The 72,089-nt window shown below is 34.1% G+C and overlaps 1 long non-coding RNA gene across 1 annotated transcript; it reads right to left on the bottom strand.

Annotated features, from left to right (window-relative positions):
- Positions 1–40,632: 40,632 nt before the first annotated feature.
- LOC141501841 (uncharacterized) lies at positions 40,633–51,821 on the bottom strand. The gene is made up of 3 exons (XR_012472317.1): positions 51,748–51,821; positions 48,749–48,854; positions 40,633–41,792 (listed from the first exon to the last, which is right to left on the bottom strand). It is a non-coding gene; the product is annotated as an uncharacterized LOC141501841 (long non-coding RNA).
- Between the last annotated feature and the right edge of the window lie 20,268 nt (positions 51,822–72,089).

The following is a 72,089-nucleotide window of genomic DNA, read 5'->3' as shown; positions in this document are numbered from 1 at the left end:
TTAAAAAAACCAAGAAGAATAAACATAAAAATATTTCTTTCCAATCTAAAAGGCTTTTTCCCCCTTCTTTCCTATGCAATGACTGTTTTTTATTATTGTCCTTTGTAATTGAAGATCAAGATATCAAGTGAATGAAAAGATATGTATATTATATTGATTAAAGGGAGGGGAGTGTAGTGTAAAACATTCTGCCTCTTCCAGAAGCATTGCAATCCAATAGCCTGATAGTATAGGAAACAGGACTTCCTGATGGGAGACCTTAGCCCCTTAGATGTAAGTTTTTCCCATTTTTATTGAGGTATCACAGCATCACACTAATGCCATATTTTTGTGGCGACAAACTTATAATAGTATGTTATAGTTAACTTGTATCTTGATGATCTAATCATTGATATGGTTCTTTGGTGGTGATAATCATATTACATTTGGGTAAAACTAATCTGTCTCACAATGGACTAATTTCCAGTCGTATAATATTTGGAGAAAATATTTTTTCATTTCTACAATAGGGAAGTGCTAACTTTTCATTAAATGCTATATGCTACTCACTTCGGCAACTCTATTTCCTTCTGAACCAAAAATCTTTGGTTTCCTAGAAGTTGCTTTGTGGATCATGGGTATAATCTCACTGGGTCTCTAGTTAGCATCATTTATTATTGGAATTATGATGGTATCCGATCACCTTCAAACTTTTGACTTTCATTCTTGGCAAATGCTTTTGGATCCATCTTGCTTGGAACAAGAATTTAACCTCTATTAACAAAATACAAATGGTCCCAACTGTCCCTCTTAATCATGGACCCAAGTTCTTAGGGAGTATGTAAATTAAAAATAAAGCATACTAGGTGCATAGGATCAAGGTCCAAAAAGACCTGGAGAGAACAGTCTAATAAAAAGAAATTTAATATAAATTAAATACAAATATGATTTTGTCTGGGTTAAATATAGTTTCCTGGCTATGATTAAAGATGACTTTTCAAACACAAAGTTGAAAGGACATATTTAGCCTACAATTTGTCTGTAAAAATTCAGGGTATTTTAATAGCCTGTAAGCTTAATATGAGTCAATAGCATGTTATGATAGCACAAAAGATTACCAAGCATTTAGCCTTACCCATAATTTCAGGGAGTCAGAAACTATTATACCATCTAGAATATTGTTATACTTATAAAGTTGATATTTTCCAGAGGAAGGTTATCAGAATAATATACTGTCTTGATGTCATATCATATGAAGAACTGGATGTACTTATTTCAGAGAAGAGAAATGTAATGTAGGATATAATACTTTCCTCAAGTGCTTGAAATGTTGTTATGTGAAATATGGGTTTAAATATGATCTGTTTGCATCCAGAAAGCAGACATGTAATAGTGGATGAATATAACAAAGTGGGAAAAAACTTCTTCCACCTTCCCCCACCATTGGAGGCTTCAGGCAATACCTGAGTGATCACTTTGTTTGCTGAATAGAGAATTCTTTCCTAGCTCTATTGAGCTCTATTCTCATTCTGAAATTCCATGGTTCTGGGTTACATAATCTGTGAAAGACTATATGTTGTAATTTTAGTCGTCACACAGTTCTTGTGACAATATATTTATTTCCTCCCTATATTTGTCAAATTTTGTATACTTGATCTAATTTGGTAACCTCCATAGAGTATATAAAAGCCTGAAGAATTGATTAGTATTCACTATTTAAACCACAGTACATAGGAAAGTAGCTATTAGAGAAACCATGGAAAGAGCAGCTGTGGTTCTCAATGAAAATTATTCCTCACTTGTTGGTTTCATCCCAAGAATGGTAGCCACATGCTCTCCAGGTGCACCTGTGCCTGTTCTGTCAGTTAACCATATCCTGAACTAGGGTGTTAGCTAGAATCAAATAAAGAACACTTACCACAGAAACTCCATAGTGCTCCACATATACTAATTATGCTTAGGATGAGTGCAAAATCTGCAGACATTATTCAGACAATGATACACTGATTACCGAGCAGCTGCATGTGAATTCTTTTCATTTGTCCTTCCATTTAAAAAAATAAAATGACCCTTATCAATAAAACCAAATTAAAATAAACACTCAATGGTGCTGCAGTAATATCCATAAATTCTGAAAGCTGCTGCTCATTATTCTGAAGTTATATTGTGATGCCCCTAAGTGATGAATTCACTTTTATCCTTATTAAAATGTTCACTTTTCTTTTATTTCCCACTTGTCAAAATAATACCAATTAAGTAGGACACATATATTGATTCTACTTGCACCATTTTTGTAGAATTAGATAAAGTTCTTTTGTCCCCCTTTTATTATATTTTAGCCATTCATCATTATAGGACTGAAATGCAATTGCAAGTCTATCAAGAACACTCTAGATAAGAACAGCAATGTCACATACATTACTTGATTTGCTTTCCAAACAGTAAAGAAAATCTGAGGAAGTACAAACACACATGATCATGAATAATCTTTAGATACTGCATTTTATTGATTTTTTTGCTGCACTTGAAGATTCTTGGTAGGACAGGAGAATCTCAGAAATTATATCTTTTCTTTTCATATCTTTTCTTAAGTAGACTTAAATTAGAGAGTGAGATTGTGAAAATACCTACAATAATTAATTCCACATTGTATAATGAGTTTTTTGCTTCTTTTTTTTTAACTGGAGAAAATACCAACAAAGTAGGAGAACGCTGGCTACTTGGAGCCACTGGAGAGAGTCAAGGTATGCATCTCTGGAGAGTAGCTAACAGTTTGCCATATGGAGTATCATTCTTTCACTGAAGAGTTAATGCAAATTTTTGTGTGTTGGTTGCTGGTAAAGGCCACTCCAGGAAGCAGTCCATATTAAATGGGCAGTGTCAGATCATTTGACTAATGCCATAATTTGTTAGACCTGCTCATAGCCTTCTGACTCTAACTCTATTTATAATAGAGTTCTGCCTATTTTGCACTACTCTCCCTATTTCAACAGAGACATTCTTCATCTTAAGTGTTTATGCTAATCAACTCATAATGTAGAATCATTCTAGACTTGCAATTATCAACCTACAAAATGTTGCTTTACAGCAAACTGTACATTGATAATGTAGCCATGATTAATCTCTCTAGCATTGTTCATTTGTTGCTATGGAAATACTATTTCACCATAGAGCTATTAGTAAACATTATATTCAGGTTGCAGCCAATGACAGAACGAATTTTAGCAGTAATTGCAATAAAATTAAGAGGTATCTAATTGCAGACATGCCATATCTCACACAACCACAAAATTATGTGGGATATATATTTTCCCTCTGTGAGGATTTTTATTGGTGAAGAAAATAAAACTGATGGCAAATACAAATAATAATATGGGAAATTGGGCAGTAATTCTGAAAATAAAATATTCATGACATGTAATATTTCAAACAATTTTACCTTCAACATTTTGAAAAAATATTATCCAATATCAATTTTCCCTAATCAATACTTACATTTGTTGTGTAAACAAATATTAAGCAGATACTAGTAATTGATATATTTGTATATTTTATCAATTGTACAAATTGATGTGAAAATTGACAATTATCATTTAAATGTTACTATTTCTTGTTTCAGAGATATATCAGTTAAAACATATCATGAACATCTTTTTACCTTCTTCGTTTTCTTTATAATGGTATCTATATCCATATTTAACTTAAAACTCTATGTGCATGTTTATATATATATATATGTATACACATATATTTACATGTACATATTTCCCCTGTATATAGCAACTAATTTGCATATAACTATAAACATATACAAATGCATATGCATAAATAATGTTCACCCACCCATTCATAAGTGTCTGAGTTGAGTTATATACATATAAAAGTAGATACATAGGTATACTACATATGTATATATATATGTATATCTATGCTCATATTTCTCTAATATGCAACAGTTTCTAAAATTTTAGATCTTACGTGTAAAGCAAAATTAAGACTATTACAGCTGTGATGTTTTGGTTTTAATTTCAGTCACCCTAATAGTCAAATTAGATTAGCTATATTCAATAGTCAAATAATAAATTTTTTGAAGTAGCTTAAGTTGAGGGATTTTAGTTGCATAAGTTTAGCTTATGTCCATGCAGCATGCACCTACTTTTAAAATTGTCTTGACAATATAACTCACTTATAATTCCAAAAACATGCAGAGAACCTTTAACTGTCACCTAAAAATAAATAAATCAGCCAAAAATAAATCCCAAAACATACAGGTTTATCCTTCTTTGTTTGATATAGTTTGGTTCAATTTAATATTTTTAAGACATCAGAACATTTAGACTTTTAACTACCTAACTTCTTCATGTTCAATCTTCAGATATTTAGGTAAAATATTAGAAATAACAAAAATACATGATTTTGTGTGATCATCTTTGAAAATGAATATTTAATGAAGTATAAAATGCTAGAACTCCAATGCATAGCATTTTTATATATTTGTTTGCTTGTGTGTTTATCAATTTTTTGCTATCTTAGGGCACAGTTTAAAACAAGGGAAACAGGATAACATTAATTTTTAAAAATTTTTTTAAAAATCTGTCATTGATTTTCTTTTTTATTTGTCATTGATTTTCAGAAAATTTCAAGGCTCAATCAAAACAATAAAATTGGCACATATGGGGATAAATAATGCATTTCAAAGGGTTGCAAAATAGTTTCAAACATCATGTTGCTTCAGAGTCATCATTTAAAACATACACATGCATACATGAACACACATACACACATGTACACACACACACACACACACACTGAAGACTACTAAATGTTTACTGCTACATTGACCTGAAGAAGTTCCATGAAATCACTTAATGACCACATCAGAGCTTCAAGTGATTCATTTCATTAAAATTAATGAAAGGGGTAGATCTGGAAAAGAGTTCTTATTGATATGGTCACAGTCGTCTGTCCTATTCACTAAATCATTAGAACCTTGCCAGTAATGATTCCTTCCCTATTAATATATTAATTAAAAACTAAGTTTCTAAAGACTTTTTTGTTAACCTTTAAGGAAAACAATTTCCCCAATAACTCCCTTTATGGACTATCTATAATTTAAAATTCCTATTTTTCCATTGCCAAATTTTGCAATTTCAAAATGTTACATAATGCATGAACAGCTCCAATGAATCTGTTTAGATACGCTTTTTATATAGCAGTACTTAAATTTCAGTAATTTCAAGTCAATAAAATCTCTAATTTACAGACTAGATAGAAATAGTGCTTGTAGAGAGAAAATGTTTAGGGTAGTGGGCACCAATCATGTGGGCTAGTAGTTTCAAAGGAAAACCTTCAAATCTCAAGATTCTGTTCAGACTGTTCACCTTGTTTCCCTATAATACACATTAATGTGAGACAAAGTGCCAGATTCCCAGAGGCATGCTGGAACACATTTCATCTGGCTACATCTTTATGGAAATTTTGACCATTGACTCTTAATTAGACATTCACATTTGCATGATAGAATCCCTAGTTTTATCTAGAAACCAAACATAGCATTCATTTGCATAAATCTCTGTATGTATGAAGTAATATTGCATTAAAGTAAACAAGAGAAAAATGAAAACTTGTTGTATACTGAGGATAAGTTGACACATAAGACTGCAAATTTAGAATGGAAAACTCTAGTTTTGCTTGAGGACAAAGCTATTGTAGCTTTACACAATAGCAGAACTGCCACTATGTTCTATGAAATGTAAACATTTCTAAAGGTTTAGAAAATCGTTGTTTTACCTGCTAAAGGGGAGCATTGCTTATAGTTGATGAGATAACGGCAGTTGTGAGTAGCCTCTAGATGAATGGCAACACAATTTTAAATGCCAGGACGCCACACTTTTTAACTTTGCTAGAAAAGGCAATTCATGATATGAACTGAATAATACTAAATGTTTGAGGGGACAGTCATTGAATAAATGGGAAACATTAATTTTCTTAAGTAAAAGTAGAAGATTTGAGTGGTTTTGAACAGTCTTACAAGAATGGGTTTAATGGATTAAAGAACAATTGCCTTCAGTCTCAGCTTTATATATAGGTGAAACTTTTTAAACTCATACTCCCCAACTTACAATATGGGACCTCTTTAGAAAGCTATCTATTGTTTAATTATTCTCTAATGATGTAATAGCTAAACCATAGCTCATGAACTCCTACTAGTGTAGGTACCTTTAAAAATTACAATGAATACTTATTCAATGCAAAAGTATTTAATGGAATGACATAGTAAGAAAAAAACCCTGCAAAATATTTGACTCATAAACAACTAGAATTCATATTCACTATTAATAGTGGCTATATGTAGAGGAGACAGATGGAGAAGCACACTAGGAAGGAAAAAAGTCAATACCTATGGAGGGGTGCAACAATGTAGAACTCATATAGCAAAAGGAAATGAGTGGTGGGATACTCCTGTAGGGATCACATGTGACCAAGGAAGACAAGGAAAAGAGCAACTCACTCTTCTTATGCTTCAAGACCCCTGATGACTATTAGTGACTTTACCAGGCTGCTCTTGTTGGTCTGTTTCCTGTTACTCTCACAGTTTTGATTGGTCCCTGAGCAGACTACTTTGATGCTTATTTGAAAAATCCCTACTGGATAAGCCTCTTATGGAAAAATATCAGATTCTACTCTGCTAGGGCTTCATTGAATCTTGTTATTGAATCAGTGAAAAACACCTTCCCAAGAATAACATAGGTTTAGTTATTAACTTTTAACTTAAAATTTATAGATTTCTCAGCATCCACTTTGTGCACTTTGTGCAGTTATAAAAGTAGACTATCCTTGCCTTAGGAAAAGTAAAAAATTTGTCTGTGTCCACTGAAAATCTTGAATACTGAGGGCTACAGGGGCACTGTTTACTGTGCTATTGCCATACTCTTGTTAATCTGAAGTCTCTAATTTTTCCAGTGTTAGATTCTAAATACCAGATGCCAAGGTTTGTAAAATAAAGAACATCTCATCAACCAATATCCTTAGCTGATTCTGCTGCTTTATGAACTTGAGTCTCCTTGACAGAGAATTAGTTCTAGCTTATGACTCTCTTAATATGACTCTCTCTGTCTCTCTGTCTCTCTGTCTCTGTCTCTGTCTCTCTCTCTCTCTCTCTCTCTCTCTCTCTGCCATTCCGTATCTTTCTCTATCTCTGCCTCTCTCTCTGTCTCTGTCTCTCTGTCTCAATGTGTCTGTGTGACTCTATACACATGGTAAATCCTAACTTCTCATCTGTAAATATTAGACTGTAAATCAAGAAATGGTTTACTTAATAATTATTTACTTAATAACAATTTACTTAACAACTACTAATATCTATGCGATCTGTAAAATAGAAATCTCTTTCATTCTGCCAAGTAAATGTTTGGGTGAAGAAACTAGGACAGACAAGATAAACTCATGAATCAAAGTAAGTGTTTTAACTATCTGCCCACCTTTGGCATTCATTTGGTTTGCTTTCTGTTTATCTTTCATCATACAGTTACCGGCTAACAGTTGGAATGAACCTTAAAGGTCATTTAGAACAATGCTTTTATCTTGAAGACTAGGAAACAAAAATTCCAAAATGACTTTCAGTCACTCAGAAACATAAGCTACTAAGTTACATAGCTAAATTTGAATTCAAGTCCTGTGACTCTGTGTTCAACACATCAAATTTTCTTTCTTTCCATTAAGCCACATGAATTCTATCAATTTCAGACTCCATATCTAATCCTAATACTTAGATTGCATGAAGAATGAATAGAAGAGCTGACACTAAGTGGCATCCATTGGCAGGGAAGTTGGTCAGGCCTTGTGGTGCTCCATCTTACTTGAAATCCTTTAGATTTGGTGACTTACAATTAACCTAAACATATTTTTTCTTCATGCTGGGTCAACCTATGGTATTAGGAAGCTCAGAAATTTCAGAAAAGGATAAAGATAATGTATTGAGGGAGGAAGCCCCTAATGACACTGGTCTGTTGCCCCAGTGTTCTATAAACCAGTTTTTCAATTCTGATTCTGTACTAACTAGTTTGGACAAGTAATGCAAACTTCTTAGTTATCAATTTCTGCATCTGCTGTTAATGCAAGTTGAACTAATGATCCTAAGATATCTTTTACATGGATCTGCCTAGTCCTTGCTTTTTTGCTCTTATGAAGTGATATGGAACAATTAATTGATAATGCCTCTGGAAATAAGTTTTAGAATTTGGTTTAATGATGGTGAATTCAGGATTAACAGGAAAAAACAAATAAGATTAATAAAGTAAAAAATTTAGGTAATCAGCCATTGAGAGCCACAACTTCTCTGTCTGCCTTTAGAGTACATGATGGTAGAAAGTGGATATATGATAGCTAGATTAGAAAATGAAAGATAACTTTCATTATTTCCTTTATTTTGTTTTTTGTTCACCACTGTTTTGGGGTGGGAGGGTAGTTGATAGCTTAAATAGTTAGAAAGGAAATTAGGTCCAACTTTAGATTTTAGTTTTGTAATATTTTGTAGTATAGTAGTGTAGTACAGTGTGTGTGTGTGTATATATATATATATATGCACATATATAAATTTAAAATTATTTTGTTTGAATTATTATTATTATTATTATTATTGCTGGGAGATAGTATAAGGCTTCAATTTAAATTTTAGATTTTATCATGGTACATGATAACTTCCTGCAGTCTCTTTTTTCTGTTTATGGGGAAAGTTCAACATCTGATTTTATTTCTTATGTAGCCTCAATCTTAATTCTCCATTATTGTATGCAATAATAAATAAATACAATGCTTACAATACAATAAATACAAATTGATTTTTAAATTATTTATTATATACTTATTTATTTTGCTTAGTGGAAGGGGGTACAAAGACAAGTACCTAGTGAATTTGAATAGACTTTAAAGAGAAATTGCTGCTTGTTTGGAGTTTTGCTGGGAACTAGGAATTTTTGGTTTGGAGATATGCATTTTAAGTTATGAAGGACAATGATGTACTTAAAGAAAATGAAGAGATGAGTATCTGGCTTGAAGAATGACAAAAAAAAAGTTCTATCTGATCGGACCCAGACCATGGAGAATAGTAATACGGTATCAACTTCCCCTTGTACTTCTTACTCCCATTTAATTTTCACTCTGATTCTCAGAATACCTTCTCCATTTCCCTTGGAATTTTCCTTTTTTCACTTTCACTAACCTCTAATTATCTCATTATTTGCTCCAAATGCATTTTGTTTCCTGATTCCATGATTTGAACATGATTTGAACATGTCATTTAAAATATATAACTGTCCTTTACATCTACTTTTGTATTTCTTAACTCCCTTTATGTGCCACCTTTTTCTATCTTTTGTATTGACTTTCTATTGCATGTTATAGAAGTAAGATAAAATGGAAGTCCCTTGAAGATAAGAACTAAGTCAATTGTGACTTTGATTCACCAGCATCTAACAGAATTGATCCTTCCTAATGAGAACTTAATGAATATTTGTAAAAATGATTTACTACTCTTATATGACATATATTTAAATAAGTAAGCACAATACATTGCAACTTGCACCAAATTATTCTAGAAGTAGAACTCATGAAAAGAAATTCTGCTTTCAAGAAAGAAAAAATATGAAATGCCCACATTATGGTTTAACTGAACAAAAAATGTCTTTTGAATATTAATCTTATTATTTTTACTGTTTCCATTCAGTCTTAAGAATTGTAGCACACACATATTCCTCCTCTGTCATATGTGACAAATACATATTTTCTCAGGAATTCTCTGTGATTCACAGACTTCAGACTAGCACCTATTATAGTAATTTCAGAGGTTTTCTATCTGTCACAGTAGCTCAGAATTGATGATGGAAAATGAAATGCTCTACACAGAAACCAGAGTGGAAATCAGTAGCACCTTGTGCACTTCTCCTCCTCTGACAGCTCCTTTCTACCTATAGTGATTTTTTTCTATATGTGCCATCCCTCAGGTATCTCTCAGACACAAAATTTTGATTGCCAATTAAATCACACCTTAACAATTGTATACATTAACAGCAGTTTTATAATGATGATCTATTGTGAAAGACAGCTACTCTGATCAGAATCTTGTTCCAAAACAATTCTGAGTCATGATATAAAATTCTATCTCCAAAAAGAGAACTAATGAACTCTGAGAACTAATGATATACAATTTTCTAATTTTATTCATTTTCATGACATAGATAATATGACTATTGATTTTACATTTTTCATTTGTAATTGATATATTATTTGTCTTCCAAGTTAATAGGGGAGGAGCTTTAGGGAGAATAAGAAATTAGAACTTAGAATACCCAATAAATGAATAATGATATTGCAAATAAAATAACTGCTTTCCATCAAATGAAATATTCCTATAAAATTGGGGCAATAGAGTAACTTGTTTTTGTCACCTAATCTAAATAACTTTATAGATACAATAATAGTTGAACTTTATTAACACTATTTGCCCAACTTTGTGCTAAGCAGAATTATTATCTCATTTGACTATCAAAATTTCTCTGGGATGTAGGTGAGATAATAATTTTCACTGAGGAACTGAGAGAAACAGAATAATTATTTTGCTATCTATGGCTTGATTAGAATTCTGGTCTTCCTGAATCCAGAAGCAGCACTCAACTAACTAAATTTATAGGTTAATAATAATCATACTAATAATGCACTGCTTAAAATGAGCAAGATATTTTCATAAGGACTTTACAATTTTATTTGCACATGATCTTTATAAGCACCTAGGAGTTTGACAATATTATTATCTTCAGTTTACAAATGACCAAACAATGGTAAGTAGAGGCTAGGTGACTTATTTAGTCATACGACAAATAAGTATGTGAGGTTAGATTTGAATTTAATTCTTCCTGATTCCAGATCTTATTGCCTGGCCCATCTAGCTATCCAGATAAATAAGTAGATAGATAGACAGACAGGTATGCATAAAATACCTAAATACACGTCAGTGAAATATGTCAACAGAAAATTATATAAATTATTCTATATGATATAACATTTTGAGAAATGACAACCAGATCAAGATTCTGGTCTATGCCACCTAGCTATCTTTATAAATGTATGTTCAATCAGTGACTACAAAGATCCTAATTTATGGCAATGAAAGGAGTCTACAATAGAACTGCTGTTCATAAATTCAGCATATTTTCTTTACCATAATTTGAAAATTAATTATATTACAAATGGGTGATAGGAGTTTATGCCTACTTTTTTGTCAATGAACATTTAGACTGAAACAGTTTTTCCTCTGCTACCTTTTACAATGAACAGCCCTTATATATTTCCTAGAAGTGAGAACTGGTCTTTTAAGCACCAGTGAAAAAGGCAATGTCTTATTCAAAAAAGTTAATTTTGCAGTGATCACCTAAAACAAAAAATCAAACACACAAAAAAGTCTTCTCCTCTGGTGATGTCACTAACCAATGTCTTAGAGTTGTCACAACTCTTGATAGATAGGATTAGACAGATAATGGTGATAATTATGGAAGGTAAGATATTGGAGCCCCAGGCTTTATCAAAAATGGAAATAGCCTTCAATTCATACTCTCCTTGTCCTCATCTGAAAATTTTTCATTTGAAACTAGTAAGTCTGAAAAACCAAGTCATATCCATAAATTGATCTCTCAAGAATATGCACTTTCCTTATATGTACTTATGTGAGCAGGAATCTTTAGGGGACAATGCCTTAATGGAAAGATTATTGAAATTCCAGGATCCTAGCTGGCTGTAGTAGAATCTGTTTCGAATGAGTTATATTTTGTTGTGTACTTTAATTTTACTGTGTTGATCTCAATTTAATTTTTAAAATGTATAGCTCTTGCTCCATTTGAAAACACATCATTATCATCATCTGCTGAATAGAATTCACTTATCCTTTGAATAAAAGCTGAAAAAAAGCCAAGATTTTCAAATATTTGCCAAGACTCAAGTCCAGCAGGTGGATAGTAGCTATAGTATTTCTCCCCTTCCCGTTTGACCATCATATATGTGTATATGCTTAGATCTGTGTATATGCATATATAACCACATAATGCAAATATACAAATATCTGTATATTATAAGTATACAAATGTGAATATGTATGCATGTATGTATGTGTATGCACACAGGTGTGCATATATATGTATATATTCACATCTCTCTCTATATGTGTGTGTGTATGTGTGTTTGTGTATATGTGTGTGTGTGTGTGTGTGTGTGTGTTTAGTCCTATTTTGAACAAGATTCTGACAGCTTCACTTTCTTTTAAAAATATGTGCAAAATAATCTTAGGAAGAATCAAGAACCCAGTTTTTTTTCTTTTAAACTGTCAGCAATATCTAGTACAACCTGATAGAGTTTTCAGTGCTCTCACCCTGTTACACTGGTGATCACTCACTTAGCACTACCAACAGAGCCTCCTCATTTCTTCAAAACTGTGACACAGGTGTTACAATAACACGTAATTTCTGAAAATCATGTAACAATGTAACTCCTGGATTATAGTTGACAAGTGTATCCCTCTGGCAGGCTTGGAATTCATGCTTGGATAAAGGAAAAAGAATGTTAAACTACATTGGAAAAATAAAATAATGAACATTTTAAAAAATTTTAAACATAGCAAGGAAGACATATATACTATAACCTCCTTTGAATGAGCACAATTCATCAAGACAAATCATTTAGCACTAACTGTTATTAAAGAAGACATTACAGTAAAGGTCATAATTGTTTCTTACTTAAAGCCTTCTTTATTAACAATTGTTTCATGACAAGAATTACTTTGCTCTACTCTTTTTTTCATCATCTTGTGCCTAAACTGTGCTCATAGCCCCTTGGTTGTCAAATAATTTAAGTGATATATCCCTTGAGGAATTTGCATAAGCACATCCACACTACCAGGAATTGCACAGAATCCTCTGGGAAGATCATTGTTTTGATTTGGTATTATCATGATTTATAATCCAAAAACTATACTATCCAAGTGTCATGAGCATTATCAATTTAATTAAGGCTCTATCAGCTCCTCTCTAGTTTTCAGAGTTTAATATATTACTACTTTATAATCAAATGGGGCAGAAAATTGGTGTTCAGTTACTGGCTCCAGTATTTTTTGTGATTTCCAAAGTGTGATTTAAGTTTTTATAAAGAAAAGCAAAAAAGGAATTTTTTTTCCAGTCAAGGGGCATTGAAATGTAAGTATCTGTGTTTTAATTTTTTTAATTATTTATCTATTTTTCATCAGTATGTACATGTACATTTTTCAGTTACAAAATTTCCTTCCACCCTCCTTTCCCATCTGCCTCCTCTCAGTGGTGAACAAACAGATTAGTATCGTACATACATATTTTTGATAAATGATTACATATTAGTATCTTTCAGTATGAGGGATTAGAATTAAGTGAAAGAGATACATAAGAGACAATTTTTATAACGTGTTCATTGGATTCTGAAGGGTTGGTTTTCATTTTTTTATATGGTTTTGTTTTGTTTTGCTTTGCTTCCTCTAGATGTGGATAACATTGTCCATAACTGGTCCAGTGTAGTTGTCCTAGCTGTCTGAACTACTGAAAGGAAGTGCTTCCATTAAGGTTGGGCTTGTCACAATATTGTTAATGTGTACATTGTTCTCTTGGTTCTGTTCCCTTTGCTCAGCATCAGATCCTGTAAGTGATTTCATGCTTCTCTAGAGTCTGGCCATTTATTATTTCTTATAGAACAATATTACATAGTATTCATGTACCATAACTTGTTTAGCCAATCCCCAAATGATGGGCATCCCTCAATTTTCAATTCTTTGTCACCTCAAAAAGAGCTGCTATGAATATTTTGGAACACGAAGGACTTTTCCCATTATTTTATAATTTCTTCTGGTTTATAGACCTATAATTGGAATTGCTGGGGAAAGGGTATGAAAAGTTTTATTCCTCTTTGGGCATACTTCCTTATTGCTCTCCAGAATGGCTGAATCAGATCACAACTGCACCAGCATTTCATCAATGATAATTTTATGCAGTTCTCTACATTTTAGAAATGAGAACTTTATCAGAAAATCCTAGTTGTGAAGATTATTACCCAACTTTCTACTTTCCTTCTAATTTTGGAAACATTGATTTTATTAGTGCAAAGACTTTTTAATTTAATATAGACAAAATCAATCATTTTTCAGTTCATAATGTACTCTAATTCGTGTTTTGTCATAAATTTATCCCCTTTCCATGGGTCTGATAGAGTATTTCTTGGTTTATTAATTTATCTATGGTATAATCCTTTATGTCTAAATCATGTACTCATTTTGACCTTATTTTGGAATAGGGTGTGAGATGTGAGTCTATGCCTAGTTTTTGCCATTCTACTTACCAGTTTTCCCAAAATTTTTTGTCAAGTAGTTTGTTCTTGTCCCAGAAGCTTATATATTTGGGTTTGACTAATAGTCGTTTGCTGTAGTCATTTATTTTTGTTTCTTTTGAATCTCTTCTAATCCACTGATCCATTACTCTTTCTTAACCAGTACTAGACAGTTTGGATGACTGCCACTTTACAGTATAGTCTTAGATCTGGTAGAACTAGACTACCTTCCTCTGCATTTTTTTTCCTTATTTCCCTTGATATTCTTGATCTTTTGTTGGTCCAGATGAATTTTGTTACTTGTTTCTAGCTAAGGAAAGTAGTTTTTTGGTAGTTTGATGGGTATCACACTGAATAAGTAGTTTAATTTGCATAGAATTGTCATTTCGATTATATAACCTTGACCTAATTATGAGTAATTGACATTTTGCTAATTTGAGTTTATTTGAGTGAGAACTTTATGATTGTGTTCATACAGTTTCTAAGTTTGTTTTGGCTGGTAGATTCCCAAATCTATAGTTACTTCAAAAGGACTTTCATTTTCTATCTCTTGCTCTTGGGCTTTGTTGTTCATATACAGAAATTCTGATGATTTATGTGGTTTATTTTATATCCTGCTATTAAATTGTTATCAGTAGTACAATTGAAATGAGACAGATTCACCTTTTGGTTTAAATTAAAGTATTCAAATCCCTTGGATATATATTAAAGCTATTTTTTCTGCTTTTTTATTTTTTCTTTTTAAAGTAAGAATTAAAATCCCACACCTTTTGGTGAAATAAAATATATCTCATAAAATCTAGTAACTGGAAGGAAGGAAGCTTGGCTAATCTCCCTGGAGAAACTTTTTCCTTAATATTTATTACAAATATTATTTCACATTCTTCTGGATCATATTTAGAGAAAGAGAACTACCTTTGAAAGAATGTATAATCTACTGTAGATCTCTTGGAAAATCAGAAAATAATCTGTGGTATTATGAGTCATCATAATATCCATTCATTTGTCCTAGCTCATTCCTCTTGGATAACGAATAAATACTAACTCCCCTTCAAAATCAGGACCTTTAAAATAGTCCTGCTATAGAGTGACAGAAGAACAATGTGAGAACTGTGAGGCAAAACAATAAGTTCTAGGGATTCTGGTAACCTGAGTGAGATATTCCATGTGACTATGTTTGGAATCTCCCTTATTACATTGCATTCTTTTACCATCAGCGTATGAGACACCATGGCATCTAAAAACTTGCTTCTCTCATCTTACAGCTAATGAAATCTAGAATTTAATTTAATTACAGTAATTAAGCATATACTATTATAAAACCTAATTTGAAAAGGGAATGAGCACTATTTCTCCTTTATCTGGAAGAAATGTGATTAGAGGAACACAAAAAATCAAAATTCATCTCTAAGATTTAAATGTAGTTATTATACCTTAAGTTAAAGGAATCAGTGAAAGATTTACAACATATTTTCTGTCTGAAAAGACTTTTGAAGTCAGTGGGTATCCCTCTTATCATCAATAAAATAATATAGAATATTTAAGTTAAATATTTCAGTTTAAACATAAAATATGAAATAAAATGAGCATTTCTGTAACATTTTAGTAAAAACATAATTGGGTACTAAACTTACTATTTTTTCAAATATATAATAAAATTATCTACTAATCTATCTATATATATATATTTATGATTCAGCTAGCTAGCTAAACACAGTTAGCTGTGTTTTGGAGAATGTTTACACACACACACACACACACACACACACACACACACACACACATATATATTATATATATATATATATATATTTATACTTGTAAAATCGAGCAATACATCGTAATATTTATCAGTTCTTTCTCTGGTTGCAGGTAGTGTCATTCTTTATATGCCCTTTATATTCAAGTTGGATATTTGCAATAGTCAAACTAACTTTTTCACTCATAATCATTCCTTTTGTTTTGTTTTCTTTATATTTTTATACTTTGTTTATTCATTATACCTGAGCACATATAAAGCAATTTTAATATTCATTTTTAAAACTTTCAGTTCCAAATTTTCTTTTTCCTTACCTTCATTCCCAATGAGAAGGCAAAGAACTCTCTCTCTCTCTCTCTCTCTCTCTCTCTCTCTCTATATATATATATATATATATATATATACATATGTGTGTTTTTACATACATGTATATGTATATATATACATACATATATTCAATATATGTGTAGTTATTCAAAACATTTAATGATATTGGAGCTGGATGCAGATTTTTCTGTAGTGGTTGCAGTAAAAGGGAATGCTGTAAAGCTATGGCTGATTTTTCAATCAAAATTAATCTAGTCAAAATTCTTGAATGCCTACCAAAAAGAGTAAATGACAAACTCATGACAATGGAATTGTCATTTCCATGAAAATGCCATGCCACCTTTATAAGTGGCTATCCTCTCACCATGATGAAATTAAACAAATTTTATGATGACCTGGAGATCCTTATCATCAATGTACCAAAAGAGGACAAACTATAATTCTGAATGACTTTAATGCTAGAGGAGGCTGAGATTACCAGACATGATACAGAGTTCTTGGGAGAAATGGAGTTGGAAACAGCAACAACAATGGTCACCTTCTACTAAAGACTTGTGCATCTCATGACCTCATCACAAACACTGTCTCCTGTTTACCTAAATGTAATAAAACCTCCTGGATACAGTCTTGTCACAAACATTGGCTTCCATTATACCATGTGATTATAAGGAGCAGAGACAGACAGGATGTGATAATGATAAAGGCTATGTGTGGTGCAGAGTGCTGGACTTATCACAGACTCATCATCTCTAAGCTAAATATTCATATTCAACCATAGTGACAGCCTCAAGTCAAAATGAATAGTAGAAGAATTAATTTCAAGGTATTAGAGTGTCTCACTAGTAGGAACAGCTTGTTGCTAAGTTAGAGGGAAAACTGAACCAACACACAGTTGCCAACAGTGGAGCAGAAAATGAGTGGGCAGCTTTCAGCTTTCAGAGATCTGTTTTGCAGTATTACATTTGCTTATCTGGGTCAGAGCACTTGTAAACACCAAGACTGGTTTGATGAAAATGATGGAGAAATACAGAAACTGCTAAATGAAAAAAAAAGACAACTCCACAGGGTTTACCAGCAGGATAGTCCATCAGTTTCTAAGAAGGCAGCATTTAATTCCATTAAAAGTTAAGTCCAAGTGAAGCTTAGAGAGATGCTGGACTCTTGACTCAGTAACAAGGCAGATGAAATTCAATTTTATGTAGACCAGAAACAAAGCGAAATGCTTTTATGATGCCCTATTTAATGTAAAAGACATAGAAGACATCTCACCTACTCAGTGTTGATGGATCCACATTAATTAATGATACAGACTTGATCCCAGGGAGATAGGCTGAATATTTCCACAGTGTTCTTAAAAGACCATAATCAAGCAATGCAGAAGCCATTGAAAGCTTACTTCAAGTTGAAGTCAATCAGTCCTTAGTTGAAGTTCTAACTGAAGAAGAGTTTTTGAAAGCCATTTAGTCTCCTTTCATGTGGCAAAGCACCTGGTAATGATTCTATTCCAGCTGATATCTACAAGGTGGGAGATCCATTGCTCATTCACAAACTTACTGAATTTTTCAGTTATTTGGCATGAAGAGGTTATACCCCAAGAAATCAAAGATATCCCATTTGTGCATCTCTTTAAAGATGAAGGGAATAGTTCATCCTGGGACAATCACAGACATATTTCTCTTTTAGTCATTGCTGGCAAGATGCTTACCAGATCCTTCTCAATAGGCTGAACCTTCACTTGGAGGTTAGTCATCTCCCTGAGAGCCAGTTTGCCTTCAGAAAGGATAGAAGAACAATTTATATCATGATTGCTGACTGACTATTCCAGGAAAAATACCAGCAACAGAATAGAAGCCTGCATACAGCATTTGTAGATCTGACCAAGGTCTTTGATACTGTCATTCATTGGGGTCTATGCAAAATTATGTCAAAATTTGATTGTCAGGAGAAGTTCATCAGTACTTTATATCAATTTCATGATGGCATGCATGCCTGGGTTTTGAATTGTGGACAAAGCTCTTGAAAATTCTCAGTCATCAATGGAGTAAAACTAGGATGTGTTCTCTACTACAGGTTGGGCACAAAAAAATCCATGTGAATATTTGAGTCAGCTACAAAATGAAGCAAATTCTTTAACTTGAAAAAACTACAAGCCAAGACCAAAGTGGAGGGAATGCTGCTGCATCATCTTCTGTTTGCAGACGATCATGGACTCAATGTAGTTTCTGAAGTTGAGATGCAACAAATTATGGTAAGATTCTCTAATGCTTGTGAAAATTTTGGTCTAACAATTAACATGTGCTCCTTCAGTCAACATCACACCCTATGTGGAACCATAGATTATACCAAATGTTTAAGTGTTGAGTTCTGTAGACAAGGTCATCTACCTCAACAGTGTCCTTTCCAAGGACATATACATTGACAATGAGGTTGCCAGAGTTAGTTTGGTATTTGGGAGGCTCTGAAAGAAAGTATGGGAGAGAAGAAATGTTAGACTGACTACTAAACTGAACGTCTACAGAGCCATTGTGTTAACCTCATTGCTTAATGCCTACGAAACCTGGAAAGTCTACAAGCACCATGTCGGGAGACTGAATCATTTCCATTTAAATTGTCTTTGGAAGATTCTGAAGATATCTGGCTATAGAAGATACAGACACTGAGATCCTTTCTCCAGCTAAACTGCCTAGCATTCCAAAATTGCTACAGAGAGTGCAACTGAGATGGGCTGGACATGTTCTAAGAATGCCAGACATATGCTTGCCAAAAATACCCTATTTTATGGAAAAGTCACACAGGGCAAGCACTCACAATGGGTTCAGAAAAAAAATATTGAGGCACCTGGAAGGTGTCATTGAAGACCTTAAGAATTGATTGTATGGCTTGGGAGACACTGAAACAAGATGCTACACTCTATGAGGAAGGCAGAATTGAAGCAGTTCAAAAGAAAGATGACAGTTTAGAGTACCCACCCCACATGTTGCCATGGATTATTTGTGCTACACTGTGTAGAGCATTATGAGCTTGTATTGGTGTGATCAGTCACAGTTGGACACATTGTCATTTGTCTCAAACATAGTCATGTAATTTTGATCTTCTTCAATAAAGGAGGACAAGAACCAACATAATAATCATGCTGCAAAAGAAAATATAGAACAATCTTTTATACAGAGCTGCCAGTTACTTGACCTATTCCCTAATGGTTTCTAAGAAAGAAGTAAAAACAATATTATTAAAATATTTATTGCTGTTCCTTTTGTAGTAGAAAAGAAATAGAAACTAAGGGAGTGGTTTAGCAATGTTAGGTGCCTGGGCAAGCTATGTTGTATTAATGTAACATAACATCGCTGTGTATTAGGAACTTAAAGAAAGTGAAATGAGAAAAATCAGAAGAATAGTTTGTACTTAACAATGCAATGCTAAAGGAATAGCAGTGAAAGACTTGAGAACCCTAATTAATGAATTGTAATATTCTGTTCATCATTTCCAATAACAATATTATTCCATCATAATCTCATAACATGATTTTTTCAGACATTCTCTAACTGATGGACACTCCTCAATTTCCAATTCTTTGGCATCAGAAAAGAGCTGCTAGAAATATTTTGAACATTTAAGTACTTTCATGTCTTGTTCTGGGATGTTTTGCTTTTTAACCTCTTTTGGGATACGGACCTAGTATTGATATTTTTGGGTCAAAGTACAGATCTGGTCTTATAGCACTTTCGTAATATTTTCAAATTATTGCTCTACAGAATGGTTTAATCACTTCACAACTCCACCAACAATGCATGAATACATCTTTTTACCACCTCACTTCTAAGATTCTGTCACTTTCCTTTTCTGTCCTATTTTTTAGCCAATATAATAAGTATATGGTAATACATGAGAATTGTTTTGTCATTTATTTTTTTTATTTAATTTCTTTTTGTTTTTTTCCATCCATATACACATGTATATTTTTAAGTTACAAGATTTCCTTCATCCCTCCCTTCCCACACTCCTACCCTCAGTGGCAAACTATATATATCCATACATATATACAAATCGTATATACATATTTTTTATAAATGTTTACATATAAGTATGAGGAATTACATTTAAGAGAAAGACAGAAGAGATAATTTTTATAAAGTATTAGTTAGATTCTGAATTGTTTTTATTTTTTTGTTTTATTTTTCTTCATCTGGATGGGAATAACATTGTCCATAGCTGGTCTAATATGGTTGTTCTGGCTCTATGAATTCCTGAGAGGAGCTTCTTCCATCGAGGTTGATCATCTCACAATGTTTTTGTTAATGTGTAAATTGTTCTCTTGGTCCTGCTCCCTTCACTCATCATCAGACCCTGTAACTCATTCCATAGAGTCTGATCATTTGTGGTTTATTATAGAACAATAATATTCTATAATATTTATGTGCCATAACTTGTTTAGCTATTTCCCGTAATTTACAATTTTTAATCAACAGTTGCAGAGAAATTTTTCCCCCTATGACTATGGATAGCTTTGATAACTTCACCTTGAAAGTGTTTATAGCTTTTTGATCAATTATTTATTGGATAATGTCACTTATTTTTACAAATTTGATTTAACTCTCTATATGTGCAAGAAAGAAAACTTTTTTGCTAACAGTAGTTCTCTTCAACCGATTTCTCCTTATTGTTCTCTTCTCTCTCTCACCTTTCACTTTGTCTTTCTGAAAAGTGTTTTATTTCTATTCTTCCTTCTATAATCCCAGTTATTTTATCCTCAATACCTCCTTTTTTCTATAACACATAGATTTTATTTTTTTATTTTTTTAAAATTTACTTATTTTCCTCAGTTTGGACATATATATTTCAAAGTAACAATATTTCCCACCACCCTCCCTTCCCAGACCCCCTCACCACAGCAGGGAATAGTCAGGTTAGCATGTTACATGCATATATTGTTAAATATATTTACAAATTAGTAATTTTTGGCATGAGAAATTAGGACTAAGCGAGATACATAAGAGATAATGTCTATAAAGCATTCTTCAGATTTGCAAGGGTTGCTTTTTTTCCTCTATTCTTTGTTTTGATTTGTTTTTCTTCCTCTGGTAGGGGATAATATATGCATATATATGCATATATAATATGGATATGTATGTATGTATATATGCATGTTTATACTCCAAACTGCTCTAATAATGAGACAGTACTTATCAGTTACCAGTATGATCTTTGCTTGGAGAAATATAAACAATTTAACCTTATTAAGTTGTTTATGATTCCCTATTCCTAGTTACTTTTTAATGTGTCTCTTAAGTCTTATATTTGAAAGTAAAATATTTTGTTAAGTTTCAGTCTTTTTATCAGGAAAATTACAAAGCTTCCTACTTCATTGAATGTCCATTTTCTCCCTTATAGAATATATTCAATTTTCCTGGATAGTTGATTCTTGGTTGTAATTCAAGCTCTTTTGCCTTTTGGAAAATTGTATTCCAAGACAGGTGATACTTCAGTGAAGAAGCTGCTAAATCTTGTGTTAACTTTAATGTAATTCCATAATATTTGAACTATTCCTTTCTCACTGCTTAAAATATTTCCCCTTGACTGGGGTGTTCTGGAATTTGGCTATAGTATATTGTTTTGCTTTAATTTTTGGATCTCTTTCAGAAGGTGATCTGTGAATTCTATCAATTTTTATTTTACCCTCTGAATCTAGAATATCAAGGTATATTTCCTTATTAATTTTTGAAAGATGTTACCTGGGCACATTGTCTTTTTTTAATTTAAATTTATTTTTATTAAAGATATTATTTGAGTTTTACAATTTTCCCCCAATCTTGCTTCCCTCCCCCCTCCCCCCCACAGAAAGCACTCTGTCAGTCTTTACTTTGTTTCCATGTTGTACGTTGATCCAAATTGGGTGTGATGAGAGAGAAATCATATCCTTAAAGAGAAGAGAAGTCTAAGAGGTAACAAGATCAGACAATAAGCTATCTGTTTTTTTTCTAAATTAAAGGGAATAGTCCTGGCACTTTGATCAAACTCCACAGCTCCTTATCTGAATACAGATGGTGCTCTCCTTTGCAGACAGCCCAAGATTGTTCTCAATTGTTGCACTGATGGAATGAGCAAGTCCTTCAAGGTTGAACATCTCTCCCATGGTGCTGTTAGGGTGTACAGTGTTTTTCTGGATCTGCTCATCTCACTCAGCATCAGTTCATGCAAATCCCTCCAGGTTTCTCTGAAATCCCGTCCCTCCTGGTTTCTAATAGAACAATAGTGTTCCATGACATACATATACCACAGTTTGCTAAGCCATTCCCCAATTGAAGGACATTTACTGGATTTCCAATTCTTTGCCAACACAAACAAGGCTGCTATAAATATTTTTGTACAAGTAATGTTTTTACACTTTTTCCTCATCTCTTCAGGGTAGAGAGCCAGTAGTGGTATTGCTGGGTCAAAGGGTAGGCTCATTTTTGTTGCCCTTTGGGCATAGTTCCAAATAGCTCTCCAGAAGGATTGGATCAGTTCACAGTTCCCCCCAACAGTGTAATGGTGTCCCAGATTTCCCACATCCCTTCCAACAATGATCATTATCCTTCCTGGTCATACTGGCCAATCTGAGACGTGTGAGGTGGTACCCCAGAGAAGTTTAATTTGCATTTCTCTAATAATTAATGATTTAGAGCATTTTTTCATATGGCTATGGATTACATTGATCTCCTCATCTGTAAATTGCCTTTGCATATCCTTTGACCATTTGTCAATTGGGGAATGGCTTTATGTTTTAAAAATATGATTCAGTTCTCTGTATATTTTAGAAATGAGTCCTTTGTCAGAATCATTAGCTGTAAAGATTATTTCCCAATTTACTACATTTCTTTTGATCTTGGTTACATTGGTTTTATCTGTGCAGAAGTTTTTTAATTTAATGTAATTGAAATGATCTAATTGGTTTTTGGTGATGTTCTCCAGCTCTTCCTTAGTTATAAACTGTTCCCCTTTCCATAGATCTGACAAGTAGACTAGTCCTTGATCTTCTTATTTGCTTATAGTATTGTTTTTTTATGTCTATGTCCTGTAAGCATTTGGATCTTATCTTGGTAAAGGGTGTGAGGTGTTGGTCTAATCTAAGTTTCTTCCATACTAACTTCCAATTATCCCAGCAATTTTTATCCAAGAGGGAGTTTTTATCCCAATGTCCAGACTCGTTGAGTTTATCAAATAGCAGATTACTATAATCATCTCCTGCTTTTACACCTAGTCTATTCCACTCGTCCACCACTCTGTTTCTTAGCCCATACCAAACAGTTTTGATGACTGATGCTTTATAATACAATTTTAGATTGGGTAGGGCTAAGCCACCTTCTTTTGCACTTTTTTTTCACTAAGCTCCTGGCAAATCTTGACATTTTATTGATCCAAATGAATTTACTTACACTTTTTTCTAACTTGTTAAAGTAATTTTTCTGAATTTTGATTGGTAGGGCACTAAACAGATAGTTTAGTTTTGGTAGAATTCTCATTTTTATTATATTAGCTCTACCTATCCATGAGCAGTTGATATTTGCCCAGTTATTTAAATCTAATTTAATTTGTGTGAGAAGTTTTATAATTATTTTCAAAAAAGATTCTGAGTCTGTCTTGGCAAATAGGCTCCCAAATATTTTATATTGTCTGAGGTTACTTTGAATGGGATTTCTCTTTCTAGCTCTTCCTGCTGTTTCTTGCTAGACATATATAAAAAAGTTGAGGATTTATGAGGGTTTATTTTATAACCTGCAACTTTGCTACAATTGCTCATTGTTTCCAGTAGTTTTTTAGATGATTTCTTGGGATTCTCTAGGTAGATCATCATGTCATCTGCAAAGAGTGAGAGTTTTGTCTCTTTCTTCCCAATTATAATTCCTTTAATTCCTTTTTCTTCTCTAATTGCTGATGCTAACATTTCTAATACAATATTGAATAGTAGTGGTGATAATGGGCACCCTTGTTTCACCCCTGATCTTATTGAGAATGCCTATAGCCTCTGCCCATTGAGTATAATGCTTGTTGACGGTTTCAGATAGATACTACTAATTATTTTAAAGAACAGTCCATTTATTCCTACACTCTCTAGTGTTTTTAATAGGAATGGATGCTGTGTTTTGTCAAAAGCTTTTCCAGCATCTATTGATATGATCATATGATTTCTGATAGGTTTGTTGTTGATATAATTGAATATATTGAATATTGAACCAACCCTACATTCCTGGAATAAATCCTACTTGATCATAATGTATTAACCTAGTGATGACTTGTTGTAATCATTTTGCTAAGATTTTATTTAGGATTTTTGCATCTATATTCATCAGGGAGATAGGTCTATAATTTTCTTTATTGTAACTCTTCCCAGTTTAGGTAACAGTACCATATTGGTTTCATAGAAAGAGTTCGGCAGAGTTCCATCTTTCCCTATTTTTCCAAAGAGTTTGTATAGGATTGGAACCAATTGTTCCTTAAATGTTTGGTAGAATTAACTTGTGAATCCATCAGGCCCTGGAGATTTTTTCTTAGGGAGTTCAGTAATGGCTTGTTGAATTTCTTTTTCTGAGATAGGATGGTTTAGGTATTTAATCTCTTTTTCATTTAACCTGGGCAACTTATATTTTTGTAAATATTCATCCATTTCACTTAGATTATCAAATTTATTGGCATAATTTCTTCCTCATTAGTGGTGAGTTCACCTTTTTCATTTATGATACTAGCAATTTGGTTTTCTTCTTTCTTTTTTTTAATCAAATTGACCAGATGTTTATCAATTTTATTGATTTTTTCATAATACCAACTTTTGGTTTTATTTATTAATTCAATAGTTTTTTTTATTTCAATTTTATTAATTTCTACTTTAATTTTTAGAATTTCTAATTTGGTACTTAATTGGGGATTTTTGATTTGTCCTTTCTCTTATTTTTTTAGTTGCATGTTTAGTTCATTGATTTCCTCTTTCTCCAATTTATTCATATAAGCATTTAGAGCTATCATATATCCCCTGAGAGTTGCTTTGAATGAATCCCATAGATTTTGGTATGTTGTTTCATTATTATCATTATCTAGCATAAAATGCTTAATTCTTTCTATAATTTGATTTGGTCTACTTAATTTTTAAAATGAGGTTATTCAGTTTCCAATTTGTTCTGGGTCTATATCTCCTTGGCCCAGTATTACATATGACTTTTTTTGCATTGTGATCTGAGAAAGATGTATTCACTATTTCTGCCTTTCTGCAGTTGATCATTAGGTTTTTAATCTCCTAGTACATGGTCAATTTTTGTATAAGTTCCATGTACTACAGAGAAAAAGGTATATTCCCTTCTATCCCCATTCAGTTTTCTCCATAAGTCTACCATATCTAATTTTTCTAACAATCCATTTTCCTCCCTAATTTCTTTCTAGTTTGTTTTATGATTTGATTTATCTAGATCTGATAGCAGGAGGTTGAGGTCTCCCACTAGTACAGTTTTGCTGTCTGTGTCTTCCTGTAGTTCTTTTAGCTTCTACTCCAAGAATTTGGGTGCTGTACCACTGGGTACATATATATTCAATATTGAAATGACTTTATTGTCTATGCTACCTTTTAGGAGGATAAAGTTTCCTTCCTATTCTCTCTATTTTTGCTGCTGCTTTGTCTGAGATAAGGATTGCTACCCCTGCTTTTTTTTACTTCAGCTGAAGCAAAATATATTTTGCTCCAATCTTTTACCTTTACTCTATATGTATCTCTCTGCTTCAAATGAGTTTCTTGTAAGCAGTATATTGTAGGATTCTGGTTTTTAATCCACTCTGCTATTTGCTTACATTTTATGGGAGAGTTCCATCACATTCACATTCAAGGTTATGTTTGTATTTCCCCCTTCCCCGCCTTTTATCCATATTCCCCAGTCTTTTGTTTCTGAAAACCAGCCCCTTGAGTGTGTTTGCCCTCCTATATCACACCCTCCCCTTTCTTTCCCCTTTCCCTTTTTCCCTTTTCCCTTCCCTTCCTTTTGTTATTTCCCCTTATTTCCCCCACTCTCCTTCTCTTTCTCCATCCCCCCTCCCCTTTTCCCCTTTTAATACTTGAAAGGTTAGATGTTTTATAAGTTAACCGAGTATGTTTAGGTTGACTTTAAGCCAAGTCTGATGAGAAGAAGATTCAGGTGTTTCTCCTCTGCTTCCTTCTTCCCCACTATTACCATAAGTTTTTTGTACCTCTTAGTGTAATGAGATTTACCCCATTCAATCCCCTCCTTCCTCTTGTCTCTTTCCTATCCTCCTTTTTAGGGAGGTAGTATTTTTTTTAGATCATTCTATCTAAGTCTTAGAAAATTCTGAGTGTCTGCCCCTCCTAGTTCTGTATATTCTATTGAATAGAGTCAAAATTCCTGAGAGTTATTAGAGTCTTTCTCCCAAGTGGGGTTAAAGCCAGTTACATTCCATTAGATAGTAGTCTCATGGATAGGTTATGAATGTCTATCATTTCTGGCTAGGTGTATTCTCTCTGTTAGAGTTACATTTCTCAAGGTTTATGAGAATCATTTTCCCCCCCCATGCTGGGATATAGCCAGTTTCAACTTACTGGATTGAATTTTTTTTCTTTTACTCCCCCCCCCTTTTTTTTTTACCTTTTCATGTGTCTCTTGAACCTCCTGTTTGATGTCTAAATTTTCTGTTTAGCTCTGGTCTTTTCATCAGAAATTTTTGGAATTATTCCATTTCGTTAAATGCCCATATTTTTCCTTGGAAGAGAAGGCTCAGCTTTGCAGGAAAGTAGATTCTTGGCTGCTTTCCAAGCTTCCGTGCTCTTTGAAATATCTCTTTCCAGGCCCTTCGATCCCTTAAAGTTGATACAGCCAGGTCCTGTGTGATCCTTACTGTGGCTCCTTGATATTTAAATTTTTTCTTTCTGGCTGCATGCAGGATTTTCTCTTTTATCTGATAGTTCTGCAGTTTGGCTACAACATTCCTTGGTGTTTTCATTTTAGCATATTTTTCTGGTGGGGATCGATGTACTCTTTCAATAACTACTTTGCCCTCTGATTCCATGAAATCAGGGCAGTTTTCCATCACTAGATCCTGTAATATTAAGTCCAGGCTTTTTTTCTCTTCAATGTTTTCAGGAAGTCCTATAATTTTCAGGTTGCCCCTCCTCGATCTATTCTCGAGGTCAGTGGTATTGTTGATGAGGTATTTTACATTTGCTCCTATTTTTTTCTATTTTCTGATTTTCTTTAACTGACTCTTGATGACTCATGGAGTCATTAGTTTCTGTAGACTCCATTAATCTTTGGGGGGAGGAGTTTTCTTCATTAACCTTTTGCAACTCCTTTTCCAATTGGTCAGTTCTACTTTTGAAAGAGCTTTCCATTTGACCAATTGAGGTTTTGAGAGAATTAATTTCTTTTTGAATTTGCTCAATTGAGGATCTGAGAGAATTATTCTCATCTTGTAATTGTCCAATTGATGATCTGAGAGATTTAGGCTCCTTTTGTGTTTGTCCAATTGTACTTTCTAAGGTGTTTTTTTCTTGTCAGAAGGTATTAATTGTCTCTCCCAAATTTTTAAGCTCCTTCTTTATTTCTTCAAGGAAATCTTTCTGTGCTGGAGACCAGATTGTATTCTCCTCAGAGGTTCTAGGTGTCTCTGAGTTGGGGTCTTTCCCTTACAGGAATTTTTCTATAGATCCACCTTTTCGCTTACCCTTCTTCATTATGCTAAGACTTTGAGTTGGGTGGGGGGCTGGTTCACAGGGGCTTGGGATTGCTAAAGGCTTTACTGAGTGCAGTTTTTCTGGCTGGCCAATAGGAGGTGCTGGTTGCTCTCTCTTGAGTGTCTGTGACCTTGGTTGAGAGGTCTTCTCCCTTTCCCTGAAGGGATGATTGAGAACTATTGAATTCTTTTGCCTTCAATCAATGATGGGCTTTACCCTGGCCTGAGGTCATTCCTCAGCTGGGCTGGTTCTTTTGCTCACACACCTGGGCCTCAGGTAGAAGTAGTTTGCATTTGTTTGGGAAGAGGCCTCTGTGCAATGGAGGCATACCCTCAGAGTTTCTCAGACCCTGGAGTCCAGCTATGGTGTCCGCAGCTCTCCTGCACCAGACCACTCCCCGCAGGCCCTTCCCCAAGCTCCAGGGGGACAGCACCATCACCAGCGCCTCTGCTTCCTACCCTGCAGACCCAAGCCCCTTTTGTCCAGCCCCACCGCTGATCCAGCAGGTCCAGCTCTCAGGCCCTCAGACTCCTGGTTCCAATTCATCTGTTAATTTGGCTGATCCGGGCTGATCTTCCCTCTGAGCCCAGACTCACCTGCCCATATTCGGCCAAAGCTGTTGCGGGAGACAAATCCTGAGGTAGATGATCTTTCTCCTGGCTTTTCTTTCTGGGTTTTGTGGGTTGGATTTCTTTTAAGAGGTTTGTTTCATGTGATAGATGGGGAAGAGATCAGGAGACTTTAGAACTGTGCCTGTCTTCTCTCCACCATCTTGGCCGGAAGTCCACATTGTTTTTTGATTATGGGTTTCAGGTATTCTATTTTAAAATTATCTCCTGGATCTATTTTTTTTAATGTGTGTTTTTTCCAAAAAAAAATATATTCCTTATTGTTTTCTAATTTTTTTAAATTCTATTGGTTGTACTTTGATGTTTTTTGTTTTCTGATGAAGCCATTAATTAAGATTTGCTCAATTCAAATTTTAATTAATTAATTAATTAATTTATTTTGCCAAGTATATGCAAGGTTAGTTTTCAACATTCATTTTCTTTAAGGTTTTGAATTTCACACTCCCCTTCTCCCAGCATTCCTTCCCCCCCTCCCCTTGACAGTAAGTAATCTGATTTAGGTTCATATAGATGTATATTTCTTTTATATATGCATACATACACATATTTACATGTCTGTATATGCATTTATGTATGAACATATATGTATAACTATGTTAAACATATTTTCACATTGGTCATGCTGTAAAAGCGGAGTCATAAGTATAAGAAAAAAACTATGAGAGGGAAGAAAAAATACATAAAGGATAAAAAAGTTTGAAAAAGAGGAAAATAGCTTGCTTTAGTCTAGATACAGAAATAATAGTTTTATATGTTCCACCACAAATTCTTTAGCTTTGTCTTTGATCATTGTACTTCTTAGGAAATCTTAGTCTATCATAATTGATCATCATACAATTTTTCTATTAATGTGTACCATCTTCTCCTGGTTGTACCTGTTTATTTAGCATCAGTTCATGTAAGTCTTTCCAGGCTTTCCAAAATCGTCACACTCATGATTTCTTATGGAATAATAGAAGTTCATCACATTCATATAACATAATTTGTTCCTCACTTAATGAACATCTCCTCAATTTTCAATTCTTTGAGACTAAAAAAGGAACTGTTGTGAATACTTTTGTTTAGAATTATTTTCACCTTTTTTTAATGATCTATTTAGGAAATAGACCTAGTAGTGGTATTGCTGGATCAAAGGATATACAAAGGTTTTCTTGTCCTTTGTGCAGAGGTCCAAATTTTTCTACTGAATGGCTAGATGAATTCTCAGCTGCACAAACATTACATTTGTGTCCCAGTTTTCCACATGCCCTACAACAGAGATCATTTTCCTTATTATTCATATTGACCAATGTGATAGGTGCATTTCTCTAATTTATAATTATTTAGAGTACATTTTCATATGACTAAAGATAGCTTTAATTTGTTCATGAAAAAATGCCTGTATTTATATTTTGACCATTATTAATTGGGGAATGATTTTTATTTTAATAAATTCTCTTTAATAATTCTCTATAATAATAATAATAATAATAATAATAATAATAATAAATCTCTAATAAAATTCTCTAAATATTTCAGAAATGATTCCTTTATCAAAAGTATTAGGGGAAAAATGCTTCCCAACATTCTGCATTTCTTTTAATCTTGGTTGTAAGTGTTTTACTGTTGCAAAATCATTGTAATTGAATGTAGCCAAAATTTATGTAGATTTATTTTATATCCTTCTTGCATAAAGTTGTTGTTTCAGGTACTCTCTTAGTAAATAGGTTTCTCTAATTTTTCCATCATATCATCTGCAAAGACTAAATGTTTTGTTTCTTTATTACCCATTTTAATTTCTACTGTTTCTTTTTTCTTCTCTTATTGCTAAAGCTAACATTTCTAATACAATATTCAATAGTGATGGTGAAAATGGGCATCCTTTGTTCATCCCTGATCTTACTGGGAATGATTCTAGTTCATCCCCATTATGTAGAATGTTGCTGATAGTTTCAGATAGATAGAGTTTATTATTTTAAGGAAAGCTCTATTTATTTCCTATGCTCTCTTGTGTTCTTTTTTTTTTTAGAATTTTGCAAGGCAATGTGGTTAAGTGGCTTGCCCAAGGCCACACAGCTACACAATTATTAAACTCAGGTACTCCTGACTCCAGAGCTGGTGCTCTATCCACTGCACCACCTACCCGCTCCTCTTGTGTTATTAATAGGATTCAGTGCTTTGTCAAAATATTTTTTTACCATCTATTGAGATAATCATATGATTTATCTTAATGTCATCATTCATAAGTTTAATTATATTGATTATTTTCCTAATTTTGAGCCATTACTGAATATCTGGTGTGAATCCTACCTGATCATATTATAATTTACTAGTAATGAATTTTAATCTCTTAAAATTAGCTTTAAACTATTTGCTTCCATACTAATTAGGGAGATAGGTCTATAATTTTTTTGGCTATATTAGCTCTCCTAATTTAGGCACCTGTAACATATGGGTGATATGAAAGGAATTTGGCAGAGCTCCATCTTCAACTATTTTTAAATAGTTTTTATAGAATTGGAAATAATTGTTCGTTAAATGTTTGATATAATTTACATATAAAAGTCATCGATTTTTCTAAATATTTTTTCTTAGATAATTTATTTATAGTCTCTTCAGTTTCTTTTTCTGAAATGGAATTATTTCTGTTAATGTTTTTTTGTTCATCTGGGGTCATTTATATTTTTGTTAATATTCTTCCATTTCACTTATCGAATTTCCAAAATATTATTTTTATGTCCTTCTCATTGCTGGCAAGTTCACCCTTTTCATTTTTTGATACTGGTAATTTGTTCTTCTTTCCTTTTTTAATCTTAATAATAAAAGGTAACATATGTTTTTTGGGTTTGTTCATAAAACCATCACAGATTTATTTATTAACTCAATAATCGTATTATGTTCAATTTAATTAATTTCTGCTTTGATTGTCAGATCTTCCAAATTAGTATTTAATTGGAGGTTTTTAATTTGTTCTTTTTCTAGGATTTTTAGTTACATGTCCAATTCATGGATGTTCTCCTTCTCTTTTTTATTCATGTAAGAATTTGGAGATTTATAATTTTCCCTAAAAACTACTTTGAATGCATCCCGCAAATTTTGGTATGTTATATCATCAATGTCATTGTCTTTGATAAAAATGTTATTTTATAATTTGTTGTTTGATGCAATTATTCCTTAAAAGTACATAGGATTTTTAAATTATCATCATCTGAAAAGTATGGATATGGATGGTATTTTTATGCATATGAATGGTATTTCCATCATACGTTTCTTAAAACTGTCTTTGATTATCATACTGCTGAAATGAGCATCGTCCATCATGCATGATCATAATGCCATGTTGTTGTTTTTGCGTATAAGGTTTTACTGGTTCTGCTAATTTCTTTCAGCATCAGTTCATGCAAGTCTTTCCAGGTTTTTCTGAAATTCCATCCCTCATGATTTCTTTTAGAACAATAATGTTCTATCAAATACATAAAGCACAATTTGTTTAGTCATTGTACAATTGATGGGCCTACCTTATTTACACATTCTTTGCTTTAAATAAAGATCTTCTATACATATTTTTGTACATATGTTATTTTTGCCCTTTTTCATGATCTCTTCAGGATATAGACCAGTAGTAGTATTGTGGAATCAAAGGATACATTTTTATTTCCCTTTCAAGTATAATTCAAAATTGCTCTCCAGAAAATTTGGATCAGTTCACAACTACACCAATAGTGCATTAGTGTCCCAGATTTCCCACACCCCCTCCAACATTGATCACTATCCTTTCTATTCATACTGACCAATTTGAGTGGTATGAAATTGTACCTCAGAGATGCTCTAATTTGAATTTTTTTAAATCGATAATGATTCAGAGAAATTTTAAAGATGACCAGTGATAGCTTTGATTTCTTTGTCTGACAATCACCTTTCCATATCCATTGACCATTTATCAATTGGAGAACATTTCTTTTAGAAATTTGGATCAGTTTTCTATATATTTTAGAAATAAGTGCTTTGTCAGTGACACTACTAAGAATTGTTTTCCAACTTTATATATTCCTTTTAATATTTTTTCTACTGAGATTTTTCTTTATTTTCATCCATATGCACATGTGTATTTTTAAGTTAAGAATTTCCTTCCACCTTCCCTTTCCACAACTATTCCTTCTGCAGTGGACAGTCAGGTTACCATTGTACATAAATATTTTGATAAGCATGTTTAAGGAATTGTTATATTTAGTATAAGAAATTAGCTTTAAAGGATAGATACATTAAGAGCTATTTTTATAAAATGTTTAGATTTTGAAGGTGTTATTTGTATGTGTGTGTTTTGTTTTGTTTTATTTATCTTCATCTGGATGGAGATAACATAGTCCATAGCTAGTCTGTTGTAGTTGTCCTTGCTCTCTGAACTACTGAGAGGAGCTGCTTTCATCAAGGTTGTTCATCTCACAAAGTTGTTGTTGATGTGTATATTGTTCTCTTGGTTCTACTCCTTTTGCTCAGCATCAGATTATGTAACTCATTGCATGCTTCTCGAGAGTCCAACTATTTATGGTTTCTTATAGAAAATAGTATTCCATAGTATTCATGTACCATAACTTATTTAGCCATTCTCTAATTGATGGGCATCCCCTCAATTTCCAATTCTTTGCCACTACAAAAAAGCTGCTATGAATATTTTGGAACACTTAGGACTTTTCCCTTTTTTTATAATTTCTTCTGGATATAGACCTAGAATTCTAATAATTTCTGGGTCAAAAGGAATGAACAGTTTTATTGTTCTTTGAGCAAAGTTCCATATTGCTCTCCAGAAAGTTTGGATTCATTCACAATTCCACCCGCAATGCATCAATGTCCCAATCCTCCCACAACCTCTTCAACATGGATCCTTTTCCCTTTTCTTCATCTTGACCAGTCTAATAGGTATGTGGTGATACAGTATTTTAATTTTCATTTCTCTGATCATTAATGATTTGGAGCATTTTTCACATGATCATATATAGATTTAATTTTTTCATTTGAAAGCTGTCCTTTGACCATTTATCAATTGGGGAATGACATGTGACCTTATATACTTGATGCAATTGTCTATATATTTTAGAAATGAGAAATTTATCAGAACTCCTAGCTGTGAGGATTGTTCCCCACCTTTTTACTTTCCTTCTAATTTTGGCAGCATTGATTATATTAGTACAGAAAATTTTCAATTTAATCATTCCTTTTAATCTTGTTTGCAGCAGATTTATTTGTGCAAAATTTTTTAATGTAATTTAATCAGAATTATCATTTTGATTTTTTTATAATATTCTCTCTCTTTGGTCATAAACTGCTCTGCTTTCCAGAGGTCTGATGAGTAATCTATTCCTTGTTCTCCTAGTTTGCTTTTAATATTATCTTTTATGTCATAATCCTACACCCATTTTGACCTTATCTTGGTATGGGTACAAGATGTTGGTCTAACTCTAGTTTCTAACAAACTATCTTCCAATTTTCCCAGCAGGTTTTATCAAAGAGTGAACTCTTATCACAGCAGTAGGAATCTTTGGGTTTATCAAACAATAGATTACTATAGTCATTTATTGCAGTCTCTTTAGCTCCTAATCTATTCCATTAATACATTTCTCTATTTCTTTTTTTTTATTTTGGTTTAAATAAGGCACTGGGGTTAATTGACTTGATCAAGATCATAATAACTAGGTAATTATTAAGTGTCTGAGGTCAAATTTGAGCTGAGTCCTCCTGACTCCAGGACTGGTGTTTTACCTACCTCACCAACAAGCTACCCCCACCCACTCTACTCTACTTCTTAGCCAGTAAGCAGACAGTTTTGATGACCATGCTTTATAATATAATTTTAGGTCTGGTATGGCTAGACCAGCTTCCTTTGTATTTTTGTCTTTCATTAATTCCCTTGTTATTCTTGACCTTTTGTTCCTCCATATGAATGTAGCTACTATTTTTTTTATAGCTCACTAAAATAATTTATAGGATCTTTGACTAATTTAATTTAGATTGAATTGTCATTTTTATTATATTGGTTTGGCCTACCCATGAGCAACTGATATTTGACCAGTTATTTAGATTGTGTTGTATTTGTGTGAAACATGTTTTATAGATGTTTTCAGAAAGTTTCTGAGTCTGCCTGGATAAGGTAGAATCCCAAATATTTTATGTTATATGAAGTTATTTTAAAAGAGATTTCTCTTGTTATCTCTAGCTGCTCTGTCTTGTTAGTAAGGTATAGAAATGCTAAGAATCAATGTGGGCTCATTTTATATCCTGGAACTTCGCTAGAGTTTATAATTTTTCCAATAGTTTTTAGATAATTTTCTAGGGTTCTCTAAGTATATCATCTGTGAAGAGTGAGTTTTGTTTCTTCAATATTAAATCTAATTCCTTCAATTTATTTTTCTTCTCTCATAAAGCAAGCATTTATAATACAATATTGAAAATTAGAGGTGATAACAAGCCTCCTTGTTTCACCCATGATCTTATTGGTAATTCATCTAGGTTACCCCACTACATATTATGTTTTCAAGGGTTCAGCTAGATACTGCTTATTATTTTAACAAGCAATCAATTTATTTCTATGCTCACTTATATTTTTGGTATAACTGGGTGCTGAATTTTCTCAAAAGCTTTTTCAGTAACTATTGAGATAATTATATAATTTGTTTGGTATGTTATTGATAAAATCAATTATGCTGATAGTTTTTTTCTATTATTGAACCAGAAGTGAATTCCTCAGATAAATTCTGCTTGATCACAATATAGTAACTTCATGATTACTTGCTGTAATCATTTTGCTAATTTTTTATTTGAATTATTTGTATTCATATTCATTAGACAATTTAGTGTACAATTTTCTTTCTCTGTTTTGACTCTTCCTGGTTTCAGTAGGAGCACCATATTGGTATCATGGAAGGAATTTGGCAGACTTCCTTCTTACCCTATTTTTTTCAAATAGTTTATATAGAATTGGAACCAATTGTTCCCTGAATGTTTCTTTGAATTCACTTGTGAATTCATCTTAGTGGAGATTTTTTCTTAAGCAGTTTATTTGATGGCTTATTGAATTTCTTTTTCTGAGATAATTTTTTATGTATTTAATTTCCTCTTTACTAGGGCAATTTATATTTTATAAGTATTCATTCATTTCACTTAGACTTTCAAATTTATTGGCATATAGTTTGGGAAAATAGTTTTGAATTATTTCTTTAATTTCTTCCTCAATGGTGGAGATTTTCTTTTCTTTAATGAAATTAGCCAAAAGTTTATATATTTTATTGGCTTTCTTTTTCATAAAACCAACTCTTAATTTTATTTATTACTTCAGTAATTTTCTTGCTTTTGATTTTTTATTTCACCTTTAACTTTCATAATTTCTAATTTGATAAGTGGGCATTTTTAAATTGTTCTTTTAACTTTTTTTAGTTGCGTGCTCAGTTCATTGCTCTTCTCTTTCTCTATATTATTTAAATAAGCATTTAGAGATACAATAAAACCCCAAATAACTGCTTTGGCTTTATCCCCTAAGTTTTGGTATGTGGTCACATTATTGTCATTGTCTAGGATGAAATTCTTTCTATGATTTGTTATTGGAACCACTCATTGTTTAAAATTAAGCTATTTAGGTTCCAATTAGTTTTAGATCTATCTATCCATTGCACATGATTTATTGCATCATGGTCTGAAAAAGATGCATCCAACATTTCTGCCTGCCTGCATTTGATTATAAAGTTTTTATGCACTAATACATTATCAGTTTTTGTGTAGGTACCATGTTCTGCAAGGGAAAAAACATTATATTCCTTTCTATCCCATTTTAGTTTTCTCCAGAGGTCTATCAAATCTAAATTTTATAACATTCTCTTCATGTCCTTAACTTTCTTCCTGCTTATTTTATGGGTAGATTTCTCTAATTCTGAGAGGGAAGTTGAGTAGTGTCTTACTTTCTATGTCTTCCTGTAACTCATTTAACTTCTCTAAGAATTTGTATCTCTATTGCTTGGTGCACATATATTTAGCACTGAAATTACTTCACTGTCTATGGCATCTTTAGGAGGATATAGTTTCCTTTCTTATCTCTTAAAATGAGATCTATTTTTGCAACTACTTTGACTGAGATAAGTATTGTTACCCCTGCTTTTTTTTTTTTACTTCAGCTGAAGCATAATATGTTCTGCTTCAGTCTTTTACCTTTACTCTGAATGTATCTCTTTGTGTTTCTTGTAAGCAGCATACCCCTTTCCCTATTTTTTACATTATTTATTTATTTCATTTTACTTTTTCTTTACTTTTCTTAAGTCCCTCCTTCTCCTCATTGCTTTCCACTTTTCCCTCCTACTTTTCAAAGTCATTAGATAAACTTTTAAAGCCAATTCTTTGGACTTAAAAAATGTTTGTTAATCTGTCTCTCTAGGCTAAATCTATTGAAAGCAATATTTACTCAACACTAACATCCTCTCCTTTCCCCCCCCCCCCATTATAATAGGCCATTTATGGCTCTCATGTGCTGTTATTTATTTCTTAATGTCTCCACCTTTTACTTCTAGAATATTTTTTAAATATCCTATTTTTAAAAAAAATCTGTCTTGTTCCCACTCTCTATCAAATTATACCTTTTTTCAGCTTTAGTATAATTTTCAAGTGTAATGATATTATCACATTCTATTTTCTTCTTGCTCACTTATTGGCTCCAGGTTTACTCCCTCCATTTGTTCCAATAGAAATGAAATCCTCAAAATCTAAAGTATCATCATTTATCATAATTTATACTCACACCTCCTGTCTAAGTATGCTCATTTCAACTGTTCTGAGAAAGATCCTATTCTTAAGAGATTAAATAGGGTCTTCTTGTGAAGAAATATAGAGAATTTAGTCTTCTTGACTAACATTTTCATTCTTTTCATTGATCATTTTATACATCTCTTATGTCTTCTATTTGTAGACCAAATATTCTGTTCAGTTCTGGTCCTTTTTTTCAGGTAATATTGAAAGTCTCTCTTTTGTTGAAAATCCATCATTTCCCCTCAATTTTGGATAGTTGATCCTTGATTCTAATCCTTGATTTTTGGGTCTTTAGAATATCATATGTCAAGCTCTTCTACTTTTTTGCAAGGCAAATGGGGTTAAGTGGCTTGCCCAAGGCCACACAGCTAGGTAATTAAGATCGGATTTGAATCCCGGTACTCCTTACTCCAATGCTGTGCTTTATCCACTATGCCACCTAGCCGCCCCTTCTCCTATTCTTTTAATGTAAACCGACAAGTCCTGTGTCATCCTGAATGTGGCTTCCTAGTATTCAAATGCCTTCTTTTTTTTTGGTACCTTGCAGTATTTTCTGCTTTAGCTGAAAATTCTGAAATTTGACTACTAGAGTTTTTATTTTAGGATCTCTTTCTGGAAACGATCGGTGATTCTCCTTAAGTACTATTTTCTTGGGGAGTATTAAAACAGTTTTCCAAGATAATTTCCTAAAGATATTATCCAGGATCTTTTTCTTATGATGACTTTCAGATAGACAAACAGTTATTATATTATCTGTCCTAGATCTATTTTCTAATTCCATCATTTTTTAAAGAGGTACTTTACATTTCCTTCTATTTTTTCCAGTATTTTAATCGTGTTTGATGGATTCTTGGTGTCTAATAAAGTAACTAATTTTGATTTTTTCTAATTCTAGTTTTAGGGCTTTATTTACTTGTTAAATTTTGCTTCTATATTTCCTTTTCCAGTTTGTCATTTTTTATTTTTAAAAGAGCTTATCTCTTTTTTTTTTATTTGCTCAATTTTACTTTTACAGATATTGTTTTCTTCAGTTAGGTTTTTTCATAATTCAACTACATGTATTATTTCTTTCCTCCACCTTTCTTCTTCTTTTAGATTTTGTAAAATCCTTTTTGAGTTATTTTAAGAGGGCTTTGTGACTTTAAGACCAATTCTTAAACCTCTTGAGGCTTCACATATAGTCATCTTGTCATTCTTTCCTCTTAGATGGTGGTTTTATCATACCTATCTGACTAGTACCTTTCTATGATATATGCTTTTATTTTATCTTTGTTTTTTGTTTTGTTTTCTACTTTTTTTTGCTCGTTTTGAGCACACATGGGCTATTGTCTCAAGCTTTTTGTGCTGTAGGGGAGGGGGCATGGATCTAGACCCTGACATTCCACTCTAGAATTTCAGATACTTGTAATTTGTTCTCTGAGTTAGGGTACTCCAATCTGATACTGTGAACTGCACCAGAATTTCTGGTTCAACTTTTGGTTTCTGAGCCAGTGTTTCAACCCTCATTGCTATCCTGTTATACCTCTGACCTGTTGAACCGGCACCTGAATTGTACTATGGCTAAGAGCCTCCCTCTGACTTCCCAGTTCTCCTGCTTAGGATAGGCTATACTCCCCTTTTATCCATGTGTAATGTACCTTCTCTGAAGTTTCGCCAAGATATCATTAGCTGAGAAGCTGTTTTACTCTGCTTTTGCGATTTGAGGGTGTAAAGGGTTCTTTCATTTTAGACTCTGCTTAGAGACTTCAAATAAAGTTGTTTTGAGAAAAATTCTTAGAGCATTCTGGCTTAATGTCACCATCTTGGCACTGTCCAGAATGTCCCATGGGCACTTTTGAGGGGCTTCTCTTGATGCAGAGATAGATATCCTACAATCCCTCATTTTCAAAAACCATTAGTAGTATTTTATATCCCCAAATAACTTGTAAAAGATTTTTGCTTCAGTACATAAGGTAATTTAGCTCAATGTTATTAGATTCCAAAATATAAGATTTAGAATTTACGAACCTTCTTCTGAAAATAAATTGAAGTACAAAAGTAAAAATATACCTTTTGTTCCTGCAGACTGTACCTGGATGAAATTCATTCATATATATTCTCGTACATTTGTATACACATGCAAATACAATGCAAATGTGTATCTATGTATATACTTTATATATGTACAACTCTAATTTATATATTATATATATGTATGTATATGAAAGTTTATGAGTGTGACCTGAGCATTGAGAGTTTAAGTGACTTGTCTTCATTAAAATTTATAATATATGCTAAAGAGGGTACTTGAACCCCTATGTTACCAACTCCAAAATCAGTTATCTTTCAAAGCTCTCTCTCTCTCTCTCTCTCTCTCTCTCTCTCTCTCTCCCACAACTCTCTTACTATGTTGACTCCCTATATTTTTTTTCCTTGTGCTGTTTTTCATTTTCTATTTGGAGTTGTTTCTATTGCTAATCCCTGGGCCAGAACTGCTATAATGATTTCTGTGGTGAGCATGAGGCAGCTACTAGTCTTCAGACAACTGTAATTACTGAAAGTAATATTTTCTTTCTCTGCGTGTATAATATTTTAAGGTACTTTATACTTGTTTTTGTAAATGCTTGGTAATATGTATAGTACCTTCAAACTCATACATATGAATAATATAATAATATCAGAATCATTTTATCACTATCAAAATAATTGCATTTTCATTCATTCTTGGTCTGCATATCTGCAGCTTTTTTCAGTATTTGTTTTTCTTTTGGAAATTCAGTTCATATTATAAGCATGAAATCACTGAAAATTCATGTCTGTTTTAAATGTTTTACTAGCTAAACTTCAATCCAGGTATTCACAGTTCACTTAACACAGAACACAATGTCATGCTTTTTCAAAGCATAGGAAAGCTTCTAAAATAGAGACATATTTCCTAGTGCTACAGAAATAGTAATAATTAATCTCTTTAAGCTATAGAATTTCTGAAGTTATTCACAAAATAACTTTTTTTGATAATTCACAAATAAGTTTCTTATATAATGTCTAAAATGATTGTGTTTTAGCACAAATTATTTCAGAAAAATTTAACTGTAATTATTCTCAGAAGTATTGCTGGGTAAAATTCTTATTGAGAAAATGCTTATGAGTGCCTTTCTTAAGAAAATACTTATTAGCATTATTGGATATCTTCCTAGGATATTTTTGGAATCAAACTTAATTGATCCTTAACAAAGAGAGAAATTTCAATCATTTCCCTTTCATTCACAAATTTTGGTAGAAAGTTTTAATAAGATTCATTGCTGAAAAGAAGCAGATTTGTTTTATTAGAAACCAGGAGGGATGGGAATTCAGGGAATCCTGAAGAGATTTGCATGAACTGATGATGAGTGAGATGAACAGAACTAGAAAAACGCTGTACACCCTAACAGCAACATGGGGACCATGATCAAACTTGATAGACTTGCTCATTCCATCAGTGTAACAATCAGGGATAATTTGGGGCTGTCTGCAATGGAGAATACCATCTGTATCCAGAGAAAGAACTGTGGAGTTTAAACAAAGGCCAAGGACTATTAAATCTAATTTAGAAAAAAAATGTTATTGTCTGATCTTGCTATGTCTTATACTTTATGTTTCTTCCTTAAGGATATGATTTTTCTCTCATCACATTCAATTTGGATCAATTTATATCATGGAAACAATGTAAAGACTGGCAAATTGCCTTCTGGGGGGGAGGGAAGTAAGATTAGGGGAAAAACTGTAAAACTCAAAATAAAATCTTAAATAAAAAGAAAAGAAGTAGATTGTAGTTTTAAGAGTAAATGGAATTCTAAGAAAGGTTGATAATTGGGATAATTATTTCAAATTTCTTTTTTTAACACTAAGAAACAATATAATTAAAGCACATAAGAAACCATTGATTGAGGCACGAAATTAAGAAATGAGAAAATGGTACTAAATATATTTCTTATAGTTTAAGGGCAGTTGGTAGAGAAAACAGTGAAACAACAATAATTTTTTTCTATTCTATTTCTACTCCCACTTATAAAGAGATAGTATTAGTTTCTGAGGATGAATTAAATTAAAAGAATATGATTAAGATAAATACATTAGATTTGATAAAACAAAATTAAGATTTCTTTTTAATACAATAGACCCTTCCAGAAAGTTGTTGTCCAAGGTCTAATATGCTTTTTTACAATTCCACACTGATGAGTCACAGGTCTGAAACCATTTCCAAAAGTTTGTCCTTCCCCATCACACTCTATGAAAAAAATTCAAAATGTCCATATGTGTTTAGCATAAAAATAGCAACCTATAATTGTGTAAAGGATAAATTTTAAATTATAAGATAATTTTAGCAAAAGAAAGTTTTTGTTTTTCTGCAGATGTAACAAAATACAGAATCTTCACATTCCAATACAGCAGAAATGGAAAATTTCTCAGGTCATATTTCTACCCAAATAATTTTCCACAATTTTGATAATCCACTTTCAACTTTAAAAACTCCCAGAAATGGAGAGCTCATTACTTTCTAAGATAGCACATTCCATTCTACAATAAATTTATTTGTTAAGAATTATTTTTTTGGCTATCAGTCTTCTCTGAGGATGGCCCAGCCAACTCTGCTTGAGTATTCTTCTCTCTCTCTCTCTCTCTCTCTCTCTCTCTCTCTCTCTCTCTCAAATGCTCTCAATCATTCTCTGGGTACCCCACCCCCTACAGGGTGGGGGAAGAAGGGAAATCTTCCTTTTTGAAACTTTGAAACTCAAATCTTTGTCTCAGATGGAATGCATGTTTCACTGCAGGAAGGGTAAGACCCCCAAAAAGACTTGTTTTAGAAAACAGGGTACCCTCATGCCTTCATCCTGGTTTGGGGAAGGGGGGGTTGGGCAATGACCCTATTTTCTTAGGCTTAAGGTGTTTATCAATGCCAAGCCCTATTTAGCTGGGCTGAGAAAGCCCCACCCTTGGGAGGGGAAGGGAAATGGGCAGATTGATTGGGAAGTCTTGAGGTCAATTAGTTAAGAAAAAAGGGAAGACTTTTTGGGACTAGAAAATTCAGACTTCATTTTTTAATTAAACCTGTTTCAATAGCTAATATTTCTGTAATAGAGTAACTGGATTTGAAATTTATAAAGTTACTTAAGAATGGATTCAATTTTAACTATTGATTGGCTATTTCAAGATCTTAATGAATATGAGGTTCCCCAAGAAATTCCAATTGATTCTAAACATTATTTTTTTTGACTGATCTTAATTGGTATTTTCAAAAATAGTATATATATATATATATATATGTGTATATGTTTGTATGTGCATTTTAAACATCAATGGGACAGTTCTATATTTCTCTACTGGCCTGGATTGGTGGGGAAAATGTTTCTATGTTCTGAGATCTGGTACTGGCCAGGCAATCCAATAATCTCACCTTGGTAAATTTGAAATCTTTATACAAGAAAGTTGTTTATGTTGTTTGTCCCTTTGTCTGTCTTCGTGTGTGTGTGTATGTGTGTGTGTGTGTGTGTGTGTGTGTGTATAATTCAGATCTGAAATAGATAGTTACCTAAGTTATATGTTACTCCTTTTAGTTTGAGCTTTGAATTTAATTGTTTAAAAAAGATTTAAATTCAAATTAAGTAATTAATGAAGTTGGTATCTGAGCCTATCTGCTTATACCATTTGAAAGTTTATAAGTGGCAAAGTTTGAAATGATTTCAGGTGTGAGCTAAGTTTTTTGTTAACCTAATATTGACTGAAGGCTGTATTCAAATTAGGTTAATGGAGACTTTTAAGTTTACTAAGTTCAGACTCCCTGCCCTCAAGGAACTTTGAAAAGAGCACAGGAAGGCCTTTGATACTGAAAGGTCACCACATTGTATTTAAAGAAAAAAAGAAACTATCTGAGAGTAATTTAGTCACCTATGTTTTGTAACAAGTCTTCAGAATTATGTGTGTTATTAAGAAGGAAAATATAATTAGGATAAATTGTTTTTCAAGAATTTGGGAATATTGAGTCATATAATTTACTGATTTCTTTTGGGAAAGAGATATTGTAGTAAATTTTGTAATTTGATCTGTTTTGATGTTAAATTGATATAATTGTCAACAATCTTGCAAGGTCCTTTGTAAAGAAAGAAAGTTTACAATCTTTGTCTTATCATTTATCATATTTTTATGGAAGGGAATACATATTTATATATAATATATTTAGCAGTTATGTGATATTGTTTTGTAACTTCAAAAAATTATATTAACAGTGCTTGATTCTCTTGTGAACATATAAACAATTTGAATACTGTAATGTTAAAGCCTGGAATTAGCATGTGATTGTTTTGAAGGGTGGAAAGGGAAATATCACAAATTATGACCCCCTTCAGGGATAAATTTGTAGATTCATGCATAATAACTGAGATTCTTAATTGACTTGAATGCCTGGCTGTTTTTACTATTGTTTAATTGCATTAGAATCAATAACACATGTTGGAAATTTAAAGTTAGCTAAGATGTTCTAATGGTTTTAAAGAATTCTGAAAGTAATAACTTGCATTTTTATAGATGGCTAGTAGTTAAACGTTTATGTACAGAGATTTCTAGCTATAAATGTAAGCTGGGACCAAACTGGTTTTTTTTGCTTTGAGGAAAAAGCACCCATGCAAGATGAGGAAGAAGAAATTACAATGAGGCAATCTGTAGTCAATTGTAATGAGAAGTATGGAGGTAATGGGCAGCTTCCTGGCCAGAAGTAGATGTATAGCTATTTTAAACAGTTAATAACTAAACGGGTGCATTACAAAAACTTGATTTTATTAAATATTATATATATATATGCATATATACATATATGTGAATTAGGATTATTGTTTTTCTATCTCAAAATCTGTTTTGCATTTCATTTACAGCACTGTCCTTAGCTACATGAGCAACAATTTAATTATGATTTTTTTCCCCTTGATCTCATACCAAATTATATCCTGGCACACTCTTGGTTCTTCTTAGTACTCAAGCCACCTGAAGCTCTGGTTATAGGTAATTGCTATATTACAACACATTGTTCTGCCTTATATCAGGTGTGATAAAATAGAAAGACAATATGCCAATGAAGCCATTTAGCTCTATGGAGTTTCTTAAATGCTGCAAATGGAATAAGTAACCTTTAAAAGAATGACCCTAGCCTCAACTAAGGTAGGATTATTTGAAAAGTTCCTTCACCTAGCCCATTGAGGAATATTGCCTGTATGATTTCATGAGGAAGCATGTTCTAATGTCACTCTCTGAGCTGTATTGCCATGATCATTCCAGGTGCATCATAATTAAGTTTGAGAGTGAGCCAGTGGATCAGGATAATGCCTATTGGCATATTTAATGGTTTTAAAGGAGAGATCCATTTTTCAACTAGAATTTTTATTCATTCTAAACATAGCTAATGCCATAGAAAATTTTGTTGCAAATTACTTTTTGGACACCTGCAGCATTAAAATGCCTTTTCAACACATTTATTTATACTGTTTTTGAACTTTTGTTTAAAACTTATGTGGCATCCATCAAAGATTCTGTGTTGTATTGGAGCCCATGTTCTTATAAAAGATATTTTGATACTGGCTTAGGATCATAAAATATAATTATTGCCCTTTATAAACCTTCTAGTTTTTTTCCTAATCATTGGACCTCTGTCAAATAGTCTTCTCTATTACAACATCTCTGGTTTTTCCTTGTTCAAATTCTTTCCCCTTGCGTTTTGTTTCTCTTAGAGATATAGCTCCAAAAACAACCTCTGTGGGACGCCAACCAGTTGTGCAAGCCAATCATTCCCTGGATCCTGCCTTAGTGAAGCCCTTGCTGTAATGCATTCATCTCCAAATGGACTCTTAAAGGTCCAGAAGAATCTGTCCCTGAATACATTTTTGAGGGGGCAATGATTCAGGGGAAAGATGAAGAGAATTGTGAATGTAGAAGTTGAGTGGCAGTGTTTTTGACTACCACCCACTCTTGAGATGTAAATTAATTTGACATAGAGAATTATGATTATAACAGAAGCAATTGTTATCTTAAAAGGCTGCTCAAATTGGATGGAGATCTCCACTACCATTGATTCATTGTTTAATGTAAAATTTGTATCCTTTTCCTTAGGCGTTACCCTCTACCTAATTCCAGGTCCAGTACAGGGGAAGGGAGTTCACCTTTTGCCTTCCGGATGAGAGGTAAGACATTAAAAACCTGGGTTTGACCAGAGCCCAGGGCCAACAGTCTTCTCTCACCATGGCCCAGCCAACTCTGCTTGGCTGTTCTTTTATCTCTTTTTCTCTCCCTAGCCTTTCCTATGTCTTGTAACCTTTTAATGAATTTTTGTTTTATTTTTTAAAAAATTATTTTTTTTCTGAACTTTATTCCAAAATTTGCCTCCTTCGCATTTCTATACATGGTTCACCTATAGGGGCCAAAGAAACACACACACACACACACACACACACACACACACACACACATATATATATATTGAATATGTGTATGTGTATATGATGTGTATATGTGTATGTATATATATATTTATATATGTAAACACACATATACATATATATACGTACACATCATTGTGTTAGAGAAAGGAATGGACGTTGTATATGGAGGAACAGGCCCTTTTGGCTGGATCATAGGCAAAGGGAAATTGGGACCAATGTATAATTAAAATTTAAAGGGAGGGAGGGGAAAGGTTGCAAATAGTTTTGAATACTGAAGGAGTCTATGTTTGATCCTAGAGGAAATTGGGATCAAATAGTATTTTTTGACTGGAGGTGGGAGGGGATATGATAGGATCTATTCAATATAAAAATGACTACTGTCATTGTATGGGTTATGGATTATGGGGGAAATTTTGAAACTAGAGATAAAAATGTCATGCTATCTCTACTGATTTACTTTCAGCAGTAAGTATGAATCAAAGACAACACTAAGGTAGCAAATGTAGATGGATAACAAAATGGTTCCCTCAACACTAATAACAAATTGGGGAGGGGGCAGAGTGATAACAAGATGGTAGAGTGAAGGCAGGAATTCCCAGAAGCTCTCCCTGAGATCACTCCAAATGCCTGAAAATTATGACTCTAACCAAATTCTAGAATGACTGAACCCACAGAAAGATTGAATGAAATAATTTTCTGACACACAGAAACTTGGAAGCTGCATGGCAAGGGTCTGTTCCAACAAGTTTGAAAACAACTGCAGCAAGTTTGGGTTGTGTGGAAGAGAACTAGCTCCAGCTTTCCACCAACATCTGGTAGAGTGACTGGGTCCCTGGGGGCACTTGTGGCAACAGGAAGCTTCATATAACTCCCAGTCCAGACATTGCCAAAGACAACTTGGAAGGTCAGCAGAAAACCTCTGTGGCAGTAGAGTGACTGCATAGCCCAGACCAATGGAGGTCTTAGCACAATCCTGCCCTGGAGTCATGGAACAGCTGCTTCCAAAGGTTTGGTCCACTGATGATAAGAGGGGGATATATAAACAAAATATTCTCAGCTATCCCTGAGGTAGAACTCTGCTACTTTGCCCATATTCAGATCCACAGCACAGTATGGGGCCCCAGAATGTCAAAGAAGAAAAAGTACTCTCCTCACAGGGCATAGGGGGGAGCTTATGGCCATCCATAGATCAGAGCATAAGCCAGGAGATCAGTCAGAGTTTCTCATAAGTTCTTAAAGGAATTGAATTTCTTAGTTGGGGGTGGGGGGAGAAGTGCTATACCTGAAAAAAAAAAGCTGCAAAAATTCTCTAAAGCTTGGGAAAGGATATCCTCTACCCTGGAAGCAGAACCCCACCTTAATAAAGAGTTTAATTAAATAGAAGTCCTAGGAAAATGAGCAAACAACAGAAAAAAGCGAATCTGATCATAGACAGTTATTTTGGTTCCATGGAGGATCAAAATACACATTCAGAAGATGACAAAGTCAAAGCTTCTGTATCCAAAACTTCTAAGAAAAATAGGAATTTATGTTTTAGAAGAGGTCAAAAAAATATTTGAAAATCAAATAAAGGAGATAGAGGAAAAATTAGGAAGAAAAAATGAGAATGATAGGGGGAAAAACATGAAAACTAAGTCAGCAGTTTGGTGAAGGAGATAGAAAAAAAATACACAAGAAAATAACAGTTTAGGTGAAATAAAAAAAAAAAGGCTGTATAAAAGTTCAATAAGGAGAATAATACCTTAAAATGGAGAACTGACCAAATAGAAAAGGAGAATATGATGTTCTGGAAGGCAAAAGAGTTTAGTATGCAACTACTTAATATCCTCTTTCAGGGAAAAAGATGACAATTCAATGAAATAGGAGACTTTCAAACTTTCCTGTTTAAACTACCAGAACTGTATAGAAACTTTGATCTTCAAGTACATGACTCAGGGGAAGCATAGAGAGGGTGGACAGGAAAGGCAAATTATGAGGTATTTAAGAATGTTGAACTGCTTTTTATTCCTCCATGGAAAGATGATGTTGCTAACTCAGAGTAACCTTATTTTTTTTCTGGGCTGTTAGAAGGAGCTGAATATGAAAGTATAATATATTATAAAGATGGCAGTAATGGGCAAGAAAAGAATATAATGGGAGAAAGGGAAAGGAGAGGTGGAATGGGCTAAGACACTTCACAGGAGAGAGTCAAGAAAAAGCTTTTGCAATAAAATGAATTGAGGGAATGTGAGGGTGAATGAAAGCCTTTTCTCATCAGAAGTGACTCAGAGAGGAAATACACACTCAATAAGTTAAGAAGTCTCTTTTACCTTAGAGGGAAAAAAGGAAAGGAGAGTCACTGGAGAAAAGGGACAGGGGGAGGGGAGGGGGATTCAAGTAATAGAAGAGAGGGAAAATCATGGGATAGGATAATCAGATAAAACACACTTTTTTTTTAGGGTTTTTTGTTTTGTTTTTTTTCTTTTTGCAAGGCAATGGGGTTAAGTGGCTTGCCCAAGGTCACACAGCTAGGTAATTATTATGTGTCTGAGGCTGGATTTAAACTTAGGTACTCCTGACTCCAGGGCCATTGCTCTGTCTACTGCACCACCTAATCACCTCTGCCCAGTATAGATAATAATATAACCAGGGTACATAGGTCATTCATTGGAGATTTTGCATTTGGCCCTGAAGAACTTAGATTTGAAGCCCTAATCTCTGATGATATCAGAGCTTACTCTATATCCTAGGACTTTGCCAATCCAATACTTCCCATTCTTACCTAGCTCTACATTTAATTCATGAACTTGGTGCCAGAAATATATCAGGCTTGCAGTGTGAAGAGATGCTCAGTAAGTCATTCACCTTCAAGGCATTAATTCTGATGCCTAAAATAAATGAAGAAAAGAGAATAAAAAAGTCATTTCCAGGAAATAAACAAGAGAAAATGTATTTTTTCATATTATATTTTTTTTTCAGTTGGGTTAACTGACTTGCCCAAGGATCACACAACTAGGTAATTAGTAAGTGTCTGAGGCTGGATTTCAAATCAGGTCCTCTTTGACTCCAGGGCTGGTGCTCTATCCACTGTGCCACCTAGCTGTCCCCATAACATTTCCTTAAATTGATAATCACAATACCACATTGTTGATTTTGACACACCTAAAGAGCAAGTGGCCTTACTCATAGAGTTAATATGCATGTCTGTCACTTTCATTATTCAATTGATTTTGAGCTCTGAAAATTCTTTTCTATGAAAATTGATTGTTTTTTCAACTGTCATTTTTTAAAAAAATCTGAGATATTATTAGAAATTAAATGTTCTTCCTTATTTTAAAAATATATTTTGCATTAGTTAAATGATTTCTAAAAACATCAGATTGCATGAATTTATGATTTCATGTAGACCACCAAACTTTTCCTTGGAACAACTGAAAGTCATAATGGTTTCAGGGAAGTTTCTGTTGAAGTTAGAAAAATATGTTGACTTTCATATCATAATGTTAAAGAAGAAAAACATTCTATGAAGCCTTTATTTAAGAAAGTTTTATAAATTTCACTTTTTTTCATCAAGGTCAATATATTATTTCCTAAATAAAAGAAATGCCCTCAGAAATATTGAAAAATTGCAACACTTCCCCTTATTCATAAGTTGTCTCAGGTCAGGTTTAGAGCATTTGCTCTAAGTTGCATTGATGCTCTATGTTGGCAAAAAGACAAAACTGAAACTGAGATAATCAAAACGAACAAAAATATTCAAATCAACCAACACTAGTCAACTTTAATGAAGCCACAAGAGGCTCACTGACGTCATGTTAATAAGATTCACATCAACACCCTTACCAGCAATTGCCATTCAGTGTAAAATGGAAAACCTATAGGTAGTGATGAACCTATCCTGCATTTGCCTTTTGATTCCTTTTGGGTAATTCTATTTGTAAGGAACCATTTTTATTCTCTTAAAAATAGGGACATGGCCCTTGAAAAATTCTCATAAAGGTTGCATTGTGTTCTTACAAACCATCCATCATCAATCAATATGGAAACCTTGACCTTTTACCTCAAATTGAAGTCAATCTGTCTCTAGCTGAAGTTCCTTCTGAAGAAGTTTTGATTGCCATTAGGCTTCTTTCAAGTGACAAAGCTGATTATATTCCCGCTGAGATCTATAATGTGGGCCATCCATTGCTCATCTAAACACCTGGCCAAAATTTTCCAGGTTCTATGGGTTAAAGTGAGTATCCACAAAAGAATTCAAAGATGACTCCATTGTCCATCTCTATAAAGGTAAAGGGAAAAGACTGTCCTGTGACAATCACAGGACTGTTTTTCTTTTAGTCATTGCTATTAATATTCTTGCCAGAGTCTTACTCAATAGGTTCATCTTTAACCTGGAAGATGATCACCTTCCAGAGAACCAGGGAAGCTTCATAGAAGGTCAAAGAAGAATCAATGTATTGTTTGCTGACTGACAACTCCAGGAAAAATGCCAAGAGCAGAATAGAAGTCTGTATACAACATCTGATACAGTCAGTCATGAGCATTTATGAAAAATTATATCAAAACTTGGTTTCCCAGAGAAGTTCATCAGTATTCTACATCAATTTCATGATGACATGCATGTCTGGGTTCTGTATAGTGGATGATGCTCTCATGATTTTTCACTCACCAATAGAGTGAAACACGGATATATCCTTGATCCCATGCTTTTTTAACAAGATGTTTTCAAGCATGTTACCAAATGCCTTCACTGAAAATGAAAACAGTATCAAAGTCATCTACCACACTTATAGCAAATTCTTAAACCTTAAAAGAAAGCAAGCCAAAATCAAAATGGAGGGAGTGTTATTGCATGATCTTCTGTTTGCAGATGATTATGTATTCAGTGAACCTCTGTAGCTCAGATGCCACGAATTTCTGTTACTTCTGGTAATTTTGGCCTAACAGTAAACACCAAAAAAACACAGGTGGCCCATTAGCCAGCACTACACTATTCATATGTGGAACCATCAATTATAGCAAATGGAGAAATTTTGAGTTCTGTCCACTGACTTTGTTAGTGACATTTCCAGGGAGGTATACATTGACATCTGGCAAAAGAAGATAGCAGATATTGAGGTCCTTGTTTGGAGCTAAACTGCCAAGTATTCCAATATTACTATAGAGAGTGTGATTATAATCTTCTGGACAGGTCAGAATGCAAGATATATGCTTGCCAACAAGACTATTCTATGGAGAATTCACACAGGGCAAGTGTTCACAAGGGGGTCAGAAGAAATGATACTGGGACACCTTGAATGTCTCTTTAAAAATCTTTAGAACTGAGTGTACAGCACAGGAGTCATTGGCACAGGAGTGCCCATCATTGTGTGCCCTCATCAATGAGGGTGCTGCACTCTGAGGAGTGCAGAATTGAAGCAGCTCAAAAACATGTTCACATGTACCCATATTGTGGTAGAGCATTCTAAGCTCATATCAGTCTGATCAGCCACAGAACGACACACTGTAATTTGCTTCAAGCATAGTAATGTCATTTTGGTCTTCTTTGATAATGAATGTCAGGAATCAACCAACCAACTTGTTTACTAAAGAAGACTTAGTTATACCTCCATCATTTATTTTCCTGTATTTCTCTGAGATTTCTTCAGTATTCTTTTCACTGACAATAACTATGTCCCTGTCACCTTCCCTTAGAAAATGAATAGTTGCTGTTCTTCGGAGTCCATTTCTCTCTTCTTCAGAAAAAAAGTCTTATATTACTAAACTCTGTTTGATGCCTACATCTTTTTGTTTCCTTTGCTTCCACAGTCCATCTTCTCGACATAGGTTAGGTTTCCAAATGCTTTTTTCAGAATGTTTTCTTCTTTCATTCCATATTGAAGAATACTTTGTTTGTTTTGAAGGAACATTATTTTTTCCTTCCTGAGAAAAAGGAAGAATGAGATTCCCAGTTAGATTAATGATCCTATGTACTTTTTATAAAGTGATGAATGGAATCAGAGTTCCATTTATGCACATATTTAGGAATGTGTGTCTACTCGTATGTAGTTTTATTGCTGGTTTTAAACTTAACATCAGAGAAAGTGGAATGAGTAAGGAAAAGAATCTCTGAGAGTATTTCAAAATAGAGCATTATTTCCTTCATGATTTTTTTGAAAAACTGAATAGTGAGGCCCTTTCTGAAAATGTGATATCTTCTAAACTAACTGTATTTATTTTTGACTGCCTGTTTATTTTCTTCCTTCTTTTTTTCTTTCTAGTATCATTTTAGATTGTTTTTCTTTTGTGCTGTACCCACTTTTGTAACAAAAAAAAATATTTTAGATGATCTGATAGTGATTTATATGACACAATACCACAAATCTTCATCAATTAAGGCCAAAGCCATTGACCTTTTACCTCAATTTGAAGATCATCTGTCTGTAGCTGAAGTTCCAACTGGAAAGGGGGGGTTAAATTAAATTAGGCCCTTTTCAAGTGGCAAAATACTGATACTGATTCTATTCCAGCTGAGATTTGTAAGATGTGGGGTTTCATTGTTCATTATTTTATCTTAGTAGTCTAACCTCTGTTTTAGGAAGTCCCATATTATCTTTGACTATTCCTTGAAAACTGTTTTTTGAGATGCCTAAGTGGCACAGTGGATAGAGCACTGGCCCTGGAGTCAGGAGTACCTGAGTTCAGATCCTACATTTAATAATTACCTAGCTATGTGGCCTTGAGCAAGCCACTTAACCCCATTTGTCTTGCAAAAACTTAAAAAAAAAAGACCAAAACTATTTTTTGGCATGAATTTGGCTTGTTTACCTCTTGAATTATCATTCTTCTCAATTCTTTAGAAATGTTTCTTTTTTCTTGTATTTTTCCTAATTATATGTAAAGACAATTTTAGGGTTCACTTGGCAAGATTTTGTTTTCCGAATTTTTCTCTAACCCCATCTAACCTATTCTGAAAATGTTCAGCAATTTCAAATAATTTAAATATGTAAAATCTTGTAAAGCATATTTCCATACTAACCATAGTTGTGAAAGAAGAAAGAAATTAAAAGAAATTTTAAAACCTGAAAAGCAATAAAATGAATGAAAAGAGTATGCTTCATTATGCATTATTTAGAAGTGATTAATTCTTTATCTGGATGTGGGCAACATTTTCTATAATGAATCCTTTGTAATTGTTTTGGATAATTGTATTGCCAAGAAGAGCTAAATAATTTATAGTTGATAATCACAAAATGTTTCTTTTCCCTTTTTTATGATTTTTTTCTTTTAATTTAAAATCTAGTAGTGAAATTACTGGATCAAAGAGAAAGCACAGTTTGGTTAGACTTTGATTCGTTAGAAGTTTTTCATTTGTGGAAATCTTGCCAGTCATATCCTACATCTTTCACCCTGATTTTTCACTTTGCTGTATTTTAACAATTTATACTCTTTGTCCTACTCCTATTCCACCCCTTTCTTTTCTTTATCTTACCCCTTCAATTATTGTGACTATTTAATTTCTAGTGCTTGTCCTTCATTTTAGCATTTTTGTTAATCTCTATTTTTATTCCTCTTCTTCCAAATCCTTAATTCAAATTATTCTTTCAACTCTATCTTTTCTCCTTTTATTTTCACCTTCTCACACATCAATTTCTCTGTATATCCTTTCCTCTTGATTCAACTTGTGATCTTATTCACAGTTCTCTACATCTTCCAAATATCTTTCATTTTTCAAGAGTGAATTCTCTTATTTCTTCTTCTATCCAACTCTAACTCATTGAGAATAAAAGTATCTCTTCTACTCCTTTCTCTGGAAATTTCAATTGTTAGGGTGGACCCTTTTGAAAACTCAATACATAAAATTGTGAATGTTCATGAATTTTTAAATAATCCCCATATCCATGTGACTACCTAATTCAGTAACATGCTTGTTGTGACTACAAATAATTGTTTTGGATGTTTCAATAGTAAAGGTTTATATTAATCCTATGTTTAATGCTTACTCATTTTATTTCAAAAATTTATTTCCCTTACAATTTCTCTATTTGGCCTTTGTTTTATTTCACTAAGGAAAAATAAACTCTAAACGTGTTTTGGGATTTTCACTAGATTATAGCTATCCTACCTTTGGAGATGAGAATACTTAATATGTCATTACATGAAATATCTCCTTTGTACCCTAGAAAGCATATACTCTAAGTATGTCTAAGCACTTAGGTTTGATTAGGTAAATATATGATCAAAGAAGCCATGATCTCTCTTGAAGATCTTATAGAGTTGTCATTACAGACAGCATCCTGAACTTCAACTTTTTAGGTTTAGGATGCTAGTTCTGTTTTCTGGATTTTAACGAAGTCAAATTCAGCTGGAAGGAACTATAGTAAATTTCAGAGTTAATCATAAGTTTCTCTTTCTTAAATCTCTTTGCTTCAACCAAGAAAAAAAAATACAGTGGATATTATTATGTAGACAGTATTAAAAAGCTAAAACATGAGAAAGGACTGGTGCTTGTTATAAAATAAAAGAAGTCAAATTCTGTTCATTTTTATTTATTTCAAATATTATCACTTAAAATAAAGTAAGTCAGCTCCAATTGTCCAGGATTTAGAAATTATTTATTTTTTGACTTAATTGTGGTTTGTATTAAAAAGACTGTAATCTTAATATGGAAAAAACAAACCTGTTAAGAATGCATACCTTTTGCAAGTCAATTCTACAAAAGCTCTTAACTAAAACTAATTATGTAGAATATTACTCCTTTTCCCCAAATGAAGGGTACAAATAGGTACCCTATACTATTTGTGATGTTTTTACCATTTTCCACTCAGCACACAAATGCAAAAGATTTAGTAGTTCCTTCCTTTAACAATATTTTATTTATTTATTTTTCCAAAAGCATGCAGAGATCATTTTCAAAAATCATTTTCTCTCCCCTCATCCTCCCCCATGAGAAATCAATCTAATATCATCATGGGTTTAAAACTATGTTAACATATATCTGTATTAATCTTATTGTACAAGAAGAATCAAATAGAAAAAGGAAAAAAATAGAGGGAAAAACATAATATATATATGTAACACAACTTTTAAAAATTGAAGATGCTGGGGCAGCTAGGTGGTGCAGTGGATAGAGCACCAGCCCTACAGTCAGGAGTACCTGAGTTCAAATCCAGCCACAGACACTTAATAATTACCTAGCTGTGTGGCTTTGGGCAAGCCACTTAACCCCATTGCCTTGTAAAAAACTAGAAACAACAAAAAAAAAGAATATAGTAAGCCTCGGTCTGAATTTAAACTCCTTAGTTCCTTCTCTGCATATGGATGAAATTTTCCATCCCAATTCTTTTTGAATTGAATTTGATTACTGTATGATTGAAATGATTAAGTCCATTATAGTTGATCATCAAAGAATATTGTTGTTAGTGTGTACAATGTTTTTATGGCTCTCTTCACTTCCCTCAACATCAATTCATGCAAGACTTCTAGGCTATTCTGAAGTCCCATCCCTCATATTAAATAAAGTTTAATAAGAAAAATTCATGAAAATATGAAAATGTTATAAATACAAAGTACTATTAGGAGGTGGAGTACTTAAGTGTCAACCATAGAAGAATCAATGGCTCCAATTTTCTCCTCCTACTTGTACTGTTCTATGTGACTTTTGTTAACCTCTCTGGATCAATTTGCTTATTTGTAAAATATTAGAGTTAGATTAATTGACCTCTAAGTTTCCTTCGAGCTCTTTGTCTTAGATCCTTTAATCACTTCAAAAACCTTGGAAGCAAAATAAGAAATATCTTTAATTTATTTTTCTAACAAACAGCAGAAGTAAAATTCTAAGGTAAATGTACCTTATCAGAATAAGGATTGAAGGCTTTGGAGGACTGAATTAACTTTTTTTTTTATCTTTTTGTAATTAAAAATATTTCATTTTATGCGTTTAAAATTTTATTCTAAGAAATGATCCATAGGTTTCACAAGACTGCCAGAAAAAAGAGAAGCCTTGTTCTAAAACTTTTTTAAACAGGCCAATTACATTTTGATTTTTGAAGCCTTTGGATTTGAAAAGGTTTATTTAATTTTTTTCTTTCTTTTGTCATAAGAGTAAACATAACCCCTCAAGAATTGTGAGAGAAAAAAAATGTACTTCAGTCTGTGTTCAGATTCCAAAGGTTCTGTCTCTAGGTTGAGTTGCCTTCTTTATCATAAGTTTACCAGAGAAGTTGCTTCAATATTTTTCCCACAGTTTCTATTACTAGCTGTATTTCCCACTACTCTATTCCTCCCCACTCACATTTATCTCACATTTATTCTCTCTCTCTCTCTCTCTCTCTCTCTCTCTCTCTCTCTCTCTCTCTCTCTCTCTCCTTTATTCCTGTCCCTGTTCAAAAGTGTGTTGTATCTGAGTACCCTCTCCCACAATCTTGCCTCTCTTCTATCATCTATTCCTCACTCCCCCACATTCCCCCTTATCCCATCCCTTTCTTTTCATTTTTTTCTAGAGTAATATAGATTTCTTTTAGTTTTTTTTTTTTTTTTTTTGTAAGGCAATGGGATTAAGTAGTTTGCTCAAGGCCACACAGCTAGGTAATTAAGTGTCTGAGTCCTGATTTGAACTCAGATACTCCTGACTCCAGGGCTGGTGTTCTATCCACTGTGCCACCTAGCCGCATCTCCAATGTGCCACCTAGCCCCCCAATGATTTCTACACCCTATTAAATTTGTATGTTATTTCCCCTCTGAGCCATTTCTGATGAGAAAGAAAGCTCACTCACTCCCCCTTGCCTTCCCCATTCCACTCCATTGAAAACGCTTTTTCTTGACTCTTATGTGAAATTTCTTAGCTCCTTCTTCCTCTCCTTTCTCTTCCTCCCAGTACTTTCCTTTATCACACATTGACTCCATCTTTTTTACTATATTATACCACTATATTACACTCCTTCCTATGCTATATGTGTGTGTGTGTGTTCCTTCTAACAGCTCTTATAAATGAGCAGGTTCATATTAATTATCATTATCTTCTTCCCATGCAGGGATACACAAAGTTCACCATCACCTCATAGATAGTCCTTCTCATCTATGTCCTCCCTCTGTAGTTCATCAGAGTCCTGTATTTGAAGATCAAACTTTCTGTTCAGCTCTGGTCATCTCAATAAGAAAGTTTGAAAGTCCCCTGTTTCATTGAAAGTTCATCTTATTCCCTGAAAAGAGGATGTTCAGTTTTGCTGGGTAATTGATTCTCAGTTGTAAACCAAGATCTTTTGCCTTCCGCAATATCATATTCCAGCCCCTATGACCCCTTAATATAAATGTTGCCAGATCCTGGGTAATCCTGACTATGGAGCCTCGGTAGTTGAATTGTTTCTGGCAGCTTTTAGAATTTTCTCTTTGATTTAGGAGGTTTAGAATTTGGCTATAATATTCCTGGAACTTTTTCTTTTGGGATGTCTTTCAGGGGGTAACTGGTGAATTCCCTCAGTTTCTATTTTACCCTCTACTTCCAGGATCTCATGGCAATTCCGCTATCTTATTTCTTGAAAAATGATGTCTAGGCTCTTTTCCTGGTCATGACTTTCATGTAGCCTAATAATTTTTAAATTATTTCTTCTGTATCTGTTTTCAAGTTCAGTTGTTTTCCCAATGAGATATTTTATATTTTCTTCTAATTTTGGACTATTTTGGAAGAGTTTTATTTCTTCCTAATACCTCACAAAGTCATCAGCTTCCTGTAGTTACATTCTACATTTGAAGGAGTTATTGTTCCTCCATCTCCCTTAATTGCTTTTCAAAGTCTTTTTTAAGATCATCCATAGTCTGAGCCCATTTTCTATTTCTCTTGGAGGTTTGGAACTTAGAAGCTTTGATTTTGTCATCATCTGAGTATTTGTTTTGATCTTCCATGGGTCCAAAGTAATTTTCTATGGTCATATTCTTCTTTTATTGTTTGCACATTTCCTCAGTCTGAGACTAATTTACAGCATTTCCAAGGCTTTGGGTTTTTTTTTTTCTGGGGGACACCCCACTGGCACCTTTATTCCTCCAAGGTCTTATGCTCTTTTGCCTATGCTTTGATATGCAGATGACCACAGGCACTCCCCTCTGCCCTGGAGTTTTGAGGAGGTTCCCTGCTATATTAGTATGGAAGGCCAAACTGCTACCTGAATCTGGGCAAACAGCAGAGTCTTGCACCAGGGAGGGGAGAAGGACCTCTGCAGTCTCTTCTCACTGCCTTACAATCTATGTGCTGTGCTCTGGAGGTGCAGGCTGTTTCCCACAATTCCAAATGGAGGTTCTCATGGAAAGGCTGCTCTGTGGCTGATGCTCCTCACTCCACATTCATTTTGGTGCAGAGGAGTTCTCTCACCACCCTTTTAAGCAGTTCCAGGTGATCCTTGGGCTGGGCTGGGATTTACAGCTTTGCTGCTGGGGCTTTTTTCCAACCCCAAGTCCAGGTGAAACACACCTTTCCCTCAAAATTTCTAAGCTACCTAGGACTGGTAAATTGTATCACTCAGCCTTTCTGTGGGTTCTGCCCCTCTACATTTTGGCTAGAGTCATAATTTGTTGACTTTTGGAGTATTTTGGGGAAGGAGTTTCCATGAAATGCTGTCTTCAACCCGCCATCTTGGCTCTGTCCCACAGATTTGGTAGTTTTAACACAATAATGAATAAGATGTTGTTAGAATTTATGAAATCAAAAGGGATGGAGCCAAGATGGCGACAAGAAGGGATCGAGTCTTAGGAGCTCTCTGATAAAATTCATCAGCTAAGGACTCTAACTAAACTTTCAAGAGACAGAACCCACAAAGGGACCCAGGGAGGCAGTTCTCCTACTCAAGGTAACCTGGAAAAGCGCAGAAAGGCTCTGCTACCAGGGTCAGAGAGGCGGCCTGCCAGAGGGGTGGCCCACCAGAGCCAAAGAAACTCAGCCTCCCAGAGACAGCCCCAGGGTGCTGGGGGTCTCAGCTCACAGCAGCGGGGGAGTCTCCTGAGATGCACCCCGAGAAGCACCAGGCACAAAGTGGGGGAACAGGGAAAACCTCTGCCAGAGCGAGCACTAGCACTTGGAGCCCAGCCCTCAGGGCACACAGCAAGCAGCATCATGTTTCCCCAGCCCTGATCCAGGAAACAGAAGCAGGCTGAGCCATTAAGCAGCAGCTCCCAGGGCATGAGCCCATTGAGCTGAGGGAGAGGAGTGAAGAGAGATTGCCTAGCTCTGTCCTATGCCCCTGAAACAGGACTCTGGGGCTCTGACCACATTCAGTTCCTGACCACAGTCTAGGCTGCCTCATAGAACAGCAGCCCTCCCCCCCCATATCAGCCCTTTGGCAGAGGGGGGCGCTTATGGTCATTCACAGACCAGGAGAGAGGACAGAACCTCACACACTGAGACCCTTGTGGGAGTGTCCCAAAAGCTCAAGAAACACCCAAAACCAGGCCCAGGCTGGGAAAACGAGCAAGCAGAGAAACAAAAAGAAGACTATTGAGAAATATTTTGCAAATGAGCCCAAGAAGGACCAAAATACTCAGTCTGAAGATGAGGAAGCACAAGCTCCTGCATCTAAAGACTCCAAGAAAAAAAGAAATTGGGCTCAGGCTATGATAGAGCTCAAAAAAGACTTTGAAAATCAAATGAGGGAGTTGGAAGAAAAACTGGGAAAAGAAAGGAGAGAGATGCAGGAAAAACATTAAAATGAAGTCAGCAGCTTAGTCCAGGAAATCCAAAAAAATGCTGAAGAAAATAGCATGCTAAAAACCAGCTTACATCAAATGGATAAAACAGTTCAAAAAGTTATTGAGGAGAAGAATGCTTTAAAAAGCAAAATGGGACAGATGGAAAAAGAGATAAGAAAACTCTGAGGAGAACAAATCCTTCAGACAAAGAATAGAATTCAGGGAGATTGATGAATTTAACAGAAATCAGGAATCAATACTTCAAAACCAAAAAAATGAAAAATTAGAAGAAAATGTGAAATATCTCATTGAAAAAACAACTGATACAGAAAACAGACTTAGGAAAGATAATTTAAAAATTATTGGAATACCCGAAAAGAGCCTTGACATCATTTTCAAAGAATTACTACAGGAAAATTGCCCTGATATTCTAGAAGCAGAGGGCAAAATAGAAATGGAGAGAATCCACTGATCCCCCAGAGAAAGAGATCCCAAAAAACCAACCCCTAGGAATATTATAGCCAAGTTCCCGGACTCCCAAGTCAAAGAGAAAATATTACAAGCAACCAGAAGGACACAATTCAAATATCATGGAGCTGCAGTCAGGATCACACAGGACATAGCAGCAGCTACATTGGAAGGTCGTCGGGCTTGGAATACAATATACCGGAAGGCAAGAGAGCTTAGAATGCAGCCAAGAATGAACTACCCAGCAAGGCTGAATGCCCTCTTCCAGGGAAAAAGATGGACTTTCAATGAACCAGGGGAATTTCAAAGGTTCCTTTTGGAATGGCCAGAGCTGAATAGAAGGTTTGATCTTCAGATATAGGACTCAGGTGAAGCATGGAGATTGGAGGAGAGGGGGGAAATATGAGGGACTTAATGAGGATGAACTGCATGTATTCCTACATAGAGAAATGACACTGATAATACTCATATGAACCTTCTCAGGTAATAGAGCAGGTAGAGAGAGCTTTTATAGTTGAAGCACAGGAGAAAGCTGAATTCGAAGATAAAATATGATTTAAAAATGGAGTCAATAGAAAAAAAAAAAGGGAAATGGAATGGGAGAAAGAAAAAGGAGAGGGGGAATAGTCCAAGATATTTCACGTAAGATTTTTTTTTATTACAATGAGCTATTGCAATGATATGGAAGGGGGGAGGCAAGGAGGAATGAGGGAAACTTTGCTCTCATCAGAGATGGCTAGGAAACAGCAAATATACTCAATGGGGTATAGACATCTGGAGTAAGAAGGAGGGGGAGCAGGGGGAAGGGGTGGGGATGTGAATAAAGGAGGAGAGGATGGACCATGGGGGGAGAGTGGTCAGTTATAACATTTTCTTTCCTACTTCTTGCAAGGGGCTGGGAATGGAAGGCCTGGCCAGGACCACAGGGCCAGTTGGATTCTGGGCCTAAGGGGTCGTATGGGGGCTCAGGGCTTCGTGGCCCCGGGAACAGGGATCTGTCTGCTGCGCCACTCAGCTACCCTACAGCAGAGTCATAGTGAAAGGAGAGAGAAAATAGAATACATGGTAGTGGAGAAATAAGAAAGGAGGGAGTTGCGATCAGCAATGGCAATGGTGGAAAAATATGGAAATAACTTTTGTGATGGACTTATCATAAAGAATGAGATCCACCCATGACAGAGTTGTTGGTGTTGGAACAAAGACTGAAGCACATTTTTTGTTATGATTATTTGGGGGAGGGTACAGGGCAAGTAGGGCTGGATGGCCTGCCTGGGGCCACATAGCAGGGTGATCTTTGGGTGTCTGGGGCCGGATTTGGACCCAGGTGCTCCTGGCTCAAGGGCCAATGCTCTGTCTGCCATACAGCCACCCCTACTATTATTACTATTTTATTTTATTTTGGGTCTTTTTTTTTTTCTTTTTTCTTTTTTCTTTTTGGTTTTTGCAGGGCAGTGGGGATCAGGTGGCTTTCATGTCACATGGCTGGGTGATTGTTGGGTTTAGGAGGCTGGATGTGGACTCGGGTGCTCGTGGCTCCAGGGCTGTTGCTTCATCCATTGCGCCACCTGGCCATACCTACAATTATTACTATTGTTATTTTTTTATTTTAATTTTTTTCCTCTCCCCTTTACATTTTTTGCCCAAACAAGTCTATCTATATTCATGGGGGAGGAGGAGGGGTATTTTGTTTACTTGTAAACAAGAATATTTTATTAATGTAAAAAAAACATTTGTACAAAATGAGAATAAAAAAATAAATTAAAAAAAAAAGAATTGACCTTGCAGGGAAAAAAAAAGAAAAAAAAAGAAATGTAGAGTGAAAAGAGTTAATAAGATCTCCAGTCTCCAAACAAGCCATACTTAAAGACAGGCTCTGAAACATGATCAAATTTCATGTGGAAGGTGTGAATATTAATACTTGGGACACCTGGGAAATATTTACTTGAAAATACCTTCTTCTCCCCTGGATTTGAGGTAAAGGTAGACCTTTGCTAAATAACATGCTACTCTGTTGTGCAAATTTTTAATCATAGATGCTTTGAGCACATTTAAAAAAATAAAAATATGTTCACTTTAAAAAAATGAATTTATGAAATCATGAAATAATAAAAAAATCATTTTTTCTTCTTGCATCTGTAAAATACTGTTATATTCTGATTTGATCCTTGATCCTTTTCCTGTAACATTAGTAAGTTTGAGAAAAATCAAACTTTTCATGCCATAGTTAGTAGTTTTCATTACAATTTCCAGCTTGGTCAAGGCTAGTAATGAAATAATATTTTTTAAAAATACATGATCAGATTTTCAGCTCTTTCTCCCTATCACAATTGTCAGAGCTGTTAAATTGAAGATAATTCAATCTGGATATATTATATTTTTTCTTATTCCCTTTAACATTTCCTTCTTCAAAATTAGCTGTTTGATCTAAAATAAACAATACAGTGATGGAGGCAATTTGCTTCTTTCCCTTAGAATTAGTTCTTCCCTGAATGCAGTTGTTTTTCAGAATTAGATTATTATTGTTGGAGTGTAATACTATTCAGTATTTTTTCTTAAATAAAGAACTATTTGCAGGAAGATAGGGAAAATAGGGAAACCAAATAGTACTGTCTCTCATGTGACATAGACTTAACATATTTTTAATCTCAAGATTCTTCTCATTTTGGGATCTTGATATATGATCAAAATAAATCTCCTGATGTATTGAGGAAACTAGAATAAATATTTTGATTTGTACTTGATATATTTTAAGTGGTTTAGAAAAAAAATGTTCTGTGACATTGATTTTCTCATATGTATCTTTTTATTTGAAAAAATGAAATGATAAATTTGAAAAAAGCAAAGAAAGGTTTCTCAGGGTTAATTATGCATAAATTTTGATAAATAGATGAGTTGAATTTGTTGAGGGTATTTCCAGTTAAAGATACATTTGGTAAAAAACAGAGTAGCTTATAGCATAAGATAAGAGATTTCAGATCTGTAAAGAATCTTGGAAAGTAACTAGTTCAATTACCTAAATAAGGTATCATAGAAAAGGAACCTGATTACTAGAGAAGCTAAATTTTTTTCCATGTTCATAAAGGAGATGAGTGACTAAGACAGAATATAATATTCTTGAGATATATACTTTTTAGGAATAAAATCATGATGGGTTCTTTGCTGTATAATGTGGTTAAATTTGCAGTATTGTATTCAAATGAAGTTGTCAGGATGCAAATTTATATTTGATGTCAGGAAAATGACAAGGTCTTACAACTTAGGGTTGTTCACATGTGACCTGAACTACCTCAAGAGGTAGAGGGTTTCCCTTTCTTTCAAAGTCATAATGTAGATAATGAATAATGACATTAGCATTTTTACAATGTGGAGTTATTTGTGGTTATGGATTATACTTAGATGGATGCAAAATTTTTATCTAACTAAAAATTCCCATGATTCTGTTATTCAGATAAAGTTTACTTGAAGCAGGGAAACTGTGCTGAATGAAATATTGTAATCTTTTTCCTTTTTTTCTGTATTGAGACAAATATAATTGTTTCCTTTACTGTACTGTTCCTCACAACAAAACCTCCTATAAGGAGGGAATGTACCTAAGTAAATAGGCACTTTGATGAAATAAAGACATTCTATAAGTATAATGTCTACTATTTATATATCATAAATTCCTTAAGGCTACCTGGAATTAACAAAGACCCTAACTCTCAAACTGTCACCTTCAGTTCAGATGGTATATATTCTTTAACTTAATTTAAGAATTTAAGTTTAATCTATAATTTTAGCTCTTCCAGAGGTCATTCATCAAGCCACTTCTTTGTCCCTCCATGGTACCTCCCAGTGCTGTCCCTAATTCTTCTCCATTCTGGCCCTAACTCTTCCCAGTCCTGGCTCATACATTTTTTAACTATCTGTTTCAGCCCAGTTGCTTATAACAACTGTCATACCTACTTTTCCTAAGGATTCTCTTTACCTCCATAGAAAAAAAAAATTAGCTGGCCAACTCTTGGTATTGTTTATTTACTTGTGATATCATTGATAATAGTTTCTTTTCTTTATCTCCCTGAATCAAAGAGTGTTGTGATTTCCTCACTTAATCCAAAGTTTTCTTAAGATCTCTTCATGCCCATTCAATCTATGGAACTGATTGTATGCTCACAAACTTAAAACAGCTTCCAGTGCATCATTCTGCTTTTACAGAAATGTGGAAAAGGTACTGGAGGCAAGACCTGTGGTCTTCTTGCATGGTTTTCTCATTGTTGAGCTGAAACTAAAAAGACCAAAATAATGCTTTTATATTTTACATTTAATAATTTCCTTTCAGAAAAAAAAGTATTTTTAACTTGATATAAAAAAGAAAAAGTGAACTGTACTTAATAAGGTCAAAATTATGCCATTTTATATAAATATGCAGTCATTTCTTATAGTAATCTTATGATGAAAAGATCTCCCAGTCTCCTATTTAGTTCATTATTTAATATTTTATGTCACAACTCAGTGAGTTTTTCTATATTGGCCATCTTATGGATCTCTTATCTCTATCCTATTATGAATTTTCCAGAAAAAGTGTTAATTCAATAATCCTGGAGATTTCTTTCAAGACTTTTGATATATAGAGACAATACAGATACAATTTAGAGACAAATTCAGTGGGTAGACTGTGTAGCAGGGTACGCCCCTTATAGATAGATCATTTAGAGGTAGAGATTGACAGAAGTAAAGAGAGATTGCATGGAAATATGTATATAGATTCTGAGCTATAATTAATCACTGTTATTTTATGTGCCTTAAAAGTTGGACTTTCCTTCCAACAAGATTTATAATCATTGAAATAGATGCATAATTTTACAGACAACCTAATTATTTTTCTCTGCTTATCATAGACGTACTGATGAATTCAAAACTGGAAAACAAACATGCTTCAATGACTGATTTTTCCCTATTTTCCTCATATGCATATTTAGTTTGGTTTCTTATGAGTGATTGCAAATATCATTTTAAAAAGCTGAAAAATGTTTCATGACTTGACACAATCAGCATAATAGATTTAGAACAAAATCTAGAAAACATCATTTTCTATAGTCAGTCTCACGTTGATCCTTTGAAAAAGACATTATCAACAATGATTATAAGCACAATTTCTAAACATACATTTTCATCTCAAGTTCATTAAGGTAATTTTTTTTGAAGTTTGATTGTTATGGCACTGAATAAGCAATTTAATTTAGGTAGAATTCTCATTTTTATTATATTTCACTCAGTCCATGCATGGAGAGTTGACATTTGACAGTTATTTAGATCTGATTCTATTTCTGTGAAAAGTGTTTTATAGTTGTTTTCATGTAATTTCTGTGTTTATCTAATAAACTCCCAAGTAATTTATGTTATCTATAATTACTTTAAATTTCTCTTTCTATTTCTTCCTTCTTTGTTAGCAATATATTTAAATGCTGATGATTCATGTAAGTTTGTTTTTTATCCTGCAACTTTGCTAAAATTGCTAATTATTTCAAGTAGATTTTTAGAAGATTTTCTAGGGTTATCTAAGTTTTATGATTATAACATTTGAAAAGAAAGAGATTTGTTTCTTTATTACCTATTCAAATTCCTTCAATTTATTTTTCTTCTGTTATTGCTAAGGTTAACATATGGGTTATTTCTTTTATTTATTTCTTTTTTGCAAGGGAATTCAGGTTAAGTGACTAGTCCATGGTCCCATAGCTAAGCAAGTATTGTGACGGAGACAGTTTTTAAACTCAGATCCTCCTGACTCCAGGACAGGTACACTATCCACTGTGCCACCTAACTGCCCCAGGCTAAATTTTTAATCCAATACTGAACAATAGATATGATAATGTAAATCCTTGTGTCACCCCTGATCTCATTGGGAATGCTTCTATATTCTCTATATTCTATATTCTCCCCATTCTATATATATATATATATATATGAGTCCATATCTGGCCTCGTACACACAACAATCACCCAGTCATGTGACATGCAAGCCACCGGATCCCCACTGCCCTGCAAAAACCAAAAAGAAGAAGAAAAAAAGACCCAAAATAAAATAAAATAGTAATAGTAGGGGTGGTTGGGTGGCAGACAGAGCATTGGCCCTTGAGCCAGAAGCACCTGTGTCCAAATCCAGCCCCAGACACCCAAAGATCACCCTGCTATGTGGCCCCAGGCAGGCCACCCAGCCCTACTTGCCCTGAACCCTTCTCCAAATAATAATAACAAAAAATGTGCTTCAGTCTTTGTTCCAACACCAACAACTCTGTCACCTGTGGGTGGATCACATTCTTTATGATAAGTCCATCACAAAAGTTACTTCCATATTTTTCCAGGGTTGCCATTGCTGATCACAACTCCCTCCTTTCTTATTTCTCCACTACCATGTACTATATTTTCTCTCTCCTTTCATTCTGACTCTGCTGTTGGGTCGCTGAGTGGTGCAGCAGACAGATCCCTGGTCCGGGGGCCAATAAGCCCTGAGCCCCCATACAACCCCTTAAGCCCAGAATCCACCTGGCCCTATGGTCCTGGGCAGGCCTTCCAATCCCAGCCCCTTGCAAGAAGTAAAAAAGAAAATGTGTTATATCTGACAACTCTACCCCCATGGTCCATCCTCTCCTCCTTTATTCACATCCCCACCCCTTCCCCCTGCTCCCCCCTCCTTCTTACTCCAGATGTCTATACCCCATTGAGTATATTTGCTGTTTCCTAGCCATCTCTGATGAGAGCAAAGTTTCCCTCATTCCTCCTTGCCTCCCCCCTTCCATATCATTGCAATAGCTCATTGTAATAAAAAAAAATCTTACGTGAAATATCTTGGACTATTCCCCCCTCTCCTTTTTCTTTCTCCCATTCCATTTCCCTTTTTTCTATTGATTCCATTTTTACGCTATATTTTATCTTTGAATTCAGCTTTCTCCTGTGCTTCAACTATAAAAGCTCCCTCTACCTGATCTATTAACTGAGAAGGTTCATATGAATATTATCAGTATCATTTTTCAATACATGCAGTTCAGCCTCATTAAGTCCCTCATATTTTCCCCCTCTGCTCCAATCTCCATGCTTCACCTGAGTCCTGTATCTGAAGATCAAACCTTCTATTCAGCTCTGGCCATTCCAAAATGAACATTTGAAATTTCCCTGGTTCATTGAAAGTCCATCTTTTTCCCTGGGAGAGGACATTCAGCCTTGCTGGGTAGTTCATTCTTGGCTGCATTCTAAGCTCTTTTGCCTTGCAGTATATTGTATTGCAAGCTCTACGAGCTTCCAATGTAGTTGCTGCTAAGTCCTGTGTGATCCTGAATGCAGCTCCATGATATTTGACCTGTGTACTTCTGGCTGCTTGTAATATTTTCTCTTTGACTTGGGAGTTCTGGAACTTGGCTATAATATTCCTTGGGGTTGGTTTTTTGGGATCTCTTTCTCTGGGGGATCAGTGGATTCTCTCTATTTCTATTTTGCCCTCTCCTTCTAGAATATCAGGGCAATTTTACTGTAGTAATTCTTTGAAAATGATGTCAAGGCTCTTTTCCTGATCATGATTTTCAGGTATTCCAATAATTTTTAAATTATCTTTCCTAAGTCTGTTTTCCGTATCAGTTGTTTTTTTCAATGAGATATTTCACATTTTCTTCTAATTTTTCATTTTTTTTGGTTTTGACGTATTTATTCCTGATTTCTAGTAAATTCCTCAATCTCCCTGAATTCTATTCTTTGTCTGAAGGATTTGTTCTCTTCAGAGAGTTTTCTTATCTCTTTTTCTATCTGGCCAATTTTGCTTTTTAAAGCATTCTTCTCCTCAATAACTTTTTGAACTGTTTTATCCATTTGATGTAAGCTGGTTTTTAGCATGCTATTTTCTTCAGCATTTTTTTGGATTTCCTTGACTAGGTTGCTGACTTCATTTCCATGTTTTTCCTGCATCTCTCTCCTTTCTTTTCCCAGTTTTTCTTCTAACTCCCTCATTTTATTTTCAGTCTTTTTTGAGCTGTTATAGCCTGAGCCCAATTTCTGTTTTTCTTGGAGTCTTTAGATGCAGGAGCTTGTGCTTCCTCATCTTCATATTGAGTATTTTGATTCTTCTTGGACTCATTTGCAAAATATTTCTCAATAGTCTTCCTCTTATTTCTCTGCTTGCTCATTTTCCCAGCCTGGTCCTGGTTTTGGGGTGTTTCTTGAGCTTTTGGGACACTCCCACAAGGGTCTCAGTGTATGAGTCTCTGTCCTCCCTCCTGGTCTGTGAATGACCGAAAGAGCTCCCCCCTCTGACACAGGCTGAGGTGGGGGAGCCCTGTTGTTCTATGGGGGGCCTAGACTGCAATCAGTATCTGAATGTGGTCAGAGCCCCAGAGTCCTGTTCCAGAGGCAGTGGACAGAGCTCAGCAGTCTCTCTTCACTCCCCTCCCTCAGCTCAATGGGCTCATGCCCTGGGGGCTCCTGCTTACAGGCTCAGCCTGCTTCTGTTTCCAGGTCTGGGCTGCCGAAAGACCAAGCTGCTGGCTGTGTTCCCTAAGAGCTGGGCTACATGTGCTCGCTCTGGCAGAGGTCCCCGCTGTTCCCCCACTTTGTGCCTGATGCTCCCTGGGGTGCAGCTCTGGAGACTCCCCCGCTACTTTGAGCCTTGGCTCCCAGCACCCTGAGCCTGCCTCCGGGAGGCTGAAGTTCTTTCACTCTGGCGCCACCCCTCTGGAGGGCCAACCGGTGAAGCAGAGCCTTTCTGCTCTTTTCCAGGTTACTTTGAGTAGGAGAACTGCCTCACTGGGTCCCTTTGTGGGTTCTGTCTCTTGAAAGTTTAGTTAGAGTCCTTAGCTTATGAGTTTTATCAGAGAGCTCCTAAGACTGGATCCCTTCTTTTTCGCCATCTTGGCTCCGCCACTGGATATTGCTTTAAAGAACATTCTTTTTATTCCTATGCTCAATAGTGTTTTTAATAATAATGTCTGCTGTATTTTGTCAGAAAGTATTTCTGTTGAGATTGTCAAATGGTTTCTGTTCAATTTGCATTTGATATGTTGACTTATGCTGATAGTTTTAATAATATTGAATCAACCCTACATTCCTGGTATAAATTCTACTTGACCATAGTGTTTTCTGAAGTGGGGTTATGTAAGTAATTAATTTCTTCTTCTTTTTACTGGGCAGTTTATGTTTTTGTAAATATTCATCCATTTCACTCAGATTATCAAATGATTTGCCTATAGTTCAGCAAATTATCTCCAAATATTATGTTAGTTTCCTCCTCATTGGTGGTGTTTTAACTTTTTTTTATAATTTTTGATCCTTCTTTTTTATTTATTTGTTTCATTTGTTGATGAAAGCAGCAATGGTTGACATATTAATTCAGTGATTCCTTTAATTTTTAGAATTTTTAATTTTGTACTTAATTGGGGATTTCAATTTTTTCTTTGTCTAGCTTTTTTGAATGCATATGCCAATTCATCAGTCTCCTCTTTCTCATTTTATTCATGTAAGCATATAGAGATATAAGATATTCCTTAATAATAACAGCCTATATCCCAAAAGTTTTGGTATAGTTATTGTCTTGGATGAAATTATTGATTATATTTATGATTTGTTCTTTGACGCACACATTCTTTAAAATTATTAACTAGTTTTGAATTAATTTTAGGTCCATCTCCATTATTGCACAGGATTCTTGTATCAGTATCTGAAAAGGATGCATTAAATATTTTTTTCTTTTTTCTTTAATTATAAGGTTTTCATGCCTTAATATAGCATCAGTTTTTGGGTAAGCGCCATGTAACACAGAAAAAAATTATATTTTCCTTTCTATCTCCATTCAGTTTTCACCGGAGGTCTATCATCTGTAACAGTCTATTCACCTGCTCATTTTCTTTATTTTATATTTAGATTTATCTAATTCTGAGAGAGGGAGGTTGATGTTGCATATCAGTATAGTCTTGTTGTCTATGTCATCCTGTAATACATTTAGCTTTTCCTCTAACAATTTGGATGCTATGGAAACAATGTAAAGAATGGAAAGACTGTCTTTGGTGGGGGCGGGGAGGGAGAAGAAAGGGAGGGTGGCAGAAAAAGTGTAAAATTCAAAACCTTTCCAAAAAATGATAGGTTAAAAACTACTATTGTATATAATTGTAAAACAAATAAGATATTTATAGTATAAAAATAAACAAATAAATAAATGGAAAAATAATTTGGATGCGATATTCTTTAGTCTATACACGTTTAGTTGCTGAAAGCCATTACAACTTGGACTTCCAGGGTGGAGTCAAGATGGTGGAGTGAGGCTAACATGCTCCCAGAGCCTTTCCCCATCAAACATAATTGAAGTCTCTACTCTGACATTCACACTACAGATCCCACAAGAAAAAGAGAAGATTCAAAGTTTTCCACTGTAGACATTCTGAAGGACCTTCTGTGAGGTTTGTCTCTTTGTGGGAAAGGGGAAGTTAGGTACAGGAGGCAGGAAAGTGGGAAATCTAGCAAGAGGCTTTTAGCTACATTGCAGTCCAGGTCCTGACATAGCAAGGCAGCCAGGAGGATCTCAACCACTCTGAAAACACCATCGTAAAAAGACAGGACCGGATTGGGAACAATCCTCTGTTAAGTCAGAACCTGGACATAAGGAAGGAAAAATAAGAAAGAAAATAAATGTCTGCAAAGGCAAGGCTTGGACTGCATAGGCAAAATCTTGGCCAACAATAAGCAAGGGATCAGACCCCAGTGCCAACAAAGTAAAAGCTTGAATCTATAATCCATATACCACAGAAGCAGAACTAAAACAACAAATATGAGCAAAAAAAGTTAATCAGTGTTCACTAAAAAATATTACTTTACAGACAAAGATGACAGCAGTGCCGTGTCTAAAGAAGAAAACAGTGAAAAATGACAGGGGAAGTATCAAAATAGTTTATAAATTGGACTCAAATAAAAACATTCATTGAAGAGCTTAAAAAAGAATTTAGAAACCAAAGAAGAGAGGAAGAAGGAAAAATGGGGAAAAAAAGAAATGAAAGTCATGTAGGAAAATTGTGCCAAGCTGACTAAAGATATCAACTCTGTTCAAAGTAAAAATAGCCAACTGGAGAAGGAAACACAGGATCTAACTGAAGAAAATAAAATCCTAAAAATTAGAATGTATCAATCAGAGACCAATGAGTCTATAAGACAACAAGATTACATCAAGCAAAATAAAAAGGCTGAAAAAATTGAACAAAATATAAAGTACTTCAAGGGAAATTGAATGACCTGGAAAATAGACCCAGGAGAACCAATCTATGAATCATTAGACTACTAGAAAGCCTGATCCAACAAAAGAACCTGGAAAACATCATACAAGAAAGTATAACAGAAAACTGCCAAAATCTCTTAGAACAAAATAATAACAATCATTGAAAGAATCCACGGAATCTCTCTGGATATAGAAAAGAATATACCTTTTTTTCTCAGAAGTATACGTCATGTCACCAAAAGTGACCATGTACTAGGGCACAAAAACCTTAAAATAAAATGCAGAAAGGCAGAAATAAAAAATAAGAAATACAATCTCAGACACTGATGCTATAAAATTATATTTGAAAAAAGCATCAGGGAAAGATTAAACCAAGAACTAATTGAAAATTAAATAACTTTATTATAAATAACAGGTGGATCAAAGAGGAAATAATAGAAATAATGAATAACTATATCCAAGTATATGGTAATAATGAGACATCATATCAAAATTTTTAGGCTACAGCCTATGCAGTTTTGAGGGGAAACTTTACATCTCTACATGCCTATATCAATAAAATAGAAAAAGAGATCAATGAATTGGGTATGCAACTAAAAAAACAACTTCAACATCTCCAATTAAATACCAAATTAGAAGTTTGGAAAATCAAGGTAAAGATTAATACAATGTAAGGCAAGAAAATCATCAATCTCATGCATAAAACAATTTGATTTTGTGAAAAAGCCAATAAAATAGACAAAGCTCTGGTTAATTAGATTTTAAAACAAAAGAAAACAAC

This window comes from Macrotis lagotis, chromosome X (assembly GCF_037893015.1).
Source record: "Macrotis lagotis isolate mMagLag1 chromosome X, bilby.v1.9.chrom.fasta, whole genome shotgun sequence".
Classification (NCBI taxonomy): Eukaryota; Metazoa; Chordata; class Mammalia; order Peramelemorphia; family Peramelidae; genus Macrotis; species Macrotis lagotis.
Note: the sequence above shows the minus strand (reverse complement) of the source record. Positions and strands in the feature narration are given on the sequence as shown.